This window comes from Zootoca vivipara, chromosome 3 (genome assembly GCF_965207765.1).
Source record: "Zootoca vivipara chromosome 3, rZooViv2.hap1.1, whole genome shotgun sequence".
In the NCBI taxonomy this organism is placed as follows: Eukaryota; Metazoa; Chordata; class Lepidosauria; order Squamata; family Lacertidae; genus Zootoca; species Zootoca vivipara.
The window spans coordinates 105,310,201-105,363,833 of record NC_142586.1 but is presented as its reverse complement, the minus strand read 5'-3'; the positions used below and the strand labels follow the sequence as shown (position 1 = coordinate 105,363,833).

Below are 53,633 nucleotides of genomic sequence, written 5' to 3'. Positions count from 1 at the left end.
TAACTGCATGTAGAGCTGGGAGCAGTGGGAGAGGCCCCTGCATGAAACACTGGAGAGCTGCTGCCGGTCAGTGTAGATAGTACCAGACTAGATAGGCCAATGGGTCAGATCGGTACAAAGCAGCTTCCTATGTTCCTATGAAGATTTGCTGCTTTCCTCCCTCCTTGTGAAGTTCCTGAGCTATTGAATTCCTGCCTGTCATTACACAGTGGTCAGTGGGGTTATTCCTAGGCACTGAGATTCAAATGCTGAAGAAGGGAAAATTCTGTGGCGCCTTAAAGGTTTAACAAATCTATCATGACATGAGTTTGCATAGGTTTACAGTCCGCTTTATCAGATACTGTGTTGTCCTGAGTTTGGGGTTGGGGGCAGGTTGTAAACAGTGGGGTCAGAGGGAAACCAAATTACACAAGGGGCAGGGAGCCTATGAGCAAAATTTAGCGACCCAGTTCCACTTCCTCAGCTGGATTAGTCTTCCTCATCTGGCACATCACACACACAATCAACTGGACTATTTCCTAAGCAAAAAATGCCTCATTATAGGCCTACTGGCTCCCTTTCCATTCCCTTCAAGATTCAAATCCTTTTGCAGCATGCCAGTTTGGTTAGAAATAAGCTCTATCAAGTTCAGTGGGCCACACTCCCTTGTAAGTAGGCACAGGAATCGCAGCCCAGGTATTCACTTATTAAAGCTGAACAGATTTACAACTAATTTATTCTGCTGCATTAGCAACTTTAAATCGTATTTGACCAGCTGAATTATGTTGCTTCACGTGAAATGAACAAGCGTTCCCGCAAGGAGCCATAAAGAAACAGCTCCATGCTTGCAAAGCTCTTTGACCATTGATGCTGCAGGACTGGTAGGGTGAGATGGCTGTCTCAGGCAGCAGATCATAGAATTATAGAGTTGGAAGGGATCCTGTGGACCATCTAGTCGTCCAACCCCCTGCAATGCAAGAATATGCAGCTGTCCCATACAGGGATCGAAATGGAGGCAGGGGAGGACGGCACGTTGTTGGGATGCATAGCTTGCCCTGCAACCACTAAGCCAGTGTTTCTCAACCTTTTTTGGGCCACGGCACACTTGTTCCGTGAAAAAAATCACGAGGCACACCACCATTAAAAAAGTTAAAAAATTTAACTCTGTGCCACCCTATATTGACTATATAATTATGACTGTAAGAAACACTTGCCAATTGCTATGTTGGTTGCAATCTCCTGTAATAAGGCTTCACAAGCCGTCCGGTGGGTCAGTGTCGTGAATTGGCGGCCGCCAGGCTCGTTTGCACTGAGCTTTGGGAAAGAGGAGGAGAAATATTGCTTTCCGGTGGGTAAGAATGCAAATCGCCCTTCTCGTCGCCACACGTCGCGGCACACCAGCCAGCGTCTCGCGGCACACTAGTGTACCGCGGAACAGCGGTTGAGAAACGCTGCACTAAGCTAACCTGCTGCCCTCAGATGTGGAGGATACCGTCCTGTTCCCATTGTTGAAGTCAGGTCAGTCTGGCTTGCCTTCGGTACATGCAACTGGGAGGGGACTCCCTCTCGTCTGTCACCTCAGGCAGCAAAATGCCTGCAGCTGCCTAGCAAGCAAGGTTTGATAGCACATATAAAGCAGAAAGCAGTGAGGGTTTGTGGAATGAATCTATTTTTTCCTCCCACTGCTGTTTAGCATTGCCCTCAAAGGTCAAGTCTTTCATAGGTACAAGATAATAATGGAGTTCTCTTATGTGCCACCTCCCACCCTCACCCATTGCAGAGATTCTTTCAAACAATTACTCCTTGTTCTGAAACTTAAAACAAGCAGAGAATGGGGCTGCTGAATTTAAAACCTGCAGCAGGGCCATTAATCTGCCATTACAACATAATCTTGTTTCATTTCCTGCCCTTTCTCCAGTTTACATTAAAGCGCTGAAGCATCAAATCACTTACGGCTTTATAGATTTACGCATGTCTTTGGGGCAAAAGTGCAGTTCTGTTCTTATTAAGCCCCTGAATGCAACTCTTCCCCCCCCCTCCAGACAGTGTTCCACTACCACCCTCCCACATATAAATGTTCACGCTGTTTTTCAAGCTATCTGTGCTTAAGAAGGGCAAACGTGACAGTGGCTGTACCATAAGGGATAACTAAGCTGTACCCTTTCTTGATAGGGACACACTGATCAGCATTTTGAATCGACGTATTTTGAACTGGAAAACTGCTGGAAGATCCTGCCACTGATTCACTGCTGCAGGAGTCATAGTATGTACAAAGGTCTCTTTCCCCCCACTTATTTCCCCAGGGTAAACAGCAACAGAGGTCACACACATAGCTTTTCACTGCCTACGCACTGGCTCAGAGAATATTTGCCAAAAAAAGGTCTGTATCTCTGCCACTGAGTAAATTGGTGCAGCTGTAGATTCATGATTGTTTAATATTACTTTAATCTTGCTGAAGAAAGCAATAGACTTGACTCCTGCTCCTTCCAATCTCCCTCCTCTTCGCCTGCTGCTTCCTCCCTCCACCAATATGATCTAATGGTTCCATTCAGTATTAACTGAACCAATATTTATCATAAAAGAAGTTTTCATATAAATTTTCTTTTCTATTTTGGCTATCTCAAAAATGTTGGAGAATTCCACCCCCACCAATGCCCTCCAAAGAATATCCAGTGAATCCCACCACCTCCTAATTTTACCACCTGCAAATTAGTTCTATTTGGGCATTTCATTTTATATGGGAAGCAGCACTGAGGGAGGGGTTATTTAATTTACTCACCCTGAAGCTTCTATGAGACACATACAGCATCTGGTTCAAAATTACATTCTTTCAGAGGTCTAACAGAGAAACTGATGCTCATGCCTTTGATGTCAGTATAAGACAACTTCATGTGTGTATGCTAACTGATCTACCAATGTGTCTATACATACACAAGAAGTTAGGGACAATTAGACTGCTCAGTTTCTGTTAATTGGTTAATTGGTTCTCATGGGAAACTTACAGATTCTGGCTTCACACAATTAACTCAAGGCAGTGTCAATTTACTCTTGGCAGAAAGCCAAGGTCTGCCTGACCTAGAAACTACTCTCTCTGATTGGTTAACGACCAGCACTGAACTCTGTTATCTAGGAATGCTAGCACAGTTGGTTTTTGTTAGGTGTTAGGAGTAGAAGTGCTGTGTATATGGTTGGAGAGAGAGACAGAGAAAGGATTTGTTTTGCTTTGCTTTGTATGCAGAAACTCTGCTGCTTTTATTTTCTTTTAATAAATCCTGTAAATAGTTATTCTGCGTCTAGCCGACTAGTCATTTCCACCTCAACTAGCTTCTGCGCTGTGCAGGAAAACTCTGCTACGTTTGGGCTAAAGCCACTAGAGTTATGCCTGACACTTCAAAATTCTAAGATAGACTACAGAAATGGGAAAGATAGAAATATGAAGGAGACATGATATGCAAATAATTACCCTCCTTGAAAGAGATAATAAAGAGTAGTAGTCTCCTGAGTTTTACCATGATTTGTGAGTGCACAGTTGTGACTGAATTCAGAGTTTCTGACAGCGATTTAAACTGCAAATTGCAGCAGTTTAACAATTAGATCAGGGTTTCCCAAACAAGTTTGGCCATGCCTGACTTAAGCAATGCAAATCTAGACTTAATCCAATTATTGGTGGAGACTTTTCTTTCTCAGAGTTAATTAATAGCTGAATGGAGGTATATGTATGCATTCAATATGGTACTGGTTCCAGGGACTAATGAGGCTTGCACCTCCATTGTGGGCAACTGCTGCAGGAGATTCCATTTATTTTAAAGCAATGCTGTTTCCTCCAGTTCCACTGCAGTGACACGATGCTCTTTTGGTCAGAGCCAAGCCAAAAACAAACACAGAGTTCCAGGGCATATACAGAGTTCCAGCTGAGCTGAATGTACTGTCAGTATGTCTGGTAGTCAAAGTATTCGTGGGCTTAGGGAACCTAGTGAGTGTTGAACAAGCTTCTCTTCTAAACCAGCAAAGTGAATGGACTGTACATAGGGTCAATAAACCCTGCTGGGAAAAGATAATATTGAGGCTGCATTTTTCTAATTTGAGTTTCCACATGAAGCTTCTTATGCCTCAGAGAATTGTGCAGTATACATATATCACACACACACACACACACACACACACACACACACACACAATTGGCCCTGCTTCCACAGGAGCAGGAATTGCAATGACATTTAGACACAAATCTTCAACTCTGCACAAAATGCTTCAAGATTCGCCCCTCGAGATGACGGCCCTGGGGGGGGGAGGTAATAAAGATAGATGGTTAACATATCAAGACCTGATAAAAGTGATAGACAACCAATATATTCTGAAATCATATGAGGAAATCAAGAATCACTGTGCAAGCTGGCTGCAGTACAATCAAATTCAAAGTTTGTTTATGAAACATAAGGGAATTGGCTTCCAGGAAAAAAGATCAAAATTACAAGAGATGTTAATTGAAGGTGGGGGAAGACAATTGGCAGCATTATATAAATTTTTATTGGAATGGAATTTAAAAGATGAGACAGTTAAAGTTGTTATGGTAAAGTGGGCACAGGATTTCGACAGGGTTATTGATTGTACACAGTGGGAGAAATTATGGACAGAAAGTATAAGATTCACAGCCTGCACAGCGATAAAGGAAAATATTCTGAAGATGGTATATAGGTGGCACCTAACTCCAGAAAAATTAGTAAAGATTTATAAAAAAGGCTCAAATAAGTGCTGGAAGTGCCATGTGCAAGTAGGATCGTACATGCACTGCTGGTGGCAGTGCAAAAAAATTCAAGGGTTCTGGAATATGATTTATGAGAAGTTAAAGAGGATGCTAAAGTGCACATTTGGAAAGACCCCAGAGCTGTTCCTGTTAAGCATGATACCCGAGGGGATACCCAGTGACAGGAAGAACATCTTACTGTACGCGGTGGTAGCGGCAAGGACTCTTATAGCACAGAGATGGAAAGGGGAAGAGATACCAACATTATGGGATTGGCAAAATAAACTAATAGAGTATATGAATTTAGCAAAAATGACAGCTTACATAAGAAACACCCCAAATCAAAAAATCCAAAGGGAATGGAAATTACTAGAGGAATATCTAACAAAGGAAGGATTAAAATCGGAGTTGGTGATTTGCTTAAATTAAAATCTGTACAAATGGACAATACATTTCAGGTTAAAGTAGGTAAATCTACCCGGAAGTGACCGGGCACGAAAGCTGGAGTAAAACAAGTACAGATAAAATTACAACACAAGGTATCAGTACGCAGACAATTGGAAGTATTTAAGTTTTTGTTTTTTCCTTTTTTGTGTGTGTGTGTGTGTCTCCCTGATTTTCTGGTTTCTGTATCATCTTTTGTGGTTTTTTTTTCTTTCTCTTCCCTTTCTTTCTTTTTTTCCGCATTATGCCTGATGGGTAATGTGCGAATCAGTTAGCTTTTTGAGTTAGTATATATATGCATGTAGGTACATATATATATATATACACGTTATTTCTGATTATTATGTTTGGTTATTATGATTTTTGTATGTTTGGTTTGGCCTATGTTCGTATCTGAGCTCTGGTTCATGTATATTGTTTATAGATTATTTGGTTTTTTCTTTGGGTTTTTCAGTTTCTTTTCATGTTTTCTGTAGATCTTTTGTATTATGTAAATTTTAAGAACCTGAAATAAAGTATTTTAACAATTAAAAAAAAAAATTCTAAGATAGACTACAGAAATGGGAAAGATAGAAATATGAAGGAGACATGATATGCAAATAATTACCCTCCTTGAAAGAGATAATAAAGAGTAGTAGTCTCCTGAGTTTTACCATGATTTGTGAGTGCACAGTTGTGACTGAATTCAGAGTTTCTGACAGCGATTTAAACTGCAAATTGCAGCAGTTTAACAATTAGATCAGGGTTTCCCAAACAAGTTTGGCCATGCCTGACTTAAGCAATGCAAATCTAGACTTAATCCAATTATTGGTGGAGACTTTTCTTTCTCAGAGTTAATTAATAGCTGAATGGAGGTATATGTATGCATTCAATATGGTACTGGTTCCAGGGACTAATGAGGCTTGCACCTCCATTGTGGGCAACTGCTGCAGGAGATTCCATTTATTTTAAAGCAATGCTGTTTCCTCCAGTTCCACTGCAGTGACACGATGCTCTTTTGGTCAGAGCCAAGCCAAAAACAAACACAGAGTTCCAGGGCATATACAGAGTTCCAGCTGAGCTGAATGTACTGTCAGTATGTCTGGTAGTCAAAGTATTCGTGGGCTTAGGGAACCTAGTGAGTGTTGAACAAGCTTCTCTTCTAAACCAGCAAAGTGAATGGACTGTACATAGGGTCAATAAACCCTGCTGGGAAAAGATAATATTGAGGCTGCATTTTTCTAATTTGAGTTTCCACATGAAGCTTCTTATGCCTCAGAGAATTGTGCAGTATACATATATCACACACACACACACACACACACACACACACACACACACAATTGGCCCTGCTTCCACAGGAGCAGGAATTGCAATGACATTTAGACACAAATCTTCAACTCTGCACAAAATGCTTCAAGATTCAAGAATGTGCGCTTCCCCCACAAACAGATATGGAACGCTGCTTCACTATGCTGAAAATGCCTTTATGGTCTCTACAAAACTGTCTGGATTATCTCGAGAAAAAAAGTTAAGCCACATGACATCCCATAATTTCTGAGTCCTGAGAGACAGACAAAGATTGAGTGGACAACACCAAGACAGAAGAAAGCCCAAGGACACACACTCTCTCTCACACACACACACACACACACACATAAAATGTAATGCAGGTGTTTGAATCCAAGGATGCTGGCTCTACAAGTGAAAGCCCAGGAGTCTACAAGTTCACCATAAGATGAACAATTAGGTAAATTATACTGATTTATGCAAATAATAAATCAGTTAATGGATCTAAGATCAATAACTTGAACAATTAGATCCATTAAAACCATTAACTGATTGACTACTTACCGTAGACCTTGGTCTATGTTCAAGATATTGGTACTAATGTACAGACGTAAAGGATCCTTTTCATCACTTTTATACCCGGCCAATCACTGCACTCTGCAGAAGTGCTCCTGCAGGTGCCTCTTCATGAGTGCTTTTCTGTCTGAGATAGGAACAAGGCCCCTTTTCTGGCAGAACCTGCCCTTTAGAATGCCCCCCCCATCTCAGAGAGCTGCCATCCCTAATGTCTTTTCAGCACCTTCCTTTTTCAACAAGCCTTTTACCTGGAGAATTTTATCCCAATCTGTATTTCTATTGGATTTGAAATTATATATATATTGCTGTTTTTTATTCTTAATAAAAAAATTCCTTCAGTAGCACCTTAAAGACCAACTAAGTTTTTATTTTGGTATGAGCTTTCGTGTGCATGCACACTTCTTCAGAACGCTTATTCTTAAAACGCTTTGGGATATTTCATACATACCAGCCCCACAGAGTTTTTGCTTTTTCAAACTTTCTATCGATAGCAATCCTTTTTCACAACAACTTTCCTGATAAGGAATTCCTGCATACTGGAGTTTTAGCTACTAAAATTACAGTAGTACTGAAGCCAGGACCTTCAAATGTGCATTTTTTGCAGGGCAGGTAGACATGCAGAGCCTCAATGCATGGATAAGATAGTGGTGTTGGGATGAGGGGTTTGGATTTGTTAGGCAAGATGGGTATATCTGGGGACAAGCTGGCCCTGTGCAAAATGATGAGCCATACTTGAACGTGGATGGAATCAGACAGTTGAAGTTTAAAATAAAAAATGTGGTAGAGCATCTTTTAGACCAATTGCAGAGGTGAAGTTGACAGGAGTTGAAGAGTGCCTAGTTTGGAATCAGAAAATATGTAAGAATATGACCTGGGATAGCTCAGTCAGTAGAGCACAAGACTCTTAATCTCAGGGTCATGGATTCAAGCCCCATGTTGGACAAAACATTCTAGCATCACAGGAGGTTGGACTAGATGACCCTTGTGGTCCCTTCCAACTCTACAATTCTATGATTCAGTTGTGGAAGAGCTATAACTAGGCACTGAGAGTGCAGTGGCACAGCCCTAGTAATTCAAAGAGGCCAACAATGCAGGGAAAATGCATGTGCTAGACACATTTGGAGAGAGACTCCACATAAAGATGTTCATATGCTAATGCTAGATGCATCTGAGCCAAGTTGGGGAAGCTGGAGTGCTTGGCCTTACTGCAGAGACATAGTGGGCACAACAGAAACTTGATTGTAACCACAAGGGCTGCTGCACTCAGGTCCTGCTTGCAGGCTTCTTCTCATAGGAATCTGGTTGGTCACTGTGAAAACAGGATCCTGAATTATGATGGCCACTGGCCTGATTCAGTAAGACTCTTATATTCTCATTCTCTCTCTCTCTCTCTCTCTCTCTCTCTCTCTCTCTCTCTCTCTCTCTCTCTCTCTCTCTCTCTCACACACACACACACACACACACACACACACACACAAATATATTCCTTATATTCTTAATAAATCATATTAAAAGTACATAAGAGTTCTATATGGTTGCCCCTTTAGGAAGATGAAATGTTCATATGTACCTGGGCGTAGACAAATATTTTTTCCTATCAGGTGAGAGAGAAGATGCCGCCACACCCCACCCAGTTCAAAATACAAAAACTGATGAGACTGGCAGTTTAATCTTATAGCAATAGTTGCAATGAGACATCTTCCTCCACTGTACAGGAGGGCAGCTGGCTAACTTAAGAGGACACAGGGTAGGCTGTGTGGCTGCTACTCCCTGCCCTGTCCCCTACCCTCAGCTTTGTCACCTGAGGTGACCACCTGCCCAATAGTGGGGCCAGTCCTGAAATATGTCTTTAGGTTTTCATGATCTACTGTACATCTTAATGATTCATCAACTGATGGTTTTGTTGATTAATCTACCCTTAAGACTTGCAGACCTAATTTCTCTCACCTGGCCATAATAATTTCAAAATAAAATCACCAAGCACAAACCATTCTGCAAGCACCCATTTCTTACTTCCCAATTCCGAGCTATTTTCTAGACAAACAACTGATTTCTAATAACATTCCAAGCACACAGCTGAAGAATTCAGCCACTTTGCCTCTACTGGCCCAGATAAGAGGAGCACAAACAGTTCTGAGCACTTGCAGGGCAGCCAATTTGACAACAGTAGTTTCACAAAAGAGTAAGAAGAAACACTAATGCTAAAGTAAATGGATTAGGAAACAATTTAGGGCTCAGATTTTATCCCAGTACAGTACACAAGAGGTACACAAGTGGAGTACATGAAGGGGAAAAGGGGTCATTCCAGCAAGCTTAGGTCTTTTATCTAAGTAGCATTAAAGTTGTTTGAAATCCATGTGGTGGCTTAAATAATTCCAGAATTGCTAACCAACATCAGACTTATTGGATTGTACCAACAATGGTCAGTATACATCAATACATGTGTGTGACAGAGAATGGTAGAAAATTTGGACACTGACAAGGCTCAAGGCCAGTTAATTGCCCTCTGTACAATTCCATCCTAATTTCCATCTTTCACAAGCAGTATTTATCATGACCTCAAACTAAAGTTCAAGCACAATTACTCTGTTTCTGATCAGTTAATTTCAAGAATCACAAAGCGCTTTCATTAATGAATAAGCAAGAAAAGTGTGTATTCACGTATGTTGCAGCTTTAAAAAGTTAGAAACTAAAACAAGGGACATCTCAGGTCAGACAATTGGTCCATCTAGCTCAGTATTATCTGCACTGACTGGCAGCATTCTCCAGTCAGGGGTCTGTCCTAACTCTACGGTGGAGCTTGAGCCTACAACCAATGAGCACCAAGACCTTCTTTTACACTCACCCACCCCTATTTGCTTCCACCTAGCACTTCTTAGTGGCTACTTTTGCCTCTGGCCACATTGACTCCTGACATGTGGCCCTGCACACTTTCCCTTGAAAGGGATGTAGCTCTCAGGCTGAAAAAAAATCCCACAACCTGGCATAAGGAGGTTGTAAGACAGAGGCTGCAGGAGGCTCAGGGCCATGGCAACAAGGGGGAATACCCCTTTCCTTGAATCTTTCACTTTAAAGGCCTTTAGTACTTTCACCAACAGGGGCAAGTGACCTGAAACCTTCAGCCTCATTTTATGCAGCTCTCCTTTACGCTACTGCCCACTGTGCATCAATTTGCATAAACACAAATATATGCAAGAGCTTTTGGTGTGCCCATGTAAGAGAATTTGTGTGTGTGTGAACAAGGGCATGCAGCAGTAGAAGATGTAGAATGGATTGCTGGTGTGCTGCAAACAGAACTGTTGCTTCATTGCTGCTGTTTGTTAAGATTGCATGACTTTATTCATTCCTTATCATCTTGATAGCTCTGGCTAGACATATAAGAAATCCAGGAAAAAATAACATAGCACTCCTTATTTATCCACTGCATTTGTATATCACTTTTCAACCAAGGCAGGGACACAAAGAGGTGCCCTGTAAGTGTGCACCTTTAAAAGGGGGGGGGATCCTATATCTGCATGGAATTTTGCAAATTTTTGCAGCCAACTGCAACACTTCCTCCCTCCTCCCTTATGGTTTTGATTGGGGCCATTTTAAAATGAGGCTGCATTTTTTATATATATAAAAATTAAATCTGGATTGTATTTTAATCTGCATTTTAATTTATTTTCTTTCTTTTACGTTTTGTTGTGATCTTGTTGATGTCAGCCGCCCTGAGTCCGACTCTCACTGGGGAGGACGGGGTATAAATAAAATTTTATTATTATTATTATTATTATTATTATTATTATTATTATTATTATTAAAAGAGCTGTGTTCCAGGGTTTGGACACCATAACTCATAATGAAAGCTGAACTGGAAAAGGGGGGAAACAGGTATGTAACAGGAAATGAAAGAGGTCCCAACATTGCAGGTTCTGATAATGACTTAACATCATGCTGCCCAAATGGTCTGTACTTTTTACAAGTGCCACCTGGAGAGTGATGGACAAGGAGAGGTGGAGGACCTTCCAGAGATGAAGCTGCTGGCAACATCCGGTCTGTCCCTTCAAAAACCACCAGCTGACCCTGGAAACATTCCAATTATACTTCCTTTTCTAACGTAGATCAGCATATATCCAAAACTAAATAAATCCACACATAATGCATTCTTCATTAATTCTCCTCCACCAATTTTTTCTTTTAGCTCTGTCCTATCTTGATCTCTGAGCAGAGATGAGATGAGGAATTAGAAATGTAATATGAACAGTTACACAAATTGGAGTGTCAGTTGTAAAACTATCATTACCTTACAGTAGCTTGTATTTTTAATCACTTTTGAAATCAAATAAATCTAATGAATTTTCTTACATGCAACACCTTTATGCTTTTGAGTGGTTTGAGACTGGATTCTGCCTTTAAAAGATGTGGTTTAAAATTAACCATTGAGTGCAGTAATCTTTTTGAAAACACTGCATTTCAACATTCAGTCTTCCATTCTCCCACTAACCAGTGCTTAGTCATACAGTGGAACCTCTACTTACCACCATAATCTATTCCAGCGGCCTGTCCTTTAGGCAAAACGGGTTGCTGGTAGAAGCACTGTTATGCACATGTGCAGACGGTGGCAGCCGCTTCTGCGTGTACACAAATGGCAGAAGCCACTTCTGCATGTGCATGAATCTCGGCAAACCCGGTATTTACTTCTGGGTTTGCCGCAGTCGCGATTTGGATCGTGCCCAAGTAGAGGCGGTCATAAGTAGAGGTTCTACTGTATTATCTTAAACACTGCAGCTATAAATATTAAAAACCATTAAAAGTCAGGACACACAGACATGTCCAAAGGCAGTTTTGCTCAAAACCACATATAACGCAGGAGCACACAAACATAAAAGTCTGACAGCGAAAGTTTTGACTTGGCGGTATATTTATTCTATGCTCGTAATACACATTGACATGGTTGATACAATGAAGTAACCCTTGAACATAGGACAGCTACTATCCCTTACGGGGGTACAGAAATAGTTCATTGTGAAATATTCAGTAGTGGAGTTTCTTGTGAATGGCGAGGAACTCCCATGGAATACTGTGTTGAAAAGACCTCAGGTTAGTGTCAAAAATCTTCCCAAGGAAGAAAACTTGGAATGGGAATAATTTTTTAGAACACCAAGACATCATTTGGGCGATTCCAAAATGACACAGAACAATCTTCAGGAAGGGACTGGCTCAGACTTTGAAAGTGCCAAGATAAGCTTCAAGCAGCAAGGCATTGCTGCATTTCAGGAATTAAGAGCCTACATTGCCACATGGAAGTTGTAATGTGAAACTTGGGTGAGCGTGCGAAAGCATCTCCACTCCACCCCTCTAGAGAAAAAAGGAAGTTTTAAAAACGGTCAAATTACTATGTGGTTGAAGATGGGGAAGGCAGGCAGGCTTCCAAAGAACAGCACCACAGACCCATGTGAAGGTTTACATCAGTATTTGAACCAGGCCCTCTCTGCACAGCTTTGCTGATTCAGTGATTTCTTAGCCTGCTTCAATGCAACAAGCTGCGTTTGAAACAGAAATACTGATGGCCCATCATGCGTACTGTCCCACTCCTATTGAAATGAAAGGTCTTCGCAAGAAGCCACTTGTCAGCACTGTTTGTTATTCTCACATCTTCCTCCAGCTGTAGGCAGTCATTTCTCTATCACCGGCTTATGAGAAAAGTAACAAACAGAAACAGACAAAATATCACCCTTCAGCACAATTCAAGAACACCTTCTTTGGCCCACTTTCTGCACTTGATTAAAAAAAAAAAGACCACTACTGTACACTTTTAATAGTTCATTACAGTTAATATGAATAGTCACAGCCGCATTGAATGCTTCAATATAAATGTACTGAGATTGCCTCTCTAAGGCAATCTAAGCTAGTCTAGAAGAGAAGACCGGAATCAGTAGTATTTTTTTTTTACAATAACTGCACAGGTGGACATCACTGAAAAACACTGATAGCTCTGGGCTTTTCTTCTGCTTTTTAGTTCACAGAAAGGAATGGACGGGTAGGAATGACAACCTCTTAGGCAGAAAGAGACAAGTACCACACTGGTGTCAGATTTGTTCATCTCAATATGCACTCAAATATACAAAATCTTGGAAGTTTGTACAAGGAAACTAAAAGCAGTTACAAAGTGGTATGGTAAAAAGTTATGGTTCATTCCTATGCAAGTTATCCATGGAGTGCCTATTTTCCCCATCTGCTCTACTGAACACGCCAAGTCCAGTTTGCATTACACCGGCTGGTGAAATCTGGTGCTGTCTCAAATCCAAATGCAACACCAAATCAAACACTGGTAATCCCACCACTGCAGCCATGTCCAGTCCAAGAGGCATTTTGCCAGCTGAACATCAGTTTCAGCATCCGTGTTTCTGTGCATCAGCAACATCCAAGACAGTTGGACAACCAATACTATCGACTTTTGTTCTTCTTGGAATTTCCCTAGATCAGAAAGAGAACACAGGAGATCAGCAGAACATAGGATGCTGCCTGTTGCGGTCAGGCAATTTGCCCATCTAGCACAATTCTGACTACCGTAGTAGTCTTACTGACTGCAGCTCTTCAGGACCAAGCAGAGATCTTTCCCATTTCCCCATTACTTCATCTGTAAAAAAACAATAGATGTCCCTAGGACTGAAGGTGGATCACATTACCGTAAATAAGTCCCTCAAAGTAACAACTAAAATGCCAACGCCTCACACAAGAGACTTAGATCCTGAGTTCTCTTCCAATGAAGGGTGCATCCTGTGAGCAGCAGAATTCTACTTTCCCCCTGAAACAGCTTGTGCTGCTCCACCCAAAAGTTGGGGAACACTCAAACTTTCAAAGGAGGTACAGTACTACAAAGGGATTAGGAATTTGGGGGGTGGGGGGTGGGGTATTACAAACGGCCACACACATCCTACCACCAACCAGAATCCTCTGCTGGATTGTAGGCCCTTCTGAGAAGAGAAGGGGTCATTCCATTTATTAGATTTTCAAAGAATTTCAAAATACTTGTTTCTAACAGATTGCCTAATGCTTGTGGGTCACTGGGGTTCCTGTGAATAATTCCCTGGCCTGATCCAACAGCACCTGCATGCAGTGCATTCATTCAGTCCTACTTCCATTTCATATACCATTTGATTTTTAAAAATATCAAGGTGGTTTACAAAAAGGATCATGCATCACAGATAAGTTGGACATTAGTATTTTAGAGACCCTTAGTATGGACTCCTGCTTTGTACATTGTACACATTGTACATTGTGCTTTGTACACACATTGGTGAAATTCTAGTAAAACAGAATCTTATCTCTTCATGGAAAAAATGTCAGTTTTAAAAAGAAGAAAAGGCTTCTAACCAAGCCTCATGCAGGATAAGACAATCAAGGGTACCTGCACTGATGGAACGATCTGTTTAACACTACACTTAATACAACCCCAGGGTCCTACAATAGTAGTCAAGTGAAAAAGGGTAAACATAGGGGCTGCAGTAATGTAAAATATTTTGGTTCAGGGGGCAAAGCCAATCACGCCCTGCATCCCATGAGCCATAAACTGGGATGATAACAAACACATGCATGAACAAATCTGAGTTACTACAGATCAGAGAAGGGCAACTAATATAGAATGCTTTCTTGTAGTCAATAAACTCTTTCCGATCTGCAAATGCCCAGAGATCTACCAGTTGATTCTCCGCTCTACAGTCTGTCTGCCCTTAGTTTACAGTGCTTTGGCTGCATTTCAGTTTTGGGATGGGGGGGGGATTACAGGGGTAAAGACAAAGATTTCATGGAACAGAGGTGACGTTTGAGGAGGGGATTGAAGCTGGAAAGTGAATATTCTATCATGTAGGTAATGCACTCGCTGGCCATTTGTTATCAGGCAAGGTCCAAGATTTTTGTATTCATTTACAAGGTACTTCACTACTTGGGCCCAGGGTATCTGATCCCTTATATCCCAGCCCAATCACTGAGATTTGTGGGTGTTCCGCAAGGGAAGGGCTTTAGCTCAGTAGCAGAGCATCTGTTTTGCTTGCAGAAGGTCCCAGGTTGTATCTCTAGCTAGGCCTGAGAGAGTCTCCTGCCTAAAACCCCGGAGAGCTGCTGCCTGTCTGTGTAGGCAATATTAAGGCATGCTCCTGTATCTTGTTTCTATGTATGGGGCTCAAACCTTTTCCTGCATAGGCTCATCCATTGCTTCTTCCCCCAAGAATCTGATTTCCCACTGATCCGCCTGCAATCTGTTTCTGAGTGCTCTCCAACTGGTTGTGCTAGCCAAGGGCAAGGTCTTTTAACAACAGTCTGTCTCTCTCCCCCTCCACTCCATGTAAAAACTCATGACTCATGAATTGATTGCTCTATACAACAAGCTTCCTGCTCGTCATCAACAAGGCTTCAGCATTTCAGGAGGAGTCAGAGGGATAAAACAAATGCTTGTGTGGGCATTTGTGTGGGCTAGTTGAAACAAAATTTAAAAAATTCCTTCCAGTAGCACCTTAGAGACCAACTAAGTTTGTCATTGGTATGAGCTTTCGTGTGCATGCACACTTCTCCAGATACACGAAAGCTCATACCAATGACAAACTTAGCTGGTCTCTAAGGTGCTACTAGAAGGATTTTTTAAATTTTTGTTTCAACTACAGCAGACCAACACGGCTACCTACCTGTAACTTGTGTGGGCTAGAACAGCCTCCCGTCCATTAAGCCATTTCTGTTGCTTCGTCCAGATTTACTTCATCTGGAAAGCTTCCCTTGACCCTGAAAAGCCTATTCCATACCCTCTAACATCAGTTCCCATCCTATTGCCATAACGTCTGGCAATACTGTATCAAGTACTTGGGAAAGGGCAGCCTATAAATGTGTTTTTAAAACCTTTTAAAAAACCCAAAACCAAACTCTCATCCTTTCCATTTGCCTTTGGAGACTGAGGGGGCAGTCTCTGACTAAGTCTCTTCCACTAGCATATCGCTGCTGCATTCTAAGTGGCATCCAGAACAGTGCTGATACTAAACAGAAGCATCAAGCAGAAATACTGTTAGTGCATGCATGTGCAAAAACACTATACTTCACAAAGCCTGTACGAACTACTACTAATAGTAAACTGCTCCTTCCTAATATGGCACATAGGCCGAGTGAGGAAAGTGCACATGCCCCAAGGCTGTACTGCGAAGTATCAAGATGTGACTTCTATATCAAAAGGCCTTAAGAAGGGCCATAGCTAACCGGCAGAGCATCTGCTGGGAAAGCAGAAGGCCCCAAGTTCAATGTCCAGCACCCCCAGATAAGGCCAGGAGAGAACCCTGCCTGAAATCCTGGAGAACCTCTGCCAAGTCAGAGCAAGATGGACCAAAGGCCTGACTCAATATAAGGCAGCTTCCTATGCTCCTATGGCACTCTGCCTGCAGAAGGGTAAACTCAAAACCAGCAAAATCCATATTGGGCCGTGCCATCTCATTTCACACTTAGTTCCAATTGTGTGTATATCTTGCTGCAAAAAGTCACTACATGCTAGGAAAACTGGTTGTCAGAATCTAAATGAAGGAGGGGGGAAAGAGAAAAAGCTGGCAGGACAATCAGCATTTCCACTAACTGGATCGTGTGAATGTTTCCCTATTTGTGTCCCACTGTAAATCCACATGAACATACAAAGCTGCCATACCAGGCCAGGCCATTGGTCTATTTGCCCTTGTACAGTCTGGCTAACTGTGGCCTCTGCCCAAATGCTATGACTCACAACTGCAATACTCAATCAAAGCCATTTATCTATGCATTCCTCATTCAGTCCTCTTCCACTGCCAGCTCCAGTTCTCAACTTCTCCATCTCCTATGGTTTGATCTTTGCCAAGCCACTTCCCTCTCGGTACTCATGTGAATTCTCAAGGTCCAGCAACTTCTTTACCATTCATCCTTTTTTTATTCTTTATCCTAGATATCATTTCTTAACCTGTCCCCCCACAATCGCTGCCTTGTCTTCTAATAAAAACTGTATGACTTCTGAGTAGGGGACCTTCAATGTTCTGTATAACACTTTGGACACAGCTAGATATTAAGCAACAGCAGAGATGGACAGAGAATCCTTATTCTACAGACATCCCTCCACTCCCCAGGAGGAGTATTTTCCTCAGTCCACCAACAAAGAGCTCATACTTTGCTCTCCTCTCCCCAGCCCTTCTCTAAAAAGGGATTTAGTTAATTAGGCAGCATGTAGCTCTTAGTGTGATATTATACCAGAAATTGGCAAGCATGTTTGAAAGAACCTGTGAACAAACTACAAAAAAGAAGACATTTGTTGTATACGGCTTCATTGATTCAGAAACCCGTCTGATATAATCTCGCATTTGTTCCTTTTGGAAGCAATCCTTCAGAGGACATAGCCCAACACCCGGCACACCCAGTAATTATTTAAAATATATATAATATTATTATACTTTATAGCCAAGACCGTTTGCTTGTCAGGAAAAAAGAAAACAAGGAGTGAGGAAAGGAAAGGAAAAGGAAAATGGCATATGAGGGAGAAAAGAGGCAGCATAGCGCAAGAAAAGAATAGATTAAAAGGGAAAATATCATCGTTTACATTGTTATTCCAAAAATGTAAAAACAAGATTGGCATGGCCCCTGCACACACTCAGGAGTGTGTGTGTGTAAGTGTCCTATCCTAAGTGACCAAGAAAGGATAGGAAATACTAGCAACTTGCAGGAAACCTGGCCTGCAGCCCATGCAACAAGATTACTTACCTTACTAGCCAGCTTTAGTGTATCTATTTCCTCCCGTTGTTTGGATAATGTTTCGTTCATACTGCAGAGGTGGTCGCTCATCATGCTTAACTGATCCTCATAACTTCTCTTGGTCGTCGTCAACTCATCCTGAAAGGTCACAGACATAGTCTGTTTATTTATATCCCACAACTTCCACAAATACATTTGTAAATAAGCAAGTATAAATACAATAATAGTGCGTAATAAAAGTTAATAGCATGAGGTTTTCTCCGGTTTATTCAGACCTAGTTAGGAAGTTTCTTCCAAGGAGAACTCTGCAGAATGAAGGTCATCAGAGATATCTGGGAATGACATATCCAAAAGCACACCTTGGCCTTTAACTGAGTTGGCTCCTTTAATGCTTGGAACCATTCTAGTGGACATAGAAAATAACTACTCTGCAACATTATTATTATTATTATTATTATTATTATTATTATTATTATTATTATTATTTTGGGGGGGGGTTCCACGTAAATTTACTCACAGGTTCTCATAATATATACAGTGGTACCTTGGTTCTCAGATGCCTTGGTACTCAAGCAACATGGAACCCAAACACTGCAAACCCGGAAGTAACTGTTCCGGTTTGCAAACCATTTTCAGAAGCCAAATGTGCTCCATTTTGAGTGTTATACTTCTGATTAGAGTGCCACTCTTCCGTTTTGAGTGTTACGCTGAGGTCTGTCTGTTTCTGCTATTTTGTGTTTTTGTTTTTGTGGCTTTTTTGTTTTGTTTTTGTGACTGTGTGGAACCCAGTCCAGCTACTGATTGATTGATTGTGTGACTGTAGTACAGTACATTGTTTATTACTTTCATTTTATGGATCAAAGGTCTTGTTAGTAAAATTCATGTTAAATTGCTGTTTTAGGGGTTGTTTTAAGAAGTCTGGAATGGGTTAATCCATTTTGCATTACTTTCTATGGGAAAGCTCGCCTTGGTTCTGGAATGCTTTGGTTTTGGAACAGACTTCTGGAACGGATTTTAAAACCAAGATACCACTGAACACACTGGGGCTAACCATTCTGGCAGAATCCTGGATTCTGAACCAGGCAGCTTTGGGTTAACCCACAATTATGCCAGAGTGGGTTGAGGCAGGCCCAGACTGGATCAGGTCCACCCAGAGTGATCCAGGAATGTCAAAATGGGGTCATTCAGGCAACGATTAAGGGGGAAGAAGGAGATGTATAGGCAAGTGCCTGTGTCTCCTTCTCACCCCATCTTCCCATATATTTAGTCAGGGTCTTAAAAGTCTAATAAAACACTGTGAAATCTCCAGGGATTCAGTTCAAGTCCCAGATCTGGTGAGCCCTAGGATGTTCCAGGTTGGTTCAGGCCCCAGATCAAGGTGGCCGTGCACAACTCTAATGCACACACAGAGCCATGTGGTTAAACAAACTTACCTGCAACCTGGTGATGCTCTGTCTAGCTTGTCTCACCTCTTCCAGTGAGGATTCTTTAGATTTCTCAGTCAGAGCAAGTCGCTTTGCAAGTGCCCGGCACTGCCAATGCACACAAATAAGCAATGTTAGTTTATTTAGGCCGTCTTTTATGCTGGCAATTATTATTTCAAAATCAATAGCACCTTCACTCATACAGTGGGGGCTTTACTGCCCTTCACTCATTCATCACATTAGCCCGGTGCGGTAGGTTGTTTCCCCCATTTTACATATGGGACTCAGCGCTCCTCAAGGCCACATGGCAAATTTATGTCTGAACTGTTTTCTCTAAACACCTGGTCCAGCTAGCCCAGCAGCTCTTCAGGATTTCAAGCAGTGTCTTCTCCCAGCTCTAGCTGGAGCTGCCAGGTGGACTGAACTTGGGACCTTCTGCATGCAAAACAAGTGAGCTCTATGACTGAGCTGCAGCCATTCCTCAGTAAGATTACAGATCACATTATTGACTGAGCCACAATATCTTTATTCACTGTAGTATTTCCAAAACTAAGAGGGGATTGGCTGCTTGTAAAAGCTGAAGCTTCAAAAAGCCCTGCAGCCACAGATTGGTGGAATGAAGTCGCTTATCATATCCTCCAGTGCAAAAAGGGAACCTTCACTGTAAGACGAAGTTTGCATTTTTGAAGTAGGAAAGCACTCGCACACTCACCTCTGCGTGGAAATGTACAGACTTGCTGTCAGCCAGCTGCAACTGAGATGTAAGCTCCACTATTCTTGCCATGTAGTGGTTCTTTATCAAATCTTCCCGGGTGTCGGCTTCTGGAGCCTACAAAGGGTAACATAAGAATAGTTACTAGCTATTACAACTCATGTGCTGAAGCAGCACACATCTTAGTACTAGATGCAGGAAGCAAACACAAGAAGGTCATCATCTGCCTGCTTTGCCAGTGATATCTGTCTGGCCACTGTTGCAACATGGATACCAGATTAGATGGAGACTGCTCTGATCCATCAGCAGTTGGCCGTAGCGGGAGGAGAGATGGGGCAAGTTCTCCTATTCATAACTGGGACAGTGAACAACATTGCTGTCAAACTGCACTCCACCATTTCCTGGAGTATCACATGTTTCCATAATCATAGCAAGATAAGCTCCTGGCAGAATAGGAAATGTCATAAAATGTATTTATTCATTTCCTCATACATATATCCTGCCTCTTCTCCCAATGGCAGCACAGCAAGGGGACGTTAACAATATCATACAGCGCCAGAAAGAATGCTGATTACATTTCAAAGACTTGGGTAAACAACAAGGTTTTCACTTTGTGTCTAGGTGAGCTCAACATAGGGGATGGGGTGTGGGGAAAGGACCAGTGTAGAGATTTGCAGTTTGCAGTAATGTAATCGCCGCTGCCCCAGATAAACAGCCAGGAAGTGGAATTCTGCACCAAAATGTCAAGAAGCAAAGAAGATTAAGACCAAAAAAAATGGTGGGAAAGGGTACAGTTCATCCGACAAAGTAAACTGAACAGCAGCTACATCAGGGACAGGGAATCTTTGGCTCTGCATATCCTGTTGGACTACAACTCCCATCACTCACTACTCATTCACAATGCTGGCTAAACCTGACAAGAATTGGAAGTCCAAGCTCTGGAAGGCCCCATCCCAGAGGGATATTTTTACATTACAGTGTTTTGACCAGGAGCACACAGGTATAAAGAGGTCACTTTAGCACCACTCCACACAGTTTAGCTTAAAAATTATGCCAGCACGACTGTGTCATATTAAAAAAACATACCTCTTCATTTTCAGTGGTTATCAACATCCCGACCTAGAAAAATATTAGAATGACAGAATCAGCTCAAAGTATTAAATTCATTTTCTGATTCTAAAATTCATTTAAATGAAGTTGGTTTCAATGGCTCCAAAGTAAGTTTAACTGGCTTTTGCCCCAAAGTTTGAAAAAGGTAATCACATCTATTAAGCTCCACTAATCTTAATATGAAAGAGAAGTATATGCTCCCCCTTTCCTCACTGGAATCAATGGGGCTTCAACATGGGCAATTTAAACTTTGCCCATGGCATTTCCCCCTGATAAAAATGAAAACCTATTCAGTGGGATCAGCTTGCAAGTGTGTCAGTTCCAAACAAACACTGAATCCTAAAAGACACTCAGAAATGTCAGCATGCATAATTTCCAACTCTAAGGCCCATGTAAAATTACTTAGGTTTAATATATCAGATTACCAGGTATTTGACATGGGTAAGTTGGCCATAATAAACATTGACTGACTGACTGACTGATTGATTGATTGATTGATTGACGTGGGCAAGATCACAAATCCCACGCCTTAGCACCAAAAAGTTTAGCTCTGCTGCCGCATGGAAGCTTTATCAAGGTGAAATGAAGGTTCAAGATAAAGGGGACCAGGGTGGAATTTACCCTAATGAAGTCCTGGCTGAAAACATCAAACTCTGGGCAGAAAAAACCCCTTTTGAACACTGTCCAAAGTAACAGAGCCAGTGTGGTATCACAAAGGGACACCTGGGATCTGAATCCCTGCCATGAAACTCACTTGGTGACCTTAGGCAAGTGCATATTTCTCAATCTAGAATAAAATGGTGTTACTCCATTCATGTTGTGCTGAGCTTTTCAGTGGAAAGGGGGAAAACAAATCTGAGATAAAATCAAGACACGTTGGCCACATTTAGGTGTTTTGTTCAAGGCATCATGGATGAACATTGTGGCCACTACAGTGGGTTGGGGTGGTTGTTGTTGTTTTTTTAGGAGAGAATGAAGGCCCTGAGAGCTGTGTATATGAATATATGTGGTTTCTAGTGTCACTCACCTGAAAAATGTTAATTACAATGTTATTTTTAGATTTAGCTAGTATTGTAGTCAGTTGCCCAATTTCCAACCCACATCACTGGGAGTAAGGTGCACTTACAAGACTTGCAGTTTGAACTGGTTCCCGCAAAGCCTTCTCTGCAGCATCCTCCTTCTCCTGTTCATCTGCATTCAGTGTGAAGAGGCTTTCCTGGGTTGCCTCAATCCTCTGGTTGCCCACAGAGTTTCTGAGCTTATCGCTTACTCTTTTGTTCTCTTTTTCTAACCTAATTTTGGCCAGCTGGGCCTCCAGCATCCAGTGTTCTTTCTCCTGCTCCAGTTTCGTAATCTTCTCTAAGCTCTGCTGGACCTAGAGAAGAGCAAGAATTAGCACTATGAAGTGAACAAATGGGAAGTTAAAGTGTATCTAAAAGTGTGTGCATAGCAAGTTGAATCATTGCTTGAGCAGGTTGTATCTGGAGCAGAGAAGAGGCAACAAAAGCAACAACCTGTAGCTTTGACATACTTAAATGTGCGCCCTGCAGGCTCACAGCTTGCATTGAAAAGTTTCTGCCATCCGTAATGCCAAAAACTGCAAGCAAGGTTTCCATATGAGCGCTGCATTTCAGGCTATTTAAAAACAGGGAAAAAAACACAGGAGGGAATAGAAAAGAGACAGAGCGCAAGGAACCCATATGAAACTCAGGATGTGACAGGCAGCTCACATTTTTACGAACCTTTAAACAAATAATGTTTCCTTCACTTAAGAATGTAAACTTAAGATAGTGTAATGTGCAAGATGCACAGCTCAATATATGAACCAAACAAATTCATCTGCAGAATGGAGGAAACGGATGCCTGCGGTGACAGACCAGATAAAGTTTTACAAACTAAGGAGATATGGTTTATTTTTAAACACCCAAGAAAAGCATAGCCTTAGTCCATTAGACTGGCTTCCATGCAGCTGTGACAAGTTTGGCTAAATAGAATATTCGTCCTGGATAAGTGTTGTGGTTTTACATTATTCTCCAAAAGCCAGAGGAAGAAATATATTTGGGGCTTCACATTATGTATTCCTATCTATTTACTAGCCATTTTATAGAACAGCTTGAATTAAATTCTAGCACAACATGAATTGGAGAGAATTAAGAACTACAAAAGGACCTCTCAGAGATCAACTTTGGGCTTTTAGCCACTAGCTCAACTGGCCATCTAGCTGGAAACCTGGTTCCTGAAGCCAAATTTCCAAGCTGGACAACATGTTTGGCAGCAAATAGACCTGACAACAGCACCATTTGTGTTAGAGGTTCTCTTCACTCACCCCACCAGCAATAAGATGACACAAAATAAACGGAGCATGCATGCCAATAAAAAAACGCTTTATGTTCATTCACCTTTTCTATCTGCTGAGTTCTGGTGGGGGGGAATGTCCAATTTCATACACATTTGACCTTCCTTTTTTCTTTTTCTTTTTTACAATAAGAGGCCAAAGAAAGATGGAAGTGAAGTAGGACAGCAGATAATCAGAGATTTGATCCAAGCCTTCATGTGTAGAGAAGAAGAACCATATCCGACAGTGCTAGTGAGCTTTATGGCAGACTCACCTTTTCAGAGTCATACTGTCAATATGCCTGCCTGCTCTAGTCCCCTTGGTCTGCACTCAGACCAAGCCTGGATTGCACGTGGAAGTCTAGAGCCAAGCATAACCCTTTCACTAGTTAGACAAGGGATGCTTGAGATATTGAGCCTTTGCAAATTTTAATGCAAACTGAACCCAATGCACACTTTGCAAACTAACATCATTATCCTCCAGATTTCACACATCACAAATCTTGTGATGCATTTTTTGACTCGATAACTTATTCAAATTTGTTTTTAAAAACTCACATGTTTTAAAATAAAATGCATTTAGAAACTAATTTTTTACTAATATTTTGTTTATAGGTGCACACTTTGTGGAAAAAAATACATTAAAAGTAAGTATGTAAATACAAAATAATATTTTTTTAAGTGTTGGAAGCTGCCCAGAGTGGCTGGTGAGGTATAATAATAATAATAATAATGTGTGGAACAGGCTTACAAAGGAACAAATGCAAAACTGTCACAGTCTGCAAACACTCACCCCATCAATTCCCTATTTAGAGATACATTGCCATGAGCATTAAATGACGTTAGGACAGTGAGACTATCAAATTTAATACAGTTTCAGCGAGCGCACTAAGCTTAGGAACAGCTACGTGTCGGACGATTGAATACCTGCTGTGCAAGGCCTTCTCTGCTCTCCGTGGAACTCAGAAGAACTCTGCGGTTGGCCAAGGCCTCTTCATAAGGCACTGAATCGCAACATGGCTGGAGCCAAAAGATATACATGACTTCAGTGAGTTGGGTTACATATGGGAAGAGTTAAGCTCCCCCGCCCGGTTGCCCTCCCTCGCTAGCAAAAGTATTTGTTGATGCTTTCCAGGCCCTTGGTGGCAGAGATCTGCGCCTGGTGTATTACACTTTTGGAGGGGAGGGGGGCAGAGAACAAAGAGAAAACGCACAGCTGCAGCATTGCTCTGAAGTGCCTTGGGCAGAAAGCAACAGAGGAAGGCCACTGTGCATTCCATGCGTGGACCGGATCTCAAACAAAGAATGAAAACAGCTGCATGTCATTCGGATGGCAGGTTTTTCAGCTGGAAACACCATCAGAAGTTCTGTCATATAAGCATGAAGGTAACAAAAGAGTTGTGGGAGATGCTGGCAGCAGGCAGAAAGAAGGGGTGGGATTAGGATGGTGTGAAGAGTCAACAATAGTAAAAGAGAGGCTGAAACAGGGTGACAAGGGGTCAAATGGGATGCTATGGGAGTCAGCATGCAACAGGTCTGTCCTCAACTGAACTAAAATTTGGGAGCTGCCTCCACTGTCACTTTTCTTCCAGCTATAATCAAAAACTCCACCCACCCACACCCACAAGCAATCAACTAACTTACAACAGCTTGAGTTTTAAAATTTTCACCGCAATTCACATTTCATTAGTCTAGTTTGGGACTGAAAAAACACAAGTCAGCAGACTCATGTGATTTATTTGCCACTGGACCACACCACTTCAGAGAAGAGGTGGAGTGAACTTTGTACAGTGTTTGAGTGCTCCTCTATATTTTGCTTCAAGTGTGGCGGGGTTCTGTGCAAGAAGGGTTCTAGTCCTACAAGACAAGTCTATGGCTTAGAGAACTACAGAAACTCTGAAGTCCCAAAGTAGCCCAGGTTGATATTTGTGGCATAATAAAAGATGCACTCATATCCCTCCCGCTCTCTGGTACCAGTGAGACAAGGAAGACAATAAGCCTGCAGTGGCCTCATCAAACTTTTCAACAGCTTTAGTTACACTAAACTTCTAATTAGTTCCATCCCCAAACCTTGGCCTATGCAAACATATCGAACCTGTCCAGCTAACAAATGTCCATCATCTCTACTCGACTACTAAGCTGTGAGACCACCCTGCCCAGATTTTTCCACGCAGACTAATAATGACATCCATTCAGCCTGCCCCACCCACCCATATTTCCATAAACAGAGAGCGCAAAGGCTGCTGTATACTGGTCTCGTATTTATCCAACAATCATCACGCTCCACAATCTTTCCTGGAGCTCTGCCCCAAGCAAGTATACAGCTCGGGAACAAAAAATGATTTCATCAGCAACATAACCACTTCCTTCATGGGCGGAGAGAATCCAATCCCACATCAAAAGGATTTTTAGAGCGTGTCCCAGGGATCCAAGTCACTGAGCTACAGCTATTGTTCTTGAACAGGCACAAACCTTCTTCAGCAATCTCATGTAAGCAGCTGCTTTCTTCTTGTACTGAAGCATGCACTCCGCCGAGAGGGGGTTGATAAACTCCATTCCTCCCTTAGGCCCATAGCTCAGCGATGCAGTGAAGCAGTCTAAGTTATTGCTGAAGAATGAAGCAACCTACACATACAAATGCAGAGATTTAAAATACTTGGCAGAGTTTAGAGCTAGAAGAATGAGATGCAGAGAGAGCCCTGAGCTTATGTGTTCCCCCTCATCCTACTTCAGCAAAACCGTAAGAAACTTGGAACCATTTGCTTACATTTTAGATCAGGGGTCCCCAAACTAAGGCCCGGGGGCCGGATGCAGCCCAATCGCCTTCTAAATCCGGCCCGCGGACGGTCCGGGAATCAGCATGTTTTTACATGAGTAGAATGTGTCCTTTTATTTAAAATGCATCTCTGGGTTATTTGTGGGGCATAGGAATTTGTTCATTTCCCCCCCCCCAAAATATAGTCCAGCCCCCAACAAGATCTAGGGGACAGTGGCAGCGCCCCCTGGCCCCACCGCACCTCCACCGACGACAGCCGCCGCGGCTGCCGTTGCAGAGAGGCCGCTCCAATGCTGCTGACGGCCATCCACCACTCAACAGTGGCTGGCCAGGTGGGGCAGGGCCGCACACGGAGGCGGAGCTTGCTGGGCTGGGGCTCTTGCCTCTGGCTCACAGCTGGGTGGCCTTGCCACCGCCGCGCCGCTCTTGGCGGCAAAGCAAAGCAGCCGGAGAGCCGCTCCAGTGAAGAGCCTGACGGGGCAGCAGGAGCCGGAGAGTTTGTTGCCCACGCGCCATCGTTCCAGCCAGCACGAAGCGCGGGAGCCCTTTCACATTCCCAGCCCAAGCTTAGAAGAAGCCAAGCCGGGAAGAAGAAGGCTTGAAGGACCGGGCAGCGGCGGGAAGGAACACAATCCGTCTCCTCCATCTCTGATCTACAATGAGTGCCAAACAGAGCCGTCCTTCCCATTGGGTTTACTGGCGCTGGAGGGGGGGAGCTTCGGTGTGTGAGGTAGAGCTTTGAGAAACACATTGATGCACTTATGGGCATGAACTACATGCATGAACAAAAGGGAAGGTAGCATCAGTTTCCTCCCCCCACCCCACCCCCCCAAAATAAAGCGTATCTGGGTGTGTGTCCTGCACATCGCTCCCACTGTCGCCTCCTGCTTTCGAGAGGGAGAGGGGGCTGAGCTGGGTGTGCTCGGCTTGCCAGGGGTTAAAAGGAACTGAGCTAAGAGTCCTAGAGAGGATAGGAAATGAAATCCCCGGATAGGTCCTCCAGAGCAGAAGCCGAGGTCTTTCCCGCAAGAAGGCAGGTGACTGTTGTCTCTCTGCTCTGCAAGTGCTGCCTCGGCGGCCCCTTCCGGGGACTGGTGAGTCTCCGCTTTCTTCTTGATGGGGTGCATTGGGGAGAAGACTATAGCAGGCTATGCAGGGGGGGGGGACACACCTCCAAGTCAGGGAGCAGAGGGTCCTACCCCACCCCTCTGCAAAGCCAGAGAGGGAGCGAGTTTTTTAGGTCTGCAACTACTGGTGGAGGCGGACCACAGGCTCCAATGTGGGAGCCTGTGTCACCTCCCCAGCGTGGAGCTTGCTGGGCTGGGGAGGTACGGACTCCGTATGGGGTGCCGTGCGGACTGCGCGTGCACCCCGCCCCCTGCGGAGTGCACACGCACGGGGCACCACGGAGGCGCCGCCCCCAGTACCAGCAGGGGTAGGAACGCTGCTGCCCCTGCTGAAAAAGTTTGCTGACCCCTGTTTTAGATTAACAGCAGGTTGTAGCATTTGTGGCTTTTTAGGTTTTTGTTTTATTTAAAGGTGAGTTGTGGGGCCATGACAGAGGTGTGCAATGCCTGCAGTGAAGGTTTCCTCCTTCTCATATAATACTAGAAAACTAGACCCATCTGAGTTGTGCGAGATTCGGGGGTGGGGGGGACATTTCAAAGCAGTGATGGTTACATTGGCTCCCAGTACGTTTCCGGGCACAATTCAAAGTGTTGGTGCTGACCTTTAAAGCCCTAAACTGCCTCAGCCCAGTATACCTGAAGGAGCGTCTCCACCCCCATCGTTCTGCCCGGACACTGAGGTCCAGCACTGAGGGCCTTCTGGCGGTTCCCTCACTGTGAGAAGCCAAGTTACCCAGGGAACCAGGCAGAGGGCCTTCTCACTAGTGGCACCCGCCCTGTGGAACGCCCTCCCACCAGATGTCAAAGAGAAAAACAACTACCAGATTTTTAGAAGACATCTGAAGGCAGCCCTGTTTAGGAAAGCTTTTAATGTTTGACGCACTATTGTATTTTAATATTTTGTTGAAATATTGGATGCAGTGTGTCTCTGAATACCAGTTGCTGGGAGTCACAACTGAGTGCTTCTGCACTCATGTCCTGCTTTGGGACTTCCCACAGGCATCTGGTTGGCCACTGTGAGAGGAATAAATGGGACACTGGCCTGATCCTGTGGGGCTCTTATGTCATTGTGTCCTTATGAAAATGCTTTCTGGCTGCATAAATTTATACCACCTAAGCTTTGCCCTCAAGGAATGCATCACAAGAACAACAACTTTCTCCTTTATGAAGATTCCCAATTTGTGACAATAAAAGAGAACTTTTGCATGAATTTAGATATATATACATCATAGAGAGGCTGCAAGCTCATGTTAGTTTCACAATGCTGATTTAGGCTGCTGTGACGGCTTTGGGTAAGAAAAGAAGTTACCTTGCCGGCTCCGTTTGTTAATGCCACCACAGATGATAAGAGGCAGTCGTTGGTGTTGATGAGCTTCTGCGTGGCTGTGGGGAGCTCTTGCTCCAAAGCAGCTTTTTGACTATAATGCTTATAAATATCTGAAACCAGAAAAAATTAACTTGCATCAGGTGTGCACATTGCCCTCCGAACCTCTCATTCAGATCCAGCCCGAAAATCCCATTTCTTGCTAAATGTCATCTTTTCTACCTAGAAAAGCACTTTCAAAAGATAGATACGACTATCTGTGGAGACAATTCTACAGAGATTAAACTTTCTTGCATGCAAAGCATGCGCTCTAACTCTGAGCTAGCTATATTTTAAGCAAATCCCGATTGCCTGGCACACCTAGACAGCAGGAAAGAAGACTATAGTAGGAAGTAGCTAGAACCTTTTCATTATTGAGTATTGCCCTTAACGAAAATGGACTTCACACCTTCTGTTTCAGTGTAGTTAGGCAGAACCCTTTACATTATGCTAGCAGTACTTAATTTCACTATAAACCTTGTGCTTCAAACCTTATAGGATATTTTCTTGGAACACTTTCCCCTGATTTCAGTGGAGAGCCAGTACTGAGTAGTGAAGGGATCATTAGTATTCAACGAGAAAGACTCAGGTTCAAATTCACACTCCATGGTAAAAGTCAATGTAGGCCACCTCTGACCCATTTCACGGGGTTATTACAAAGATACATTACCAGTATTTATTGTTATTTTTGTATATACTGTAGTTGAAAACTTGTATCAGTAAAAAACAACACCACTGTATTTGAGTATACTGTAATTTGTTTCTCTCTTTTGCTGATGCACATACAGTGGTGCTTCGATTTACGAATTTAATCCATTCCGAAGGCACCTTCATAGGTTGAAAAATTTGTAAGTCGAAAAGCGCCATTGGAAACGCGATTTCCCATAGGAATGCATTGGAAATGAAAAAATTTGCAAGTTGAAGCAACCCCATCTAAAAATTCGGAAGCCGAAAAAACCCTATCTAAAACCGCCGCGGTTTCCGTTCGGATGTCGAGAAATTCGTAAGCGTGCGGCCATTTGCCCCATTCGTGAGTCAAAAAATTCGGTTGCCAAGTCGTTCGTAAGTCGAGGTACCACTGTACTAGGTAGGCCAACCATGCAAAGGCCATTAAATCTTTATGACATCCACCCACCACCCATAAAGTGTTAAGTGACCAGAGCGCTAATGTGTCTTCTTTTTTTTAATAATAATAAAAGCTATATATCCTTCAGCCAGTCTCACCTTTCATGACATCGTGAAATCCATTAAGGGTTGAAGCAATGTATGTGAGCAGAGAGCTGAAGTTTGTACGAAGCAGACGGTCTGGATTTGTGCCTGGAAGTTGCACAAAGAGCAGAAAATCCAAATGTAATGACAAGTGTCAAGGAGAAAAGGGGGCATTTGCCAAATAGAATAGTTCCCACTAGCAAAACAGTTTATAAGAGGCCTGGTTTCATTAAAAGGATGGGGGCATTTCTGCATTGCAGTCGGCTGGACTAGATGACCCCTGGGTTCCCTTCCAACTCTACAATTCTATGAAGTTCATAAAGCAGCCTTCACAAACTTGGTGCCCTCCGGATGTTTTGAGCTGCAGCGCTCATCACCCCTAGCCAGAACGACCAACTGCAGGGCACTAGGTTGGCAAAGGCTGCCATAAAAGAGCTATATGTAATCAGCGGTTATCCAGCTTCCTCAGTCCAAAAAAGGGAAGATATCAGAGTCCCTTATTTTACTGAAGTTCACGTGAAGTTCAGATTCCTGATCAAGTGGAGAATTTGGGTGAGGTTGGGGAGGGAATCCTATAAATACTACTACCCATAATCAAATTATGGAGTATTCCAATAAAATCCCTTGAAGCATTTCTCGTCCGCTTTCTGTAAAATACAAGTCTCACTCTTAGTGTTGATTCCAACCTAAGTACACAGATAAAAACACTGTACCTACAATTTAAGGAAGTTTCATTAAAAAGATATATATATATATATATATATATATATATATATATATATATATATATATATACTAGAGTCATATCTGGAAAAGCCCAGGAAAGGTACACGACTGGGGGATTGATCACTGGAGCATAATTCTTAAATATTTAGAGTCATACTACAGTAGTGACAAAAAGCTAACTGCTCACCATGAACTACAAATCCCTAGATACCCCAGATCCTTTCATACAATAAATGCAGGCAATGACATGCATGTAATTTGATGTCGGTGTGGCAAAAACAGAAACACCTACCCACCAGATTTAATACTTAGCCCACTGAATTTTGAAATTATAGATCCTGCAATATTTCAGCTGCCCTGGTCTGCTGCTGATACTTACTAGGTAAGGCAAGAAGATTAATGTAGGTGTGCAACTTCTCAAAGACTGCAGTCAGCTTCTTCATGTCTCTCTGCAGCTCCATGTTCCTGCCTCTTAACGCAGCTGTGCAAAGAGAAGATTCACACTCTTCTTCCAAACTAGGAACATATGAATTTATGTTTTTAAAAGTGAGTATTATGGTGGTAGTGGTTATTTTTTAAAAAATATATATACATGATATTCAGAAAAGATGAGATAAACATTGCGGGGCACTTTTCTGAACAAGCGGTTATTAAGGGTTTGTTCAAAATGTCAAAAAGGAACCCATATCAATGCTTCAATGATACATAAATTTAAGCAACTGGTTGAAATGCTGCTGTTTGCATTCCTTTCTCTTTACTATTTAATTGGTTTTAGGTATCTGAGTTCTTAGCATTGTACATTGCCTTTGACCAGGGGTCAGCAAACTTTTCAGCAGAGGGCCGGTCCACTGTCCCTCAGTCCTTGTGGGGGGCCGGACTATATTTTGGGGGGGAAATATGAATGAATTCCTATGCTCCACAAATAATCCAGAGATGCATTTTAAATAAAAGGACACATTTTACTCATGTAAAAACATGCTGATTCCTGGACCATCCGCGGGCCAGATTTAGAAGGCGATTGGGCCACATCCGGCCCCCGCGCCTTAGTTTGGGGACCCCTGCCTTTGACATTTTGTGTAGGAAAGGTGAGTTATATGTTTATAAATAAAATTTAAAAGGCAGACAAAGAATCAGTTAAAATTATTAAACTGGCAAACAGTCCTGCTTTTAACTTTGTCAGGCGCCTTTATCACTTTCACCTGGCAGCATCCATTACAGCAGGCTATAGATAGGTAAGGAAGAGAGGAAACAAGGCCATTCTGTTGGCTCAGCTGAGAGACCAACAACTTCTGTTTCTGTCTCTGCTTGAAAAACGTTCTGCTGCAGTTGATTATTTTAAGAACTTCGTAACTACCGGTAAGCACTTGTGCTTGAGGTTTTTTTCCTTCTCCCTTCCAAAATATTTTCCTCTTGTGCTAGGTATTTTTGATAGTAAGTCTGAGGATAGAGGCTGTCTTCTTATTGATCTCTGTAAGTCAGTCTTGCAACTTTTTGGGGTTAAAGAGTAGGGTAGAAAAAGGTAAAGGACCCCTGACAGTTAAGTCCAGTCGCAAACGACTCTGGGGTTGCGGCGCTCATCTCGCTTTACTGGCAGAGGGAGCTGATGTTTTTCCGCAGACAGTTTTTCCGGGTCATGTGGCCAGCATGACTAAGCCGCTTCTGATGAAACCAGAGCAGCGCATGGAAATGCCATTTACCTTCCCGCCGGAGCAGTACCTATTTATCTACTTGCAGTTTGACGTGCTTTCAAACTGCTAGGTTGGCAGCAGCTGGGACCGAACAACGGAGGCTCACCCCATCACAGGGATTCGAACCACCAACCTTCCGATTGGCAAGCCCAAGGCTCAGTGGTTTACACCACAGCGCCAACCATGTCCCAAAAATATACACACAAATAAATATGAAGATGGTTGGCTCTCTAACAAGATGCATGGGGAAGAATGACATTTATACGAAAGCTGCTAAAACTCTGGGTGATATTCAGTGTTAGTCATAGAGTAGATCCATTGTAATCAATGTATGACCATTCAATAACACACTGCACAAGAGATCCTGATTGACATTAAGAAATCTAACACTGGAAGCAATGCCCTCTCAGACAGATAATGACAGTTGCTATGATAAAATAAACTCCCCACCCTCCACTGCCACCATTGTCAACCATCATTATGAACATTCTCAAGAACTAGTTACATTCCCAACCCCCATCACCACCCTCTGTATATACATAAGGGTCTGGCTCTTCTGTTTCAAGTGTATCTGAAGAAGTGTGCATGCACACGAAAGCTCATACCAAAATAAAAACTTAGTTGGTCTTTAAGGTGCTACTGAAGGAATTTTTTTATTCTCAAGAACCAGAGGTATGTTACCATGCTACTCTCAGACTCTTAACGTAATTTATGAGCAGCACACTGAATTATAGTTCCCATTGTGCGAATCAAAAAGGGGGAAAGTACCTTTTCAATTGATAAGGAAGAATCTTCCTGAGAAAGCAGACATAAGATGCTAAGTAATCAGAAAAGGATTTCAATTTCACAGTTGTCTCCTTTGAAGAGAAAAGAAGAAAATGTGTCTCAGGTATTTGGTAGCAACCTGTCTCGGACACGGAATGTGACAATAAAGACAACCATATTACCAGAACTGTGACAGTGTCCTCAGTGATGCTCTCAAACAAGTGTAGCATTCCTTCTTCCAGGGGGCGAATGTAGGATGCGTTTTCATGAAGGTACTGCGAAAACTGAACCAAGAGACACCTGTCAGTGGTTCCAGCAGGCACTGCTTGCAAAGCAAGGGAACTATTTGGCATTAAAACAGATTACCAGCACTGCTTTTGAACTGCCGTATGCCAGGGGTGTGGGGGACAGATTATTTTGGGCTATGGGGCCTGGGAGGGGGAGAAAGTAAGAGGAAAAGGAACGTTCAGAAACCCTGAAGCAAAACTGTGCAGGCATTTTGACCAAGGGAAGATTTCTTTTATTTTATTTACAAAACCACATCCTGTGACTATTTAATTATAACCCACAGCTTCATCACTACAGAGTTCCCTAAGACACCTTACTGTTAAATATTTTCAAAATATTTCTTCTCGGTAGTGGCACCCACCCTGTGGAATGCCCTCCCACCAGAGGTCAAGGAGAACAACAATTACCAGACCTTTAGAAGGCATCTTAAGGCAGCCCTGTTTAGGAAAGTTTTTAATGTTTGATGGATTTCTGTATTTTGGTGTTTTGTTGGAAGCCGCCCAGAGTGGCTGGGGCAACCGTTCTGGCCAGATGGGTGGGGTATAAATAATAAATTATTATTATTATTATTATTATTATTATTATTATTATTATAAAATAGAACACATATAAAAGCAATGCAGCAGCAAAAGCTCAGAACATTACTGCCCAACATCACATAACAATTTTTTTAAAAAAATAATCTGGGAATTATTATTATTATTATTATTATTATTATTATTATTATTATTATTATCATCATCATCCTTCAACTGGCTTTCCAGCATCTTGGACATAGAGAGAAGTGCCCTTTCAGCTGGAGGTGCCAGGGATCGAACCTGGAAACCTTTGCATACAAAGCAGCCGTAGTGTTACCTTGGCAGAAATGTGCGGTGAGAAACTTTCACTCCATTCTGTACAATTTTGCATAAACAAAAAAGGCGATTGTTTTAACAGCTGCATTCCATCCGCTGTAGAAAAATGTAGCAAGCTGGCACATAGCGTGCTTATTGTATGTCCACTTTAATCTCTTTACGTAAAGCTCACCCCAAGCCAGCTTACCTTCTGATTTAATGGCGATATTGCATCTGTGGCGGAATCAACAGGGAAAATCTGGACTCGCTGTTCCGTGTAGGTGTGGAAATTCAGAAGGGCCGTCACCAGATCTTGAACAAAGGCCAGCGCTTGGCCAGCAAGGTCACGCAGCTTCAACTGCAAGGTACAAAAAGCAGTGATGCAGCTCACTTTTATTTTGATGGAGAGCAGTCTCTTTTACAAGAGGCCTTTCCCAGCCCTGCTCCTAACTGAACAAACAGAAGAATAAAATATGACAGACCTCCTCCCTGCTGCAAAGGTTCTTCTGTTGAAGAAGCAGAATAAAAGCACTGTGATCTGATTGTATCAGGGCAAAGTCTTGGTGCTTCTCATTCATTTTTCAGCAACAAAACCAGAATGCATTTTGTGGTGGGAATGAAAACCAATATATTTCACAAGTAGTATTCTACTAGGCATCCTTCTATTGTCTTAATGGTTTAGAAGACCACATGCAAAGACTCGGACAGCAGCAAGTTTTACCATATTAAAATCTGAACCTAGAGAGTTGGAGCAGTGCTGTACTTCTGTCCTCATCTACAACACTAATGCCAAGTTCTTTTTCAGTCTTGGTGGGTGGGGCTGAGACAAATGAGTTTTTGCCGTCTCCAAGGAGCAGAATTATGGGAGAGCCCGTTCTACCTCTGAAAACAGGTGGCTGCTCTTTTGACTCTTATGTCAAGTTGCCACCAACAGACAATCTTACACAGCTTTTACCTAAATACCCCCTTTTGCAGTCATGAATACTTGGGAGGCATTAACCAAGATCTGACAAGATGGGAAACCCCAGGCAAATGGCGATAAAGGGTGGGCAAGAAGCAAAGGACTTTGAAAAAAATGGGACAGAGCAGGAGTGGGGTGAGTGAGAATTGTACAAATGTTTATGGGCGGATAAAAAATGGTCTGAATTTGGAATGTATTAAGGAGCTGGCTGTAATCTCTGGAGACACTGATTCCAAGGAAAGGGGGTAGATTTAGTTTGGTAAGAGGGAATAAAAAGGGGGTAAAATGATTTTATAATTAAGATAGAGCATTTCTGGGTAAAAGGGCAGAGAACATTGGGTAACAAAGGCATTGTGAAGTATGAAAGGTTAATGGTTAAAAAGAAGTTATATTTGGGGAGAAAGAAAGGGTGGGTAGAATTGGAAACTGCAATAATTAATGAATTATTGAGAACTCAAGAAGGGGGTACGAGGAAGTCCGATGTGTTTAGAATCGAATTGAAGTTGAGAAGTATGATAATAATTTTTTTTCTTTCATATATATTTTTTGCTGTTCTTTTCATATAAGTGAGGAATATTGTTGTATTAATATTGAGGAAATAAGATTGTCATATTATTTTCCTCTTTGTATTTTTCTTTGTGTAAAACCTAATAAAAATCATTTATATAAAAAAAAGAAATAAATGCTTAATATCCAACATGTTTCAGATCTCTCGGCTTCTTCATCAAGGAGTTTCAAATACAGAAATTTAATCTCTTGTATGATCTTCCACAGTATGAGGAAATTGGAGACAGTATAACAAAAGACTAAACTTCAGTCCCTGGTGAGGTGCCTGAGAAGTCCGAAATGCATTGGATATTAAAATGTTCCTCCTCCCACTTTGCTTCTTACTTTTTTCCACCCATAGCTAAGAGAGAACCAGCATTCCAGCTTTGCAGTTCTATGGTTCTATTATTTGCTCTGCACTGTCCCAAAGCCTTAAGCCAAAGATGTTGCAAAGTTTTTAGGTTAATAATTTAGGTTTATTACTCACCTGCCGCCTTCTGCTGTGTAATGGCACATTCAAAGCATTATACTGGCTGGACCCTACAAAAAGAATCAAAGTATTAGAGCAATTATTTTCTCTCTCCAATCCTCCTGCATTGCCTTAGACTATTAAGCCATTCAAGAACAGAGAAGCGTCATTTTCAAGCTGAATGGCTGACTCCTAGAGCTACTAAAGGCTAAAAATTCAAATAAATGAATAGGATATTGGCAGGTGCACGTGTCATTACGGAATAACACATTTCAACCCTGATCACCTTAGGATTTCTAAGGTTCTTTTTCAACAATATAGTAGCATGATATGGTTAAAACTATATCCCACCTTTCTGTCTCAAATACCAGGTAGGTCAGGAATATGCGTATAAATAAATGGAAGGCCACCTTAAGGCTAGAAAGAACTGAAATTTGAATTGAGAACTTCCTAATTTACAGCTCAGGTTTTTTAGCAAATACAGTGCACTAATCCATTTATATTAGGCACATGGATTTCTTAGTAAGCAATGCAAATGAGACACCTAAATTAATGGTAGGCATTAATCCGTAAGACAAGCATCTATTTCAGTAGTTCCACTTGGCAAACTTGCAACATTTGCCACACACCTTGTCACCGTAAGCTAATTATGTTTCTGGATGCTCAGGTGGTAACAATAAATTCAAGACAACTTATAAAAGGCCCAGCCACGTCAAAACTAAATTGGGGAAATAAAAGACAATTAAACCTAAACACACAACTGGCTTAATTCCCAACAAACTAGCCTTAAAAAATAAACAACAACCCTACAACAAACAACACCCAAGCTTGGGAACTGTCTACCGCAGGGCTCCCCAAACTTACCTGGCTTTGGGCTGGTGCCCGCCACACTAATGGCGCAATGGGCCGGAGAGTGGGGGAGCACGGGGGAGCGCACACCTGTGTGCATGCGCTATTTCTGGTGCACTTCCGGCTTGAAAAAGCGCCAGAAGTAGCTTGTGTGCATGTCCATGGGCGTCCTCCGACCCGGAAGTGCACCGGAAATGACGCTTGTACATGCGCACAAGCTATTTCCAGCGCTTTTTCTGACCCAGAAGTCGGCAGCTGCGCCGTGCTGGTAAGAGCGGGCAGCAGCAGCGGGCGGTAGGGTCGTCGCGGGCTGGATAAAAGAGGCCTTCGGGCCGTATCCGGCCCCCGGGCCTTAAGTCTGGGGACCCCTGGTCTACCGGGACAGGAGAGTTCCATTGCAGAGGAGCATCTACCGTAAATACCTATCTAGGTGCCATTAACAACCTGAACTTAGAGCACAATGGCCAGTTTACAAGAGCATTCCTGACCCTAAGAGCAAGGGCAGGCAACTATTATGGGAATGGAGACTGCATTCCCTTGAGAAAAGTGATTGGGGGCTGCAAAAGCCAATGTTGACAGGAAAACCCCTTTTTCTCCCCTCTCTCTTTCATACACATTCATCCCTCTCTCTCATTCATCCCTTCCCCCCCCAACCCAGCAGAGAGTCTACCTCTCTCTGGGATGTCTCCAGCCTCTCCCACTTATTTATATGCTCTCATAAACAGGAAAACAACAAAGCAGTGGCTAACACAAAGCTGGGAAATACAGGGAAGACCTCTTCACCAAGTGGCCCATAGGTTGTCGGCCTGTGTCTTTAGAGGGTATATAGAAAGTGGCTGAGTCTTAGGTACAAAAAGCCCCAAGCAATTGATGGTTTCGGCTATTCAAGCAAGCCGCAGAGGATAAACAAGTGGCTCAGGACTTCTATCCGATGTGCCACCTGGAACTGCATCTCTTTTGGCATTGGAGGGGGACAGGAACAGGTGGCTCATTCTGTGGGCAGCAATTGTTTGATTATCCCCAGCCACCCTGCCCTAATAACAATGTTCACTGCCTCATCCCTCATGTGATTGTATGTAGAATGTTACGGCATTCCCAGAAGACTGTGCATGAGAGAGACAGTCTGTTACTAGGAGCACAGGGCAGCTGCCGTAAAGGGCAGCTATCTGTCGCCTTGCCCTGCCCATCACTTAACAGGTACCTGTACCTATCTTGGTGCAATTACTGCGGACGTTTCACTACCCCTGTTCCATATTTGTTGGCATAGGCATAAAATTTGTGTAACTGCATCCATAGATTGGTTAAGTTGTACTGCACACTACAGAAACGGAGATGGGAATTTAACACAGCACTGCCATTTTCAGTGGCAGCCCTGTGTGCCTTATCAAGCATAATTCCAGCCAAAGTCTGGTTGGCGGACTGGGCAAAACTAAGTTCAATTATTTTTGATGAATTAGGATGGGGAACTCTCAGCTTTTCAGTTTTCTATAGTTTCTTTTTAGCACACAACAAAGGTAATCCATGCAGTACCTACTGGTATCATTGAAAGGAACTTTTTCACTGATGATGTTCAAGGACTCCCCCAATCTGCTGCTCAAGTCCGCATGAAGGTGCTTTAACTGCTGCTGGCTGGATGATAAAAATAAGGCAACAACATGAAGTATTGGGTGCTTACTTGAAGCTGGAAAAACCAAACATGGGTGCATACATGAAGCTTCACCAGTTATGTCAGCTGATGGGCAAGTAGGTATGGGAAAAATCCTGATGGGCCAAACTGGACCCCCTGGTAGGCAAAGATTTCCGCATCCTGGACCTATAGGGTACCTTAATTACTAACACCCGAGAACTGGTCTGACTCCATATAAGGTTGCTCCTTATGCTCATGCCCATGCTAAGATGACAACGAAGCAATAGTTGTTTTACAACACTACATGCCTCAATAAAATGGAATTCCTAATCAAGTCTTTATTTTTTAAAGAGGTCAAGAGCATTACCATTCTTCTGTTCGAACCCTGCAGTCCTTGGCCTCTCTCTCTAGCGTCTGAGATTTGATCTAAAGGTAAGCAGGGAGAACAGAGCTGTCAATAGCTATTTGCACAACCAACTCCACACAGAGATTCTGAGTATGCTTTAAGCATTTATGAACTACAGTTCTGCCCCAAAGAGCACAGAAATCACTGTTGAATGACAACAAGAACAATCAAACAAAAAATGAGAAGTTACATCAGCACCAAGTAAAAGAATTTAAGGACACAAATATAATTAAAACAGTCACTCAACCTTCAAATAAAACATTGATTGAAAAAGGAAGCATTTTCCCCACTCCCAAAGAGGCCAACAACATGAGGTGGATGGGCCTTGCTGCTCTGAGATCTAGGACAGGGAGACATACAGCTTTGATACTTACTTCTAACTTGGCTTTATCGCTTTGCAATTTCTCTATTGTATCCATGTACTTCCGAGTGAGGCCATCCACCACGGCTTGGTGCTGCGCAGCCTCCATCTCCAAGACCTCCAGCTTGCTTCTCAGCTCAGTTTCCAAAAGATTGTGTTTCTCATTGGCCTCAAAGAACTGAAACAAGAAGGGAGAGTCTGACATTGTCACAGAGCATCACCCAGGGGAGGACTGGCGGCTCAGATCCAAGGCTACACTGGAACAAGCACATGCCCCCTAGGGCTGCAGCTCATAAGTAATTTCTGGCAACATTGTTTCCAGGAACGTCATAGGCCGAAAACTCTTACTTTGCCAAAGTGGTACACTTCTAGTATACTGGTATTTTGGCTCTTGAATTGGGGGGATAAAACCAAGAGAGGGTCAAACTAGATGTGATGCAGGGCGTTTGTGCTCAGATAAGTGACCCAGGCGGGGCAGGGGGGGGGAGAGAAAACAGATAAGGATCAATGAATTAATAATCCCTCACCACACCCCTGCTGCTTATACCCACTTTTGTAAAAACCACAGGAGCTCCTAATCACAAGTTATCTAATGCTGACATCCTTCAAACACTGAATCCAATACTGAATCCTTCAAACACAGATTCTGCAAATTCACACAACTTTAATATCTGGTTTCTCACCTTCTTGGTTTTGTTTTCCACCCCCACCCCCCAACAAGTATAATGTTTGAGTACTTCCTCCACAGCTACCCAAAAGTCTAGCCTTGTCTGTCTTCAGAAGCTGGACAGGCACATACAGTGAAAACACGGGGAAGCTTTGCTTCTGAATAAGCTCTCCTGCAGACAGGAAAAGTAGATTTTTCAAAATTATTTTTTAATGAAGAAGTTTGAAATACCAGTAATTATTAGAACCAGTGCTGAAGAGGAAAAACAAATCATATTCAGCAAAAAAAAAAATTAAGAAATGTTTAATGTAAAGGGAGTGTCCTTGTGGTATTGGACATATAACGGGGAGAGCCAGATTCAAATTCAGCTCAACCATGAAGCTTTCTGGGCCAGTCACTACCTCACAGCCTTACAGCACAGGGTTGTTATGAAGAAAAAATGGGGGTATACCCCTCAAAAAGGACAGGGTGGACATTCAAGAAATTTAAACAACAAGGTACTGAGTTTGGGAAAACAGTAGCCATGCCCTTTTTTCCCTTTTTTCTACTTTAAGAGTTCCTAATGCATTTAAGTGCAAATACACATTTACACAACAATAACTTTATGTACAGCAGCAAGAGAATATTTATCTGGCTCCACTGAGACCACAGGTGCTAGTCTATAGGCACCTGCAACAAACAGAGAAACCATCTTCTTGGAAGCCTTTGCTCCCTTTCTGCAGGGGAGAACTTAGCTTTAAGCTGGAAAAAGAGCAACCAAGAAGAAAAAATACTACAGAAACAATTCTACCAGAATCTGGAAATGAGAAAGAATGAAAGAAGCTGGTGTGTGAATGGAGTAAGCTTAAATGTACATAGCTTTCTGAGCATTAAATTAGGAGGTATTTTGGTTATCACTAGAGCAATGATGAGGAAGAAGAGGTAGCATGGCTAGTAAATGTGTCTACTCAGGAAGACAGGGACCTATGCCAGGTGAAGGGGTCATGACCATTGCAGATTACATAGGAACGGAAGCTGCCTTACAGAGTCTTTATCCACCCAGCTTACAATTGTGTTTTATGACTGGCAGGGGCGTTCCAGGGTTTCAGGCAAGTTTTTCCCAGCCCTACCTGGAGATGCCGAGGATTTAACCTGGGACCTTTTGCATTCAAAGCAGGTGCTCTACCATTAAGCTATATGTACAGCAAAGGCTGGTCAGCGAAGAAAAACTGAAAGATGATGTAGCCCAAGCCTCTCTCCAGAAGACAGGAGACCAGCCAGCCACAGATCAATCTATACATTATCCAAACAGCAGAGACACCAACAGATGCATTTAGGGCAAACGGCTTCAGTAACGCAGTGAAAGCCACATGTTATACATGCCACTTGTTAGCAACTAGTTTTACCAGTGAGCCTCCCTGCCCTCAAGCCAACATTTCGTCTCTACAAGGAATAGCCGGCAGCAGACAGAAGCGGCTCTGGCACTCATCTCAAGCTTTTCCCTGGGAAGGAGGGATTCAGCTACTGCTTTCCTGTCCTCACTTGAGCTGCTTTTGCTCGAAAAAGACACAAAGAGACTATTCCTTATGTGCACCTTTTGTCTCTGCTCCCTCTGGTCTCCGAGTCCAGAAACTACTTGGAAAAAGGCAAGAGGGAAAGAGAAACGGGGACAAAACATATCCTTGTAAAATGCTTAGAGGTTTTTGCTTTGTTTGTTTTTACAATAAAGCAGTGTATAATTTTTGTTAGTGAAATAAAATGGCAAAATAGCCCCCCCCCCCCCCGTTCTTTCCTGCATCTCTTCCCTACCCTCCAAAGCAACAGAGAAATGTTTTATGACTCCAGAGGGGGGAGAGAGAGTTGATGACCAGGGCAAGATGTCTCCCCCAGGTGAAGCACAATGGGCTAGGACCAGATCAGAAGTGTAGAATCTTTTTCAGCCAGAGGGTCACATTCTCTAAGAAGGACCTCAGGCAAACGTGGGCAGAGCAATGAATGTAAATTTTCACCTTGGTACAGTAGGCTAGTTTCTGCACACGCTCCTCTCTCTCTGTTCTCCACCCAGGCAACCAAGAGTCACTGTCAGAGTTCGAGAGCATGCAAAAGTGCTGGAGGTGGGTGTAAAGCAGAGTCAGGGAGGAGAGTGGCCTGGGGAGTCCAAGGGGCCAGACAGAGAGGCTTGGAGAGATCCATACGTAACCTCCGGGCCTCAGATTGATCACCCCTACATTAGAGGATACTGGATTTGTTCTGATTCTATGATGTACCAAGTGTCTTGCATTCGCTTAGTAGAAATTTGGCTTTTTTTTGGATTCAAAGAAAGCCAGGCATCTTGAAACAGTCAAGTCAGGACACTGTGAGAAACAAAGTTCCAAAATGCAGACCTGGCACAAGACAGATGGGTCATTCTGTTGTTTAATGTTTCTTAGAAGTTATACATTTCTAGAGAGCACTGCTGCTTGTGGACTACCAGTGTTCATGGGCACAAACTGAAGTATTTCAAAACACAGGAGAGTCACTGAACAAATTGACCAATTTTACCTAAAAGACAGCCTTTGGTGATTTCTTCTAAAAGTCTTACCCACCAGGGTTGCTAACCTTTTTTGGTGGACACCTTTTCCAAACTGGATAAACTGTTGTGGGCAACACACATCCACAAACACCATGACCAAGTCCACAATGCAACCTATTTTATTTGCTACAATATGTTTCTTTCACGCCTAATTTTAGGGAGGGGGCAGAGGAGGGACTCCTGTGAGTGCCGGAGAAGGCCTCTGTGGGCACATGGGCATCACAATGGCACCCCCTCCTGTACAAGTTGCCATGGAATTTAAACAGCCATAGAATATATCGTGTACAGTACTACCAAATTACACACCTGAATATGCAGCCGCTCGTTCTCTTCTATTTTCTTCTGAAGGTCTTCATCAAATACGTTTTTCTGTTCTTGGCTTAACTGGGATGCGGGTTCGCCGGTCTTCTAAGAGAAAGCAAAAGCATTCCTGCTTACTGAATGTACTTAAAAGACTACTCTATAGCATAGCTGCCAAGTTATCCCTTTTTTTAAGGGATTTTCCCTTATGCTGAATAGGCTTCCTCGCGGGAAAAGGGAAAACTTGGCAGCTATGCTCTATAGTCATAGCTCCTGTGGATAGTTAGTACAGCAAAATATTGGAACTGCTTACAGTTTTCATACATGGGATTTCTTTAGAGTTACTATAGAATGGACTAGAGGCTGAGTTTTCAACTTGGGACTTCCTGATCTGTAGCTCAGCTCCTCAGTCACGACACTAGCTCTTCCCTGAATAGGTTAGGCCAGGTATGGACAGCCTCTGGCCCTCCATATGTTGCGGGGCTACAGCTCCCAGCAGCCCCAGCAAGCATGGCCAAAGTTGGGAGTTGTCGTTCAGCAACATCTGGAGGGCCACAGTTTCACGGAAGCAGTGAGCAACATGGACTCATGAACCCAGAGCTCCCCATTCCAGTTCTCTATGGCCGCACATCATAACTTTCCCTTTATCTATTTTGCTGTCTGCCCAGAAGGCCATAATTTTGTGCAATTTCTCACTTCCTCAATTGTACAATGGAGAGAATGCAGGCAAGGTTTGGCTTGCTTCCTCCTCTTGCTTTTATTGAAGATCCTGCACCACGGGTTCTATAAAATGTGCTAGTCATAACGATTTAATGAGAAGCAGGAAATGAGCGATGAACTGGCTTCAACTAATCTGGCAACATCTGCTTTCAGAGATTGCATCAAATGGCAAGAAGGCACATTATGCAGTTTAGTTGCTCAAGCTAAGGGGGTCCAGTCCTGGGCACTGCCCAGATAAGTGCCTGGGAATCAAGCATAATATGGTACCTGTGGTTCCTCAGAGGAAGGGCATGGTATAATTGTAATTAAAAAAAACAGTCCATTTTAGGACACATCAAATACTAAAATAGTGACAGAGAAAGAAGGGGGGGATCAGATAATACAGCTAGAAAGAAACCTCTTAGACGGCAACCCAATGCACAATTACCTTGGAGCAATACCCAAAGAGCATAGTGGGGCTACCTTCAGAGTAAATATGCATTAAGATTGCATTATCAGTATCTAACAGGAAGAGCAGAGAAGACCAAGCAGTAACCGGGAATGCCAAACAGGGAGAAAGGGTGGTGGTAGTAGTGAGGAGGAGCATCAGCTGCTGCTGATTACTTGTCAGATCTTTGCCTGGGAAACTCTGCTTTCAAGAAACACTTACTAGGTGACCTTGGACCAGCCACTTCAGCCTAGTGCACCAAAAGAAACTGATATATTCACAAAGCAATCCTACCCAAATTTACAGTACTGTATGTGCCATGGTGCTTACTCAAGCCTCGATAAATACAGACTTCTATGAGCCAACAGAACACATTCATAGAAGAGGTTCCCCGCTGCACCTCTGCATGAGTCATTTCCCTGCCTTGCCCTCCTTCAAACTAGCCCTCCAACTGCTGGAGGTGGGTAATTCTGCCATGTCACAGAGCCGGCCGTGCTCCCTGACGTGAACAACTGCTCATGAAGAAACTTAATTTTTGGATCCAAGAGAAAAGCCTGCTACTTCAGGGGGTTATACCTCAACCAACAGAAGGGTGGGAGACTGCTGCTTAACAAAAATACTTGCACAGGTTGATTCAGCTAGGTACCCACCTTGTTCTTCTTGCCTTTAGATTCACTTAGGACAAGTTCATCCTGAAGCAGCTCTACCCTCTTTGCCAGCTGTTGGTTTCGAAAGCTCAGGCTGTCCATTTCCTGCTGCAGCTTTCTGAGCGACTGGTCCTTCATTTTCAGTTGTTCCTACATTTGGGAGAAGCAGTTTTGTCACAATAGATTCCAACAAGATTTTCTCTTTCTTCCTTTTTCACAAAGCAGGAAGCTGCCCTAATTTTTTAAAGAAAGAAAGAACACTTCCCATCCCCTGTCTTTACAGAGCATTCAATTCGCAGTGCACTTTCTCCACCCACTAGGATTTGCTTAGGAAAAGATAGAAGGGGATCTATGAGATCTTTAAGTGCTAATCAATTCCTTTCTGCGCTTTAACTACCCTTTTGCACTAACAATAGTAAAAGCAAATTCTTATTTACTCCTTCCATATAAATCTGTAGACCGTATACAGGGAAGAGATTACACACTGTGTTATGGGTTGGGAGAGGCATAGCAGATGCTATTTTCCTTAGCAATACTGGAATAAAAGACTGAAATTCTGAAATGAAAACCCAGCATAAGATTAGTTTAAAAGAGAAATGAATGAATTTGAATTCTTAACTAGTAGCATCTATTTTAAGCAACCTTAGGTATTTTGCTATTGCTATTTTAAGCAAGTCAGAGGTAGGGCATCTGCCTTGCATGCAGAAGGTTCAAGGTTCAAATTCTTGGTGTCCTCATGTAAAGTTGGGGAAAGCTCCCATCTGAAACTCTGGAAAGCCACTGACAATCAGTGTAGACAATATTGAGCTAGATGGACTAATGGCCTGGCGAAGTATAAAGCAGCTTCCTATGTTTCTTAATTCCTATGCTTGCTCCTGGGATTTTCCCAACCCTGTTAATCTGCTATTCAAAATAAAAGCAATCTTTTGGGTAAGCATGTTGATTCTGGCTGTACCATATATACACATTCAACCAGGCTGGCAGTACTGCAGGAGAGTTAGGCAGATGTCAAAAAAAAAAAAATTAAGCCCCTCCAGAAGCTTTCTTGCACAGCTTCAGAGAGGGAGGCACATATACCACTTTACGAAAACCAGGTGGTGAACTATTTATCCACCCTTATAGCAGCAAGAGAAAGGAAGAAATACAATATATCTAACTATGAGGATTGAATGCATTTCGTTCCTTATTCATATACTTATTGGATTTATACCAGCCTTTCCAACGGCACTTTCAAGGAAGCTAACAACATTACCATTGCACAAGCCAGTTACAGTAATCTGGTAGAAAAGAGCGATATCCAACAAAGCAATTCCATTAGTGCAAGGGCTTCCATTTGCACAACTTCCACTCCTGGCACGATCTCCCCAAATCTGTTCTGCAGGGTTGGGGAGACCCCCAGAACAGATTTAGGGCACAGATAAAGAGGAGGGGCAGGAATTTCTGTTGCACAGCCAATAGTCCTTGCACTAATGGAACTACTTCAGTGAGTACCACCCAGACAAAAGAAATTGTATGATGATTCTTGAAGTAAACCTGGAGAACAGAATTTGGCAACTCCCTTGGGTGCTGTCAGTTAAGAGTTATGTTGATAACAGTCCTGGAAAGCAGACGTGGGATTCTGCCCCTCCCTCTGCAGCTGACAGTGGTTCTCTCTCCAGCAGCAGCAGTGGTGGAAAACAGAAGGCTGGCTTTCATTGGCCTCACCCTCACTTCCCAGCAGAGAGGCGTCTTCTGCAGAAGCAGCAGCAACAGATCTCTGTAAGATTCTATCAATACATGTTGTGGTGTGTGTTCTTCAAAAATCCAAGAGATGTTTGACACCTTATATGTCAACAAAAAACAGCCTGGCCTTTGAATGTATGCTTGACATGGAGCTAGTGCCAACCATGTACAAGCAAGGCAGATCTGCACAGAACTGTGTCATGTAAGCAAGCAGCAAATGTCAGAATCAAGCTCATTTTCACTTCATTATTTTAAAAAGCATACCTTCAGTGATGCTGAATTTGCTTGCTCATCCACCACACCCTTTTTCAGTACATGGTTCTGAGCTCGAAGCTGCAAAAGAGAGACAATGAGAAATCATTAACTCAATGATGAAGCAATGAGGTTGCATCGAGCTGATCATTAGCCAGCTGCAAAATCTTGCCTTTCTCTAGGAAAATATGAAGCACACTCAGAGGACCACAGAAAAAGCATAAACGTCATTTATAAGCTCGTAATATAGAACCTGAATTAATTTTAGACTTGGGCAAGTCAATTTAGCCACCTAATTTTTTCCCAAGATGCGAAGGGCATTGCCAAGTTGAAAACAGAGAACTTCCAGTGCAAATCTGATTGTGGTTGCTAAAGTACTTTTAGCTACAAAAGGTCTGGAGATATTGGCTCCATTGAGAATTTAAAGGCATTGGTTCACAGTGTGTCTCAGTAGCCCAGTGATTTTTGAAGTAGCAGAATCAGCAGCTTTGAGGGTCTATTGGACTCAGAAGTGACAATCCCACAGAACTATCTGCAAACTATGTTCCAGGGAAGGTCTCCACCTCAGCAGAACACATGCTCTCCATGCAGAAGGTCCCACGTTCAATCCCTGCCATCCCCAGGTGGGGCTGGGCAAGTTTCTCTGTCTGAAACCATGAAGAGCCTTTAGCAGTGAGGGTAGACAAAACTGAGCTGGACCGACAGGTCATCTGACTTGGAATAGGTCACTTCAGTTGCCTATCAATGGTTCCTAATCCCCAATTAGATGAATAATAGATTGCCTGCTGCAACTGGTCTTTCTCTTCAATATGAAGGTGCAGGGGAATGTTGTGCGGGGTGTGTTCTAAGTTCACATGTAACTATCACAAAATGCAGCAGGCCTGGGCATTGACACACATGGCGCTGACCTGAAAACTAGAAAATGTCCCTAGAATCCCCATCAACACACAGTGTTCTTCAGCAGACATTTAGGAGTTACTCGTTAACAAAGCTGATGTAGGAAACATTCAACGGCAGCAGTACATGGCACTTGCAATGTTTCATTTAAATTACAGTTTTAAAAATCATACCAACATTAAAACAGACTGTCCTTGCTCTTCAAAAAAATCAAACATTTTCTCCTTGGGGGACGGTGTCTGAAAGAGTCCAAATCCCACTTCACGCTTTTCAGAATGGGAGTGCATTTGATAGCCGACTGGGTAGTGTTTCTTTGTGTGCATATTTACACGACTAGGAAAATGAATGTTAGTGCTTATTTTGATAAAATGTTAATGGCACTGGTGAACAGGGCATTTAAACAGTAAGTTACTTTCCCGATTGATGTGGCATGCAAAATATACTTTAAGCCATTAGCTGTGTGGTTTCATATTTCCACACTACAACACATAGTGGTGCTTCTTTACGTATACCAGGCATGTCCAACAGGTTGATCGCGATCTACTAGTCAATCATGTGTGTGTCCCTGGTCGATTGCGCCTGTGGGGTCCTTATTGATCTCAAAAAAGCTCAAAAAGTTAGTCCTCCCCTAAAAAAATAAAAAAGCTCAACAATTATTCCTGGTAATGACAATGGGTAGATCACAGCCAGTTTTTTTATACTGGGAGTAGATCACAGTCTCCTGGAAACTGGACGAGCCTGATCTATAGGATTACCAGCGTATGTTTTGCTCCAAACAGGTTCATCTCTTCTCTTGGCATCCTTCTTGGGAGACCATGGAGGAGTATGCCTTTGGGGGGTGAAATCAAACTCTTCTAACCCACGTTATCTCTTACAGTGATGTCTACCTATCACTGAATGGCCATAGTAGTCTCATGTACCTAGTAATTAGGTACAGTACTCAGGATATGGGGTCTTGATTCAGGCAAACCTGAGCTCTGTCTTTTTTTCATTAGGGACTGTTAGAATCACTGCCATTATCTCTTCCTCTCAGCTGCTTTAGATAGAAGCCTTAAGGCAGAGTTTTCCAAACTGTGTCGAGATATAAGATAAGATATCTTTATTGTCATTGTCCCCTTGCAGGAACAACAAAATTACTCGGTTGCTACATCCACTCAGATAAAGCATTCCGCATAATCCAAAATTACAAAACCTAATTAAAAACAGTAAATATAATACAAAATAACAAGTAAAATTAAGATGACTTCAAAGTCCAGGCTTTCCATTTAAGGCCAAAATCGCTCTAGAGAAGAAACTGTTCCTGAGACCTACATATGTAGGTGTGTAATGTGAACGTTCCTTGTGCTCCTTCCGGGGCTGGAAAGAAGGGGTTAGTTTAACCTCCGGTTTGCTAGCAAAACTGAATTACTGCATCGCGAAACGATGCATGTCTAAAAAGTGTGTCACCAACATGAAAAGTTTGGAAAGCTCTGCCTTAAGGAATAAATCAGATGTGCTAGGGGAGTTGGGGGGGGGGGAGAGACCAACTGAACATCTCACCAACACTAAAGACAGAGAAATTATGAAGGATAGCAATAATTCAGCAGCAGTGTTAAAAAGAAAAAAGAAAAAGTTGTATCTGGACGGGATAATCAAGAGATCCACATTATCTACAGCTGGTAACTTTCAGCACCAATGAGGGCATCACTATACTAATAAGAGACTGTATTACTCGTAAGTGCAAAGAATCAACTTCAAGTTGTTAGCCCTGTGTGCAGGGGACACTCTGTCTCAATATTAATAACAGAAGATGTTGAAAAGACAGGAAAAACAGATGGCACTTCAAAACTAGCACTAAGGAAGTATATATACTTCCTCATGACGGAGAATCTCTATCACTACCAAGAGAGACTGGTAGCAGGAAGTATCTCATAACAAGTATTCATATGTGCATGTCTGCATCTCCTGAGAAACTGAACTATGAAAGCATGTGGTGTACCTATAGTGTAGACCTGCTGGTGTGGAATTAACACACGAATGCTGGTGTCAGAATTAGAAGTTGTCAGTCATATTATAAGAGGGAGATTGTTACATCAAATAGCTTCAGCATCAACCCTGTAAGAAGTGCCAGTATCACACATGAAACTTTTTAACACTTCAGACAATGAAATTTTACATCATAAAAACTGGTTAGTTTTTAAGATGCTACAAACCTTTTAAAATGCTTTTTATTAATATTTTTAATAGGCAAGGGCTAACTAAGCACACCCCTGCGTATGAAAGTGCCTAAGGATACAGAAATCACTTTGTTGTTGTTTTGCAAGGACAAGCATCTGCTTTGTGAAAGGCAACAGCCCCAGCACAGTATCAGCACTAAGGGCTGGTATGAACAGCTCCTGCATTAATATTCACAAAACAGAAAACAACAGCCACCATCACAGTGAATGTAAGAAAGCAGCTGTGCAGATAGTATACTCTTTATTCAGCATCTAGCTGTCCCCCTGCAAGGACCGCAAAGATCTTAGGAGCCCATCTAATCCAGCATCCTATTCTCACAGTGGCCAACCGAATGCTTATGGAAAATCCACAGGCAGGACCTGAGTGCAACAGTGCTTTGCTCAGTTGCAATTTTCAGCACCTGCTTTTAAGAAACATACTCACCTCCAACAGTGAAGACAAAACGTAGCTTTCCTGGCTAGTGGCTATTGACAGCCACATCATCTCTTAAAAGGGGGGGGGGAGATGTGCATCTGCCATCCCTCTACCTACACTCTCCCTTCTGCCCTGGGTTAGTCATTGGGATGGGAAAATACCAACAGGCTGGATTTGATCCAGGAACCTTTAATTGCTGATCCCTGACTTCCCCCACCATGTCAATTTGCAGATACACACTCAGGAACCTCTTATACCCTTTTAAAATGTGTGGGGGGGGGTTGGGGGGTTATTGGGTTGTTGCTTTTATTTTGATTATATATTTTGTGGTTTTATATTTTGATTTTGCTCTGTGAACTGCCCTGAGACCTCCGGGTATAGGGCAGCGGTATATAAATATAATAATAATAATAATAATAATAATAATAATAATAATAATAATAATAGTAACAACAACAATCTGCCATACTATTTGCCCATCTAGCCCAGTACTGCCTGCTACAATGTGCAGGAGCTCTCAAATACCAGCAGCTCCCGTTAATTAAAACAGCCACCTGGAACTGCCAAGGATTGAAGCCGGGCCCTATTGCACGCCAAGCATGTGCGCTGCAACTGAGCCGTGTTCTTTCACCCCCCAAATAAACAAAGGCACAAGTCATAATCTCTGCTTGCCCGAGGTAGCCCAACACTTCCCACGGGAGGAGAGACCTGTCATTCCGCGCCTGTCTCTGCCGGGCTGCAACAGGACTGAGGCAGGGAGGGAAGAAGCGGCGGACCCTGCCTCAGTCCTGGCTGAGCAAGGGCGGAGGCGAGCAGGGTCCGCGATAACTGACCCTGCGGGGCTCCCGTAACCAGCGAAGGGCACTCTTGCGAGGGTCCCCGCAGAATGAAGGGGGCCGAAGGCGACCTGGGGCGGGGGCGTCGCTACGAGGCGGCCTCCGCGTCGAGGGGGCGGCGGCGCAGCCCAATACCTTAGAATACTCCTGAGCCAGCTTCTGGTACTTCCCTTGCAGCTCGGCAGCCGCCGCCATGGCCGCTCACCACAGGCGCGGCTGAGGGACTAGGAGACCCGCTATCCGGAGAGCCGCCCCGCCGCAGCCGCTCAGCCCACAGCGGGAGACGCACTTCCGGGTTCGGGCGGAGCTGGCGCGCTGACGTCACCGCGCAGCCTCGGCCTGGCACCCGCCGGTCCGCCATCTTGGATCCCGTACCCTACGAGCAGCGTTTGAAAAGAAGCAGAGAGGAAAAAAGGGGAGCGGGGCGGGAGGGGGGAGGCAGGCGACGTGAAAGTGCCACTGCCGCGGTAGGCACTGTCGGGTGAGAGGAGCGGGGTTTGAATCATAAACGGCCGCTCCCCGTTTTCTCGTGGACGGCGGCCGGCCAACGGAAGTCGGGGCGGAACATGTGATCCTGGGCGTCCTCTGCGCGCGCGCCGCTACCATCGCCATAGTAACCGGCGCCCTGGTTGCCGTGCGTGGGGCCGTCTTCCATGGTGGTTCGGCTCAGTGGCTACGGGGTCTCCCCCACGGGCCGCGGCTTCATCGCGGCTATGGACGACGCCTCCCAGAATGCAGCGGGGCGGCGTTGCCATGGCAGCCGTAGATCCTTTTCCCAGGGCTGGGAATACAAAAGGCCGGAGCTGGGGCTTCGCTGGCTGGGCTGATGCCTGGAGGGGAGGTCCTTTTCTCCACGGGCTTAGGCTGCGAGCGACCCTTGAATTTGGCGGGCCTTGCTTCCCAGCAGGGAGGGTTAGGATCGCAGTACCTGTCGCACGAAGTAGCCTCTCCATAGGGTTGGACAGTGGGCATCTTGAGAGGACACAAACCATAGAATCCTAGAGTTGGGAGGGACTCCTGAGGGTCATCTAGCCCAACCCCCTGCAATGCAGGCATAGGCAGATGTCCCATACGGGTATGGAACCTGCAGCCTTGGCATTATCAGCACCATGCTCTCACCAACTGGGCTATCCAGGCGCTTTAGGAGTCTTTGCTTCTGAGCACAGCATTATTGAGGACAAAGTGGTTTTGGTGGTCCCCGCCAAAGTGATGGCCAACATTTTGTGCGGATGAGGCAAATGCAGTGAGGTGCCAGTGCCTACTGCTATTCTCCCTGCATTGTTTGAGGCAGCGTACCTCTGAATGCCAGTTGCTGAGAACGGCAGGGCTGCTATTCTTATTTAAAATTTATTCTTATTTGCACACTACCATTTCTTGCAAAAAAGCTCGAGGTGGTGTACAAGGTGATGACCCTTGGGGTCCCTTCCAACAACCTTGTGAGGTAGGTTGCGTTGGTAGCTGGCCTAAGATAACCCAATGAGTTTCATGGCCAAGTCGGGATTTGAATCCTGGTCTCTCACTTCATAGTCCCAATGCTAACTCAGTGGTTCTCAAGTTTTTTGCTCTGGACCACAATTTCAAAATAAGAATTTGCTCACTGAATTTTTAATTGATAAGAAATACATTGGAAAACAAAAAGAAAACTAGCAGTGGTTGATTTAGAACGTAGACAACTACTTTTTCATATGATCATGGGGCAACCAGAAAGTATAAAACAATGCCGCTACAAAAGAAAATGAATCATTCCCAAGATATAAATGAGCCTTGTTACATATGTACCTTAAGTATGTGTACAAACTCAATGAGTGGTGTGAGCTTGCTGTCGCTGGATAATCTTATTTATAGTAGGTCTAATCAAAACACTCAAATTAGACCTGTGCAAATAAGCCTTTCCCTTCTTTAATTTTTTTCAGAAAATATATTCTGCAAATAATAATAAAATCCTATACAGTACTACACTACACTTAAATGTTTAAATATTTCTTTGATTGTCCTTGAATCTTCCTGCCACACTGGCCATCCTCTCTTGCACAACAGTGTGGTGCACCCCTGCTCTAACCATTACACCACACTGGCTCTGCTTTCAGGCTCCCCACAGTGGTTATCCCCTTGGCCACTGTGAGAAAACCAGGATGCTGGACCAGGTAGTCCTTTGGCTGGATCCAGGACCAGGAGTGCTCTTCTAATACGGGTGGTCTCCCAATGACCACCCTGCGATTGGCAGACAACAAAGGCTGTGGCAAACAAGGCCCAGGATTAGTGGGGACTGCCAGGGCCCAATGACGTGCCCAAGGGTACCAGGTGCTAACACCTGCCGTGCAGTTACCTGACCCTGTCATTGGAAGTGAGGTGGGTGGTGCCCTGGGACAGTCATTTTCGGATGTGGCACCCCAAGTTCCTAAATGATTCCCCCAGGAGGGCTTGCCTGGCATTGCGTTTGATGCCTTTTTGGCACAAGGTGAAAATCTTTTCAGTTGCTCGGGACTTTAGATCTTTTAATCCTGTTTGGTGGTGGTTGTTTCATTTGAATATAATTTCAGTGCTGACATCTGTGCTGCACTACTATTATATTCCTAACTTAGAAGCCTCACTACTGCAGCAGAATGCCAAGTACAACAATGGTATGGAGGCAGAGTATGCAGTAGGAGCAACAGTGGTGTAAACCAAAGTAT

The 53,633-nt window shown here is 43.3% G+C and overlaps 1 protein-coding gene across 3 annotated transcripts; it reads right to left on the bottom strand.

Annotated features, from left to right (window-relative positions):
- Positions 1-11,897: 11,897 nt before the first annotated feature.
- PPP1R21 (protein phosphatase 1 regulatory subunit 21) lies at positions 11,898-51,239 on the bottom strand. 3 transcript variants are annotated; one of them, XM_035111080.3, is made up of 22 exons: positions 51,097-51,239; positions 46,610-46,678; positions 44,627-44,773; positions 42,836-42,937; positions 39,325-39,489; positions 38,912-38,970; positions 38,452-38,546; positions 36,087-36,139; positions 34,301-34,450; positions 33,154-33,255; positions 32,975-33,063; positions 30,898-31,034; positions 29,808-29,900; positions 28,530-28,657; positions 25,790-25,942; positions 24,245-24,337; positions 22,110-22,358; positions 20,960-20,992; positions 19,874-19,990; positions 19,171-19,269; positions 17,747-17,875; positions 11,898-13,471 (listed from the first exon to the last, which is right to left on the bottom strand). In XM_035111080.3, the coding sequence occupies exons 1-22, from the start codon at positions 51,154-51,156 to the stop codon at positions 13,442-13,444; spliced, it is 2,352 nt and encodes a 783-aa protein (XP_034966971.1). In that variant the 5' UTR covers positions 51,157-51,239; the 3' UTR covers positions 11,898-13,441. The 3 variants fall into 3 exon arrangements, with proteins under 3 accessions (XP_034966971.1, XP_034966972.1, XP_088523543.1); XM_035111081.3 differs by having other exon boundaries at positions 42,836-42,934; XM_088667417.1 differs by lacking the exon at positions 24,245-24,337.
- Between the last annotated feature and the right edge of the window lie 2,394 nt (positions 51,240-53,633).

Bases quoted from the DNA above. Each gene is read 5' to 3' on its own strand.
- PPP1R21 (XM_035111080.3), bottom strand. From the start codon at position 51,156: ATGGCGGCGGCTGCCGAGCTGCAAGGGAAGTACCAGAAGCTGGCTCAG. The intron at 38,971-39,324 runs GTAAGTATCAAA...GCTTACCTTTAG, and splicing joins GCGATAAAGCCAAGTTAGAA to ATCAAATCTCAGACGCTAGA. The intron at 28,658-29,807 runs GTGAGACTGGCT...TTCTGGTTTCAG, and splicing joins ATTTCACGATGTCATGAAAG to ATATTTATAAGCATTATAGT.